At 40.8% G+C, this 72,089-nt stretch overlaps 2 protein-coding genes across 6 annotated transcripts; one reads left to right on the plus strand and one right to left on the minus strand.

Annotated features, from left to right (window-relative positions):
* The first annotated feature begins 7,431 nt into the window (after nt 1–7,431).
* Nucleotides 7,432–37,181, plus strand: RHAG (Rh associated glycoprotein). Of its 2 annotated transcripts, XM_003254185.3 has the most exons (10): nt 7,432–7,644; nt 22,953–23,136; nt 24,097–24,247; nt 26,544–26,691; nt 27,443–27,609; nt 29,759–29,896; nt 31,152–31,273; nt 35,110–35,180; nt 35,409–35,482; nt 36,528–37,181. In XM_003254185.3, the coding sequence occupies exons 1-10, from the start codon at nt 7,488–7,490 to the stop codon at nt 36,600–36,602; spliced, it is 1,287 nt and encodes a 428-aa protein (XP_003254233.1). In that variant the 5' UTR covers nt 7,432–7,487; the 3' UTR covers nt 36,603–37,181. The 2 variants fall into 2 exon arrangements, with proteins under 2 accessions (XP_003254233.1, XP_012366066.1); XM_012510612.2 differs by lacking the exon at nt 31,152–31,273 and having other exon boundaries at nt 7,467–7,644; nt 36,528–36,635.
* A 27,023-nt stretch (nt 37,182–64,204) lies between these two features.
* On the minus strand, nt 64,205–69,367 carry C22AH6orf141 (chromosome 22a C6orf141 homolog). Of its 4 annotated transcripts, none has more exons than XM_030803678.1 (3): nt 68,297–69,367; nt 67,381–67,486; nt 64,205–64,832 (listed from the first exon to the last, which is right to left on the minus strand). In XM_030803678.1, exon 1 carries the CDS (start codon nt 69,189–69,191, stop codon nt 68,445–68,447), a length of 747 nt encoding a protein of 248 aa, XP_030659538.1. In that variant the 5' UTR covers nt 69,192–69,367; the 3' UTR covers nt 64,205–64,832; nt 67,381–67,486; nt 68,297–68,444. The 4 variants fall into 4 exon arrangements, with proteins under 4 accessions (XP_030659538.1, XP_030659539.1, XP_030659537.1 ...); XM_030803677.1 differs by having other exon boundaries at nt 64,414–64,832; nt 67,381–68,070; XM_030803680.1 differs by lacking the exon at nt 64,205–64,832 and adding an exon at nt 66,751–66,981 and having other exon boundaries at nt 67,381–68,070.
* Between the last annotated feature and the right edge of the window lie 2,722 nt (nt 69,368–72,089).

The following is a 72,089-nucleotide window of genomic DNA, read 5'->3' on the forward strand; positions in this document are numbered from 1 at the left end:
CAAATGTTTCTATCAGCATTATTTATAATAGCCAAAAGTTGAAAATAATCTTAATGTCTGCCAAGAAAAGGATGAATAGACAAATGTGTTACAGCCATATGACGAAATACTATTTGGCCATGAAAAGTAAAGAAGTACTGATAGGTGCTACAAATGGATAGATCTTGAAAACATTATGCTAAGTAAAAGAAACCTATCACAAAAGACCTCATACTATTTGATTCCACTCATATGATAGTCCAGAATAGGGGACTCGATAGAGAAAGGGTAGATTTGTGGTTGCTTAGGGCTAGGAAAAGGGTGTAGGAATTGCTAAAGAATGTGGGGGTTTTTTGAGGTGATGAAAATGTCTAAAGTTGACTGTGGTAATAGCAAAGACATGGAATCAACCTAGATGCCCATAAATGGTGGACTGCCTAAAGAAAATGTGGTACATATACATCATGAAATACCACACAGCCATAAAAAGGAATAAAATCATGTCCTTTGCAGCAACATGGATGCAGCTGGAGGCCATTATCCTCAGTGAATTAATACAGGAACCGAAAACCAAATACCACATGTTCTCAATGTAAGTGGGAGCTAAATATTGAGTACACATGGATACAAAGAAGAGAACAATAGATGCCAAGATCTGTTTGAGGGTGAAGGGTGGGAGGAGGCCGAGGACTGAAAAACTACCCATCAAGTACTATGCTGATTACCTGGGTGACAAAATTATCTGTACACCAAACCCCCATGACATGCAATTTATCCTTGTAAAAAACCTGAACATGTACCCCTTGAACCTAAAATAAAGGTTGGGAAAAAAATAAGATGACAAATGGGCAAAATCTACAAACACATAATTCATAAAAGAAATAAAAGAAATTCGCTCATCTCCTATTAAACAATCTTGTGGCTACTTTGACATAAGTTTCTAGCACCTGCATAAAAGTTCCTGAGTGACTTACAGATGCCTAATAAATACACGAGAATTTTTTAAAATGTACTGTGGTGATGCTTAAACATATCTGTGGATGTACCAAAAGCCATTGAATTGTATGCTTCAAACGGGTGAATTGTATGGTGTGTGAATTATATCTCAATAAAGTTGTTTTGAAAAATTAAAATTAAAACATTATTTTCCACAATGAGTCAAGTCAGAAATAAAAATAAGCGAATAAAACAGTTGGCTTTCCTCATGATGCTCAAATCTAATGGATTAAGTAATTAATAATTGTGTAAAAACCGTGGTCTAGACATTCTAATTCTTAAACCATGATTTTTTTTTACATGTAATATAAATCATCCAGCTGAGTAGTCAGGCAATTATCCCCATTTTCAAAGCAGGAAAGCAACACATATGCTCCATAGAAGATCCATCTCTTTTTTTTTTTTTTTTTTGAGACGGAGTCTCGCTCTGTCGCCAGGCTGGAGTGCAGTGGCACAATCTCGGCTCACTGCAACCTCCACCTTCCGGGTTCAAACGATTCTCCTGCCTCAGCCTCCTGAGTAGCTGGGACTACAGGCGTGCACCACCACACCCAGCTAATTTGTGTATTTTTAGTAGAGACAGGGCTTCACCATGTTGGCCAGAACGGTCTTGATTTCGTCTCCATCTCCTGACCACGTGATCCGCCCACATCGGCCACCCAAAGTGATGGCATTACAGCGTTGAGCCACCACACTTGGCCCATTTCTCCAGTTCAACAATACCAGACCAAGATGAAAGAAAAGAGAGAAGGAAGTATTAGCCATGTACTTAATGAAACACTACCTTCAGCCACAATCCTGACACTTCCAAGGCTCTGTTCATCCTTGCTACAGGTAAGATGTCTCACTCTGAAAATTCTGGAAGTGTAAATAGCGAAGAGTAACCCACAAAAAGGGGATGCCTTTATAGAACGTAAACTCTAGCTTAACACTCACACGTGGTGATGAGCATACTTGAAAATACTTTGTGCCTGATCTTTGGTTGATGGCATTTGTTCATTTAATATGCACGTGGAGGTAAAGAGTCAAGCTCTTTCCAGCAGAAAAACAACATATATGTGTGCATTCAATTATATATAATCATATATAATTACATTTGAATATGTAACATATGTTATAAATATATATATACATATAACAGTCCCCAACAGAAAAGAGATGTAGTTTCAATATTCTCAATTTTAAAAGTACATACATATATTTTTTCTCAGTCTGCAATGTTTGAAATTCATATCAATTTTAGGATTCTGTAATTAAGCCTAAGTTTGGGAATAGCTATTGAATATCTAAATGGAGACACACAAAGGTTCTCTACAATCTGGATCTCTCCTAGTTGAGAAAAACAGTGCTCCAAGTAGAAAAGTTGATATTGTCATTTGATAGCCCTTTCTAAGTTAAAGTAAAATAAAAAACTGTAAACAGAAAATAGTTCTAAAATTTTTAATTCCCTTTTTATATTTCAGAAGTTTCTTTGATATTGTCAGTACCTTGAGATCAGTGTGAGCATAAGTTATCTCACATAGAAAAACAGTATGGGGTATATGAGATATCTTGCTACAAGCTATTATGTAGCCATATAAATAAATAAATAATAAATGGTTATAAAAAGAAAAACAACACGGTATAGGTGAAAGAAGTTAAATTTAGGAACTAGGGCAAACCTGTATTCATTCTGGCTCTGCCATCTACCCGCTGTGCAACTTTGAACAAGTTGCTGAAACTCTCTGAGACTAAAGCTTATCATGTGTCTGTAGAGTTCTCTTTTAACTTGCAGAAGTTAGTTTTGTTGTCTTTGCTAAAGATCACTTCAGAGGCACTCTAGCTCTTCTTCTGCAAAGTCAATCATATGAAAGGTGAAAAATCAACTTGTCTAAAGAATACAGGGGGCTCCTGGGAAGATTTTAACTGATATTCTTCAACATCTCCCTGGAATTCAGAATTAACACAATTCATAGATATAAACTAATATGTCTGTGAGAATTACCAGGAGCAAGAAATGATAGGAAGCCTCCTAAGATTAAAGAAAAAGAGAAATAAAGCTGTTGGCCATAGTTAAAACAGGCATTTTTGACCTGAGGTTCTATAAATATAATTCAAATGGTCCGTATATTTAAATAGGGAAACAAGAGTGCATTTAACTGAAATTTAATATTTGTTCTATAGTGAATGTAGAAAATAAACAACAGCATCATTAATCATATTGATAACTGTCACTAATAGACATCACAAATAATTTTCTCTCCTATTTTATTTGTTTCAGATATCTCAAAATATTATGTACTCATTACTCCAACTTGGAAATTATTAGACATGCCACTAGAGGTTATTTCATCCATTATAGAGAAGCACCTATATCAGATAGTTGGGTATAGGTGCTTCTTTTAGATTATAGTACTTTGACCATTGTATTTCAATATAACTGGTTTCCTTGGTAATCCTATGTATTTTATTTTGTACATTTAAAATCTATTTTGATATGGTATTCAGAGGCTTGTGCCGAAAGTGTCCGTAGCACAAAAATGTTAAGGGTCCCTAGCTTAAGGCAAGTTCCAAAGCCTTGGGCAGCTGCTTTGGAAATGTTGGTGCTGATTTCTCTGGTCCCATAACACTGCTCAGTTCCAGTGTTCTGTGAAATAATGCTGAGCGCCACCAGGTAGCTGGAAAGAAAGCCCTAGGGGAGGGCACAGGGCCATCCACCATAGATCTGAGAAGGTGCAAAGAGCCTTTATGGGAAGAAAGACCTTTTTTTTTTTTTCACCAGATCCCCTGTGGCAGCAAGAAATGTTTGTGTCTGCTCCTCACTTGGGAAGAGAAGTTGGACTGGCCATGCTATTAGACTAAATAAAACCCATGATCTCTTTTTGGAAGGAAAACATTAAAGAAGCACCAAAAGAGAGTTACTGGACCTCATACCAGTATGGCAGTTGGGCGCTTGAGTAGCTACATATATAAACCAATGGAGCAAATTATGTTTGCAAAGTATAAAAATATATCAAATTGCAGGCCAGGCACGGTGGCTCACACCTGTAATCCCAGCACTTTGGGAGGCTAAGGTGGGTGGACCACCTGAGGTCAGGAGTTTGAGACCAGCCTGCCCAACATGGTGAAACCCCCACCTCTACTGAAAATACAAATATTAGCTGGGTGTGGTGGCACATGCCTATAATCCCAGCTACTCAGAAGGCTGAGGCAGGATAATCACTTGAACCTGGGAGGTGGAGGTTGCAGTGAGCCGAGATCGCACCATTGCACTCCAGCCTGGGCAACAGAGCAAGACTCCATCTCAAAAAAATAATAATGTGTGTGTGTGTGTCTGTGTGTGTGTGTGTGTGTATATAATTGCAGTGGGACTAAACAAGGTGGGTAAATAGCCACCTAACATAGTGTCCGGAACAGAAAATGCTAAAGGTATTTTAGTACCTTCATCTTCCTAAATACCTCCCACCCTCCCGCCACCATTACAGATACACAAAGGTAGAGAGAAAGAGACAGTTTAAAACAGTGGTAGTCCTGTTTCAATTATTCTTTGCTATTAAAAATAAACAAACTCAAGTTAAAATTCCAAATAATAACAATTAGCTACATTTTACATATATTCAGAAAATAAGACAAAGAAACTGTGTTTCTTTCCTAAAATCACACAGCAAGTTGAGGATCAGTCTAAGATCTCGTATAGCCCACTGGCTCCTGCATTAACCCAGGAATGCTTCGTTTGTATCTGTGTATTTAGCTGGGAACTTGAAGGTTCATTTGCATGGTGAGTGTTTTATTTTGTTTGGTTTGGTTTGCATGAGAACGTGGCTTACCCATTCATGATTCTTTCCAATTTTACCTCATTTACTGAAGGCACTAGAAGAAAGCTATCCTGTAGTTTCATAGGCAGACAAGGCAACAGATAAATCATCTCCACTTTAGGACACCCAGACCCTCAGCCTATTGTCTTTGTGATTCAGAATTGTCAGGAGAGAGATTTCTAAAAAGCTGTTGAAGTCTTCAGGTTCATGCTACCATGTGTTGGTCTGCCAGGAATTTGGCCCTCCCAAGCTTCATGGCTTGAGCTTGATCCTCCCTTTTGTTCCAGGCGCAGAGAACCTGATGATAAGCCCTCACTGGTTGAAATAATGAGAAAGTAGACAGCAGTATGAAAGCTACTGTCAGGATTCTACATATTTATAATTTAAAATGAAATTTATTAGAGTAAAGCTGTTCCTCTCTCCCTTCCTCACACCGCTGACCTGCCTGCTGTGTGTTTCTCCCTTCAAGTCTGCCCTTAATTCAATTCACTCAAATGATGTTTATCAATTATATATTGTGCTAGACACGGTATTATTCACTCTAGATAACAAATGAGGTGCAAATGAGACACATCCCTTGTCCTGGAGCTAACAGGCCAGTAAGGGAAACGGTCATTCTTAAAAATTACATATAAATACAAACACTACATAAATACAGCCCACACAGCCAACTGTACTAAATGCAAAGAAAAGACCACAATTCAATGAGAGATAATAGTGGAAACCTGGTTCAAGATGGGAGATCAATGAAGGCTCTTCTGAGGAAGTATCATTTTATCTGAAAACTGAAGAATGATGGATGATGTATATAGGATAGGGAGCAGAGAATATGTGGGAAGATTTCCAATTAGAAAGAGAAGCTTATGTGAAGAACTGAACAAGAGAAATAATTTCCCAGAGGGTACATGATGCAGCTTATTTCAATACAAATGTCTACATTCAGAATAAGGCAAAAAATCTGGATTCTTCAAAGTTGAACAGACTGAAGTCAAGTCCTGGCATAGTCCCATCACCTATATGAGTAGAATCCTCTACTCCCCGTGTGTTGAGTGGTTGCTGAGCTGCTGGAAATGTTCCAGAGAAAGAGAGATGCCATTGGTCTTGGATTATTTAATATACTGTGTCACTTTTTATTAAAGAGTTTAAAACCGCATTGATTTATGATATTGTTTAGATGTTCTTGCAATTTATTATTTGATACTTGGTTTTCACAAGTTTATGCATAGTTTATTAAGATACACACTTTTCATTTAGGATTTGTTGGAGTTCTCATGAACACTCTAGGCTACTGCAAAACCAAAAATTAAAGTGTGAGATGTACACATGTATTTTCATAGCTAAGCATGTGAACCCACTCCTCTTGTACTATGCTGTAAGGAACAATGGAAATAGTCATTTTTCAAAGTATTTGTATATTTATAAAATTTCAAATATCACTTAGTCCTAACATATCATGTTCTACTGCGGAAAATCATACCAGAAAGACCAAAAAATCCTGCTGCTTTGTTTTATAAATATTTATCACAGTGTATGTATCCTGGCAGTCAGTTGCACTCTCTCTCCAAATTCTGCATAGAATCTTTTGGAAATTGGGCTTCATGAAAGAAATTGTATTTAACTGGTAGCTCTTAGTTCTCAAAAATAGGTTTATTCTGCCGTGAGAAAAATTCCAAAGGGGAGACAAGAATTCCTCCACCTACATGGTAGTTTTGAATTGCCTAGCATCTTATTTACACTTGACTATCTATCAGGATGATAGATTAGTTATGTTCCTGTTTAAGTTTACTCTCTTCCTATTTAAGACTAAAACATATATCACAACTCATTTGTGTATTTCCATATTTTCACCTGTGTAAATCAGAGTAAGGAGCCAAAAACTTCATAAATACACAAAACCGCTCCTTACAGTCCTGTATATTCCCCATTGCTCATGGGATAATATTTAGCATCTAGCATCCTCGGTACTGAATGTGAGGGTCTTTACAACACAGCCACCTCCATTACAACATTATCTCTGCCACTTCCTCCTTTTCTCTTCATCTGTTTTATATTCCAGCTTTGCTTGACTGATTGCCATTTCCAAAACATGCCATGTTCTTCCAAGATTTATACCATTCCCTCTATCTGTTTTACTTGCAAAACAGATAGTTCTCACATCCATATTGTTTTATATGCTAATGTTCTTGGCCTAAGGCAAAAAGTGTCACTGCCTTATTTATGTGTTATAATACTTTTATAACCACTATCATATCACGTACTTGTTTTTATATAATCATTCACTTATATTTATGTTTTCCCAGCTAGATTCTTAATTTTCTTAAGAAGCTAATAGACCAGTTATATATTTTGCTTTAGATTCATGCCTTCTACAAAGCCTACCAAAATATTTGGCATACAATAAGCCCTCAAGAAATGTCTACTGAATTAAGTTAAACATGATTCTAGAGGCCTGTGCAATAAATCATTGGCATCATCCAGCTTCTCACAGTTTCATTGCATATTCTTCAAATCAACATTTAGAACGACAATTAGATTACAGAGCATAATTTTCCCCAGTGGGTGGGGCATTTTAACCAGTCTTGCCCATTTTTTTTCTTGTGATGTCATTGGGGTGCCTTGAACAGGCAGTCAAATTCCACACACAGAGCAGTCCTTTGTTCTTATCAACATCTCACAGCCTGTGAAGCTCTCAGTGTGCCTCTGTCCTTTGCCACAAACATGAGGTTCAAATTCCCTCTCATGGCCATAGTCCTGGAAATTGCCATGATTGTTTTATTTGGATTATTTGTTGAGTATGAAACGGACCAGACTGTTCTCGAGCAGCTCAACATCACCAAGTCAACAGACATGGGCACATTCTTTGAGTTATATCCTCGTGAGTAGGCAATTTACTACTTACTATACATTTTTGGGTTCTTCAGTTTCTCAGAATGTAAAACAATTGAATACTATAAACCCTTGAGCTCTTTGTAGAATTATATGATGGTTATGAGTTCTAAGGATATTACATGTTTGTACTGTGACATCTGGTCTTCTTCTCTGTGATTAAGGTGTTTGGTTAGAACTTTTTCCTATTAAAAGATCAGAACAAGCTGAAAATTAAAATAATTGATGCCTTTTATATCGCTTATCTACTGCTAAATGACCTTTTTCCTTCAGTTGGTCACTAGTTCTGCAAAGAAAAGTATCACACTTCCTTTGCATTCCCAACTGAAAGGGCCAAAGGTAACTTTGGAGGACAGAGAGTTCTAAGAAAATGGAGTTATAAGAAGGGAACCCTAGATTTCATGTGAGGACCCTAAGGAGTGAGAAGGGGTATTTAGTATGATGTAGGAAGTTAATGGAGTTTTAATCAAAAAGGTGTACTCAGAGTTTTACAATATTCTGAAAGGAAGTCGGTTTGCTCCTTTGAGATGAAAAGAAATGTGTGAATACTTACCATATTTTAAAAACAAAATCCTTCCTTAGGAATGATGATTGAGCAAAGAGAGAAATTTAGTTTCAAGTTTGGAAGGGTAGGCTGTAAAATAGTTAATATAACAATGGTAACTACCATTTACTGAGTCCTTATTATAAACCAACACATCCATTACCTCATTAGCCAGGAAGGGAGACAGTAGTATGTCACTATTATGTAGACTATTTGCTTAAGTAAGGTTCAAATAATCTAAAAAATTTAAAAATTATTTAAAATGGTATAACGTTTATTACACTTCATAGCATATGTCTAAGGTTTTTAAAAAACAATTTGACACTCTTTTTTTAATTCCAACATTTTTTAAGGGAATTAATATAATGGGGGTATTCCCATGTAGAAATAATAGCCTAGAGTTGCTAAGTGACATAGCAAAAATATAAAATTGAAAGTTAAGGACAGAGTTAGGATAATAAGACAGAGAAAACTAGACTCCAAGTCTAGCTGTCTTTACATTGCATAGATGTCCGAGAGGGTTCTTGATTAAATAAGTTTTATAATTTGCAAGTTAGAGAATAAAACAGAAAAAATTCTGTTCAACTATGTATGCTTTTGTACATTTCATTCATTCATCCATTTATTCATTTAGTACATATTTTATTAAGCACTAAGCATGTGCTACAGCAAATTTATTCAAAAATAAAACAAATATGATTCTTTTATACTAAGACTCCACTATCTAATACACTTGTAAAGAAAGAGATGAAATATAATGTTAAAAATGCCAAAAGTATGATCTAAGATTAATATGATTTAAATAAAGTTATCTTAAGACTCTAAGAGCTTAATAATTGTATCATTCAAGCTGAACTTTCTAAGTTCCAGCATCAAAGCTCCTAGGTAAAACTTCAATTCACAATTTGAGATCAAGACTAGGTTGAAGGAAAGTCACTAAACATGGTCATTTTTCAGTAGCCTAGCAATAAATGTATAATTTTTGGACATCTAGTGTGCAGCATAATGATGATAGTTAACAATACTGTATGGATACTTGTAATTTGCTGAGCGAATATTGCTTCAATTTAATCTGACCCCCCACCCCGCCCCCCAGCCCCGACACACACAGGTATACACACACACACACACACACACACGTGTACACACACAATGGTAACAATGTAGAGGTAATGAATGTGTTAACTAGCTTGATTGTAGTGATCATTTCACAAAGTATATGCATATTAAAATGTCAAGTTGTGTACCTCAAATGTATATAATTTTATATGTCAATTATATCTCAATAAATCTGTTTAAAAATATAGTTTAGTAGTCACATCACTCTTCTACACCCCTTGTAAAAATACGAAAATTTATTGATTTTATTATTCATGAATAAAATATTTATTAAGCTACCAATTCTTGCAAGCAATCTTCAACTCTCTCAAGCTTGTAGGCACTAGGCAGTGAACAAAACAAACAAAATGGGATTCCATTGTGTATATATGCCGCATTTTTTTTTATCTATTCATCCACTGATGGATACTTAGGTTGATTCCATATCTTGGCTATTGTGAATCGTGCTGCAATAAACATAAGAGTGCAGATATCTCTTTCTCTTCAATATACTGATTTCATTTTCTTTGGAAATATCCCTAGTAGTGTGATTGCTGGTTTATGTGATAGTTATATTTTTAGTGTTTTGAGAAACTTCCATATTGTTTACATTATAATTTACATTCCCACCAACAGTGTGTAAGAATTTCCTTTTCTCTGCATGGAGGTAGAGAGTAGAATGATGATTACTAGAGACTGGGAAGGGTGTTGGAACAGGGAAAGTGATGAAGAAAGTTTGGTTAATGGCTACAAATATACAGTTAGATAAAAGGAAAAAGTTCTAGTGTTCGTAGTACAGTAAGGTGACTGTAGTTAATAACAGTATATTGTATATTTCGAGATAACTAGAAGAGAAGATTTGAAATGTTTCCTATACAAAGAAATGATAAATGTTCAAGGTGATGGATATCCTGAATAACATGATTTGCTTATTACAATTCATATGCATTTATCAAAATACCATCCACATGTATCCCATAAAAGTGTATAAATATTATGTATCAATTTTAAACAGAAAAGAAAATGAAAAAAAGACAAAATGGGCAAAGTCCATGTCCTCAGGAAGTTTACGTTCCACAGGGGAAGGCAGACAAGGAGATATGTGACCAGACACATCTGAATGACTAAATGTATACCATATATTTAGATGGTTAAAAAAAATGCCATGGCTGTAAACGAAGCAAGATTAGGGACATAAATGCATTTGGACAAGAGATGTTTTTTCAGCCTCTCTCCACCAGGGTTATGTGAGAGAACAAAATCCTAATAACTCAAGGCATCCATTGCATGCAATTAATTAACTTGTCTCCTATGCACCTAGAATGCCACGAAGTGAAATTTTACATGAAAGGTAGCCTTCAAAATGCTGTCCATAACCGAGTCTATACACAATTAAAAGTTCTGTCTTCAGTAAAGGCGGGTCTCAAGACTCAAAATTCTGGAAAATTCTCATCTTCCAGTTCAGTTATATTATTCCTGCTTAAAATCGTTTGTGGAATAGACTGAGAAAGTACATGACTGAGGTGTTATATACATATATACGTTATATGTATTTCCCTACATTTCAAATAATTGACTTACACAAAGTTTATGTAATCGTATAAGTTAATGGAGAACAGATTGTTAATATTCATTAACAGAAAACAATGTTGAAGTCAAATGAGTAAACATTTTGGGTGCCTACCTAGTTCCATGCCCAGTGCCAGTGCAGGGATTCAAGCAAAGAAAAGGCCCCATTCCTCCCCAAGAAGTTCACAGTACACTATGATAGTTCTCAATTGTAGTGTGGTAAAAGATTTGAGTATTTCAAAAATAAGTGAAGTTGTATATTAATCTACATTTTAAGTAAACTACAGAAAATACAAATTTATTCTCATCACTTGTATTCTGTCATGCTTTTTTAAACAGTAGAGAAGGGAATTAGGTTACAGAACCCTTGGATTTGCACACAACCCTAAGCACAATCATATAACTATGTTATGTACCTGAATATCATGTTTCATGCCATGAATAACCCCTGAGATACTCATTTGATAAACTAGCTATACTCCATGGATTTTGGCTTCCATAGCACCTATCAAAGTGCTGGTCACCCTGTTGAGTCAAATAATTTAACAAGCACTGAAGTTTGACTGTGTCTGTCAGCTAATCCTTGCTAACATGTAGACGGACTAGAGAAAATTAAGGTTAAAGAGAAGGCTCTCTGGGGACTGTTTACATTTTATTAGAGATTCCACAGATGCTAGGTATTTAATATCTAGGGGACATTAAAACAGTATTAATGATCTTTTTATACTCTGTGGCATTAAAAATCCTTTAGTTTATCTTGTACTTTGATTGGCTCATTTACTCATGTGTCACACTATAATACTGTTACATTGTTCATTTGAAAAATATTGATTCACTGACTTATACAGGTCTTCCAAAGGTTGACATATTTCCATATATAACATAAAGAAGAATATTCGTTAATATCATCAACAGTCTCTCTAGAAAAGCCTTGCCAAGTATCAGGAAGTTGATAAGCTTGTGATAGCAGACACAAATTTTCTGAAATTCTAATTTTTTAAAAACTGAGAATATATCATAGCTATAAATACTGTCAGTTCTTTAAATTGAGATGATAGCCTTATTTCATGCATTTTTCAGAAAATATCTGCCAGACACTCAAGTCTGAGAAGCAACAATATATGTGTCAGTCTTTCTTTCAAGCAACAATAGAATCTTATTAAAATGTTTCTTGTTCAATTAGCAACTCACTAAATCACAGAAGTGCTTTTTTTCTGAGATACCATCACATTTCAGTAGTGCTTTACATATATTTGTATTTCACCAGGCTGATTCGTACATATTAAAAAGGCATGTCATACACAAAAGGCAAATACGATCCTAGAATTGTCATGAAAATAGTTTTAACTTCTCAGACTCCCTGAAAGTCAGTCTGCAGGATACCCAAATATCTGTGGATCACACTTTGGGAACCACTGAAGATAGAGGTGAACTGGCAAAGGATCTACATATCATTTGAAATCATTTCATGACTTTCACCAAAAGATTCAGCAAATCTTCTTGTTACAAACAGGTAGCTGATTTGTGCTGTGTAAACAATTCCTACGAAATGGTTTGCTGCTGTTTTGTTATCTGGAATTGTCATGGTAACTGAATTAATATACCGTCTGTAATATATGACCTAACAATAAGATACTAGTCTCTAGCAGAACCAATGTGATGCCTTTGAATTGAACAGTTTTGCCTACTTAAAAGGCCTGGAAGCCATGGGCACAAATAGAACTAAGACCTTAGATTTGAAATATCATTCCCCACTCAGGGACTCATTGGAGAAGTTGCTGGCTCCAGGCTGGGGCAAAGAAAGCACAAGGTAACCCAAGTGCTTAAAGACTAACAGGGCCATGTGAAAAGCACACAGGATCCTGCTTGAATGGGGCATCAACAGGCCAAATTAGGAATACATAGAGTGTTAAAATAATAATGACATAATGGTAATAGAAATTCAAATAAGGAAAAAGGGATTCAATAAGCCCATAGAAATACTGCATAAAAGAGAAAATAGGAGAGGGAGGAAGCTCTTCTTTGTAGAAGAATACTAATTAATATAAAAGGAGAATAGACATAGAAAATTACAATTTTGAAATTACCAATGTAATAATTCATTTCAGCAATGTTCATCATGGAAGCTAAAATCATTGGGTGAAAAGTTATTGGATAACATGGCATTCACATGGTCTGAAAGAGTCACCCAGAGATTACTTGATACTTACAGGGTCAAAGTTACATTTACAGTGGAGAGATCTGGCAACACTGTCTTAACCAAGTGGTCAAACCTACCATTATCAGTAATAGGAAAAACAAATTATGTGCTTCCTGGTGTGATCTGGTGGGAAGTACACAATACCGTCTGTATAATATTCTTGCCAAAAATATTTAGTCTGATTCTAATCATGGTGAAACAATCAAACAAATCCAAATTGTAGGGCATTCTGCATAAAAAATGAAATAATACCAGCAATGAAAAGCGTGTAAGAGAACTGCTCTAAATCAAAGGCTTCTAAAGACACATGACAAAGAAAATGTATGAAGCTCGAGTGAATAATTAATCCATAAATTTTATAAAAAGACAGTCTGGGGATAGTTGGAGTAATCTGAATATAATTCTATATTAGGTCATATTATTATGTCGACGTTGGCATTTCTTGGATGTGATGCTGATGTTATGGTATTTAGAATGTCCTTTTACTCAGGAGATGTACACACACACACAAACACAGAAAGCAAGTGTGAAAATATTAATAACTGATAAATCTGAGTGAATAGTATATAAGAGTTTATTGTATTCTCTTTTCTAAATATTTGAAATATGTAAAAATAACATATTTTGAGGGAGGAAGGAAGATACTGCCCTAAGGATACTATTCTCTCAAAAAAGATGAGCTTAGAATACAACCCCACTGGTTCAAAAGACTGGAACTCACTAAGGCCAAAAAGTTATATGTATAGCAAACTACCTTGCCAGCCTTGAGCCACTAAAAAGCTGGCCCTCACCAGTAATCTATTTATTTATGAATAACTGAGGCAGTTCCTAAAAAGCTACAGGTGGCAGACTTTCTGTTGAGTTCTCTGAGACAAGCCACCTAATGACTCCTATCTTCAGACTTGCATTCACTTTCTCCTGCAAAAGTGTCTAACTGGCAGTATTCCATCAAGTCTATTTGAATAACTGACAAATGAGCACACAGAGCAACAAAACAGACAAACAAATGAAATAAAACAAGAGGGATATGCACAACATGGGTAACACTCAGAGAATGATTCTTAAAAGGTATCTAGAAGATTTGCAGGTAAAGGAGTATTGGGGCTGGGCTCATACCTGCACTTTGGGAGGCTAAAGCAAGAAGATCACTTAGGCCCAGGAGTTTGAGATCAACATGGAAAACATAGTGAGACCCTGTCACTACAAAACATAAAATAAAAAATTAGCTGAGTGTGGTAGTGTGCACCTGTAATCCTAGCTACTCAGGAGGCAGAGGCAGGTCAAGGCTGCAGTGCGTTATGTTCATGCCACTGCACTCCAGCCTGGGCAACAGAGCAAGACCCTGTCTCTCCCTCTCTCTCTCTCTCTCTCTCTCTCTCTGTCTCTCTCTCTCTCTCTCTCTCTCACACACACACACACACACACACACAAAGTGTTGGGTGTGAGATGGAGCGGACATCATTCCAAGCAGCTGGCATATATACATATCTATATAGGAAATAGAAGAAAAGGAGAGTGTTGTTTCATTTTGTTTCTTTTGAGTGGTAGAGAGTGTTAGAATAATCAGTTACATTTTAACATTTGAGTTATTAAGTGATATGGTTTGGCTGTGTCCCCAACCAAATCTCATCTTGAATTGTAGTTCCCACAATTCCCACATGTCGTGGGAGGGACCCAGTGGGAGGTAATTGAATCATGAGGGCAAGTGTTTCCTGTGCTGTTCTTGTGATAGTGAGTCTCACAAGATCTGATGGTTTTATAAAGGGGAGTTCTCCTACACCAGCTCTCTCACCTGCCACTGTGTAAGACATGAGTTTGCTCCTCATTTGCCTTCCACCACGATTGTGAGGCCTCCCCAGCCATGTGGAACTGTGAGTCAATTAAACCTCTTTCCTTTATGAATTACCCAGTCTCAGGTATGTTTTCATTAGCAGTGTGAGAACAGATTAATGCAGTAAATTGGTACAGGTAGAGTGGGAGGCTGCTGTAAAGATACCCGAAAATGTGAAAGCAACTTTGGAACTGGGTAACAAGCAGAGGTTGAAACAGTTTGGAGGGCTCAGAGGAAGACATGAAGGTGTGGGAAAGTTTGGAAGTTCCTTGAGACTTGTTAAATGGCTTAGACCAAAATGGTGATAGTGAGATGGGGAACTTGTTGGGAACTGGAGTAAAGGTCACTCTTGCTATACAAAGAGGCTGGCATAGTTTTGCCCCTCCCCTGAAGATCTGCAGAACTTTGAACTTGAGAGAGATGATTTAGGGTATCTGGCGGAAGAAATTTCTTAGCAGCAAAACATTCGAGAGGTGACAGAGCATAAAAGTTGAGAAAATTTTCAGCCTGATGATGCAGCAGAAAAGAAAAACCCATTTCCTGGGGAGAAATTTAAGACAGCTGAAGAAATTTGCATAAGTAACCAGGAGCCAAATGTTCCCTCATTACCAAGACGATGTGGAAAATGTCTCCAGGGCATGTCAGAGACCCTCATGGCCATCCCTCCCATCACAGGCCAGGAGGCCTAAGAGGGAAAAATGGCTTCATGGGCCAGGCCCAGGGCTTCCCTGCTCTATGCAACCTCAGGACATGGGGCTCTGTATCCCAACTGCTTCAGCTCCAGTCATGGCTAAAAGGGGTCAATGTACAGCTCCGGCTGTTTCTTCAGTGGGTGCAAGCCCCAAGCCCTGGCAGTTTATATGTGGTATTGGGACTGTGGGAACACGGAAGTCAAGAATTGAGGTTTGGGAACTTCTGCCTAGATTTCACAGGATGTATGGAAGTGCCTGGATATCCAGACAGAAACTTGCTGCAGGGGAAGAGCCATCATGGAGAACCTCTGCTAGGGCAGTACAGAAGGGAAATGTGGGGTGCAAGCCCAAACACAGAGTCCCTACTAAAGCACTGTGTAGTGGAGCTGAGAAGAGGGCCACCATTCTCCAGATCCCAGAATGGTAGATCCACTGACAGCTTGCACCGTGCCCCTGGAAAAGCCACAGACACTCAACTCTAGCTGTGAAAGTAGCCTGGAGAGGGGGCTGTACCCTGAAAAGCCACAGAGGCAGAGCTGCCCAAGGCCATAGGAGCCCACCTCTTGCATCAGTGTGACCTGGATGTGAGCCATGGAAGCAAAGGAGATCATTTTGGAAATTTAAGATTTAAGGACTGTCCATTGGATTTCAGGCTTGCATGGGGCCTGTAGCCGCTTTGTTTTTGCCAATTTCTCCCATTTGGAATGGGAGTATTTACCCAATGCCTATATCCCCATTGTGTCTAGGAAGTAACTAATTTGTATTTCATTTTACAGGCTCACAGGTGGAAGGGACTTGCCTTGTCTCAGATGAAACCGTGGACTTTTGAGTTAATTCTGAAATGAGTTAAGACTTTGGGGGACTATTGGGAAGGCATGATTGGTTTTGAAATGCAAGAACATGAGATTTTGGAGGGGCTGGAGCGAAATGAGATGGTTTGTCTGTGTTCCCACTCAAATCTCATCTTGAATTGTAGTTCCCATAATTCCCATGTGTTGTGGGAGGGAACCATTGGGAGGTAACTGAAACATGGGGGCCAGTCTTTCCTGCACTGTTCCCGTGATAGCGAATAAGTCTCATGAGAGCTGATGGTTTTATAAAGGGGAGTTGTCCTACACAAGCTCTCTTGCCTACCGCCATGTAAGACATGACTTTGCTCCTCCTTTTCCTTTCACCACGATTGTGAGGCCTCCCCAACTTTGTGGAACTGTGAGTCAATTAAACCTTTTTCCTCTACAGATTACCCAGTCCTGGGTACGTCTTTATTAGAACTGTGAGAACAGACTAACACATTAGGGCTTGCAAGGTATCCTACTGCAAGATATAAAAGTAGAATAGAACAAAGTTAACAACACAAATTAAACTCTACTAATGAATGAGATGATGCTGAGGATGCTGCTGCTGCTGATGGTGGTGGTAATGGTGATGATGATGGTGAAATTGTATCCTGTCAGGTTCTGGTTACCAACCTCAAATCCAAATTTATTTTTAGCAGAAAAGTAGAACAAATTTTAAATTATAATAAAACCACTGATTATAATGATGCTTAATTTGTCATAGGCACTGTATGAACTTACTGTGTCTTTATTTTCTAATCCTCAAAACTACCCTTGGAATACATGTTAAGAAGAAATACCTATGGTAAAGTTGAGGTTTAGAAAGATTAAACAATTTGCCCAAGGTCAAATGTTTGGTAAATGAAAGAGCTTAGTCAGATTTCAACCCAGATTGTCTGCCTCCAAAACCTGTGTTTTAACCACTACATTCTATAGGCAGCATTGTTTATCAGGTAGGAATTTAGGCCACATTTGTCTACATGGATCGATTGTCTCCAACAGATTTGCCAAAATATTTCTTGGTCTTCACTAACATCAGTCAACTTTTAAAGGGTGAGAATATATTCTTTGTGGGAAAATGAGTTCACTCAGTGAAAACATCAAGGTGAGTGATCTTATATCCCTGTATTCTAAACACAAATTGTAGAATTCAAAGCAATTGCTGATGTTTTCCAAGATAAGGCACTGTGAGCTTAAAATATATAAAGATATATACAGACACACATATATATACACATATAGAGAAATGAAATTGTTTTTTACACAACTGATAATATGGGGGGGGTTTATGCATGTCATCAACTAATAGCAAAGAAATAGGTTTGGCTATTTGAAAATGACTAAATATTGTGGTCTCCCTGAAGATTGATCCTACATGTGATAGTCCTTAATATACACCAATATCAAAACATAAAAGTGTGTTAGATGTTAGATGTACACCAGAGTTTACATGTTTATTCTGGATATATTTCACATGCACTCCATACCAGATACTGGAAACATGAAGAGGTAAATAAAACACATGCCCTCAAGGAGTCTTATGAAGTATTAGTCCCATTTTACAGATGAGGAAACTGAGGCTCAGAGCGATTCACTGGTTATCCAAAGACAAACAGCTAGTAAACAATTAGAATGGAATATAAATTACTAGCTAGCGTAGAGCTAACACAGTGTCTTTGATCAGTGTGATGCCTCTCTAAATGTGAAAGATGCCAGGCACAGTGGCTCATGCCTGTAATCCCAGCACTTTGGGAGGCTGAGGCTGGTGGATCACCTGAGGTCAGGAGTTCGAGACCAACCTGGCCAACATGGTGAAACCCCGTCTCTACTGAAAATACAAAATTAACCAGGTGTGGTGGCACACGCCTGTAGTCCCAGCTACTTGGGAGACTGAGACAGGAGAATCGCTTGAACCCAGGAGGCAGAGGCTGCAGTGAGCCAAGACTGCGCCACTGCACTCCAGCCTGGGAAAGACAGAGTGAGACTCCATCTCAAAATAAATAAATTAATTAAAATAATAAGTAATAAATAAATGTGAAAGACACAACTTATCACAGCCAGGGAGATGGGAATGCTAAGAACAGTGTAGGATTCTAATGCCTTCAGATTTCTTCGCTTTTATAGTTTTCACTATCCTCTTATTTTCTGTTAACAACTTTCAGGAAAATGCTTGAAATAAAAACGTTGAGTTGCTATGATTTCATGGGGCAGCAAGGAATGGGAGCAGGGAGCAACGAAAATGTAGGCACCTGGTTCCATGCCCCCGCTATCTTGGCCCAAAACAGAGTGCAAAATTTGCTGTGCTACTGGGCAGAAATTTTTAAGTAAATCAAGCCAACATTTTCTGTTTTGGTCTAAAACATTTAAAGAAAATGAAAGTTTTACACTACTTACTATGAATCCTTAAAAGCATAGTTGATTTAGATGAGGGTTTCTCCACAGCAGCACCCTTCACACTTTGAGCCCAATACTTCCTTGTGGGAAGCTGTCCTTTTCACCACAGGATGTTTGGCGGCATCCCTAGTCTGTACCCTCAGGACATCATCGGCACCACTCTACCTCCTCAAGTTGCAACAACCACAAATGTCTCCAGACATTGTCAAATGTACTCTGGGGGTTAATACTACCTCTTGTTGAGAATCACTAATTTAGACAAGACTTGACAATCTTTAAAACCTGTTGGAAGATTTCTCCAAAGTGCAAACCCCTAAAGAAATTCCTTTTCTTCTATAAAATGGACACTGTATTCCTTTAGTGGCAGAGCCTTGTACCACACAACTATAGTTGTGGCCCTCTCCCTGGTCCCCACCCACAAACTCCTAAATCAGGATAAGTGATAATGCAATAATCCTAGTCGTTTATAAACCTTTTTATTCGTATATTTCACACCGAATCATTATCTGTCAAGAGCCTCCACAACTTTTAAGCTCTTATTAATTTAAATAATAAATGAGGTTCTTAAGCCCCCTTGTGGCGAAAAGCAGTAACAAGAATTACATCAGAAGAGGGAAAAATATTGAAACACAGTTAATATATGAAATTTCTTTACCCCAATATAAAATGTCTGGTTTTCCATCAAAGGGGAAGGGGGGCAAAATCTGCAGAATAATTGTTCCACAAACAGAAATTATGAAATTAGATAAAACAATTTCTTAAATTAGTTGGTGTATTAGTTCGTTTTCACACTGCTGATAAAAACATACCTGAGACTGGCAATTTACGAACGAAAGAAGTTTATTTGACTTACAGTTCCACATGGCTGGGGAGGCCTCACAATCATGGTGGAAGGCAAGAAGGAGCAAGTCACCTCTTACATGGGCGTCAGAAGGCAAAGAGAGAGCTTGTGCAGAGAAACTCCTGTTTTTAAAACTATCAGATTGCCAGGCGCGGTGGCTCACACCTGTAATCCAGCACTTTGGGAAGCCAAGGAGGGTGGATCACAAGGTCAGGAGTTCGAGACCAGCCTGACCAACATGGTGAAACCCTGTCCCCACTAAAAGTACCAAGTCGGGCATGGTGGCCCATGCCTGTAACCCCAGCTACTTGGGAGGCTGAGACAGGAGAATCACTTGAGCCCGGGAGGCGGAGCTTGCAGTGAGCCAAGATCGCACCACTGCACTCCAGCCTGAGGGACAAGAATGAGACTCTGTCTCAAAAAAAAAAAAAAACCATCAGATCTCGTGACACCCACTCACAGTCACAAGAACAGCACGGGAAGGACCTGCCTCCATTATTCAGTCATCTCCTACCAGGTCCCTCCCACAACACATGGGAATTATAGGAGCTGCAAGATCAGATTTGGGTGGAGACACAGAGCCAAACCATATCAGTTGGTAACTGCACAGTTTAAAACCAATAAATTACAGCCAGAACCAGAGTGCTCTAAGAAAAAAAAAAAAAAAAAAAAAAAAAAAGAATGTTAGAAAAAACTTTATGTAGTTAAAAAAAATGAACAAAATGAAAAAAACTGAGTCCTTATTTTTATTCTAGTTTGTGACTATAAACAAGTAACCTAACTTCTCTGTGTCTTAGAGTCCTGACCTAAATGCAAAATAAAATAAATTATAGAGCTAAGACACTTTAGACATCATGTAATCCAAGTATTCCTTAAAAGAAAACTGAGTCCCATAAAGGTTTAGTAAAACCATAGTAAGAATCATGCATAACCTCTAAGTTCCTCTCCAATTTATTCTACGATCTAGATCAAATTTTTACATACAAAAATTAAATGGTGGGTGACAAATCAATGTGTGAAGAAAAATGAATATATGTGGTTATCTATACTTCAAAAAGCAAAAAGGGAAACAGGTTGATATTAATTGACAAATGCCCATCAGCGAGTCAGCTAAAATCTCAGTTCCAGGGTACCCTGGGTAGGTATGGGGTGGGAATCAACAGCTTAAGGATCAACACCTGAGGGAAAAGAATTTGGGCAGAGAAGGAGAAGGCCTCAGCTGACCCTGCAGGAGGCCTTGAAGCTAGGATTGTCCAGTTTTAGTTGGTCTTTTTCTGAGACAAGGGGTTGCGCATGTGAATCAGTTATTGTGTCCAGACTACCCGAGGGAAGAGCTATGACCTTGGGCAAAACGAGAGCATTTTCCAGAGAGAATTGAGAGCTTAGGGCTTCATCTGGTGGCACTCCTGACAGCCAGGGAAACTGGGAGGAATAAGTCTTTTGATCTGAAGGGGGCATGTGGGCAGCGCATCTCAGCATCCACTGCAGTAGACAAGGCTGAGTAGTGTACCATAGTCTCTTACCCTCAACACACTGGCCCCTGAGCCTGATGGCAGAACAGAAGTAGAGAGGAGCCAAGAAGTAGTAACATCTCAGTATGCCTCGGAAGCCAGAGCTCTGCTTTAGTTATTTTATACCCCTACAGTGCTCAATGAATGGAGAAATCAGGAAAGTCAGGTTGGAGTTCAAATCCTGACTTCACCCTTTGGGCAAATTAATTGACTTTTAACGTCTGTTTCTTCTGGGACGTATTTTCTAGGCACATCCTCTCTCATACCTATTTCCACTTAAACCTCTGGCCACAATGGTGTTGTTTAATTAAAAAGACACTACGGGACCGGGCATGGTGGGTCACGCCTGTAATCCCAGCACTTTGGGAGGCCAAGGTGGGCAGATCACCTGAAGTCAGGAGTTTGAGACCAGTCTGGCCAACATGGTGAAACCTCATCTCTACGAAAATACAAAAATTAGCTGGGCATGGTGGCATGCACCTGTAATCCCAGCTACTTGGGAGGTTGAGGCAGGAGAATTGCTTGAACCTGGGAGGCGGAGGTTGCAGTGAGCCAAGTTCATGCCCCTGCACTCCATCCTGGGAGACAGAGCGAGACTCTGTCTCCCCCCCCAAAAAAAGAGAGAGAAAGAAACTATGGTACCTCATTCAGGTTTGTCCACTGTAGTGGATGCTGTTATGTACTGCCCAGATCCTCCCTTCAGATCAAAGGACTATTTCCAATGCAAAAATGTCAATCTCATATATGGTTTATCCATATATATGTCTTACCAACTTAGCTGTCAGTTTCTTGAAGGAAGAGTTCATGTTTTCACTATCTTGCATTTGATCACTTGTTTTATTTGTATAATACTTTACTGTATGCAAATCCTCCTACACAGGTGATCCCACTTGGATTATTCTGTGAAATAGGGCCTTTACAATGTTGCAGATGAAAACACTGAAGCTCATAGAGAATAAGTGATTTGCCCAGGGTCACAGAGTCATGTGATTGAATTCAGGTACCTGAGCCCATATCCCCAGACACCAAGTTGAGTATTTGTTACTCAAGAGGATACAGCCTTTATGTTTATTAATGCTTCATGGTTCATAAAGTGCGAACAAAGAAATTACCCCATTTGACTCAAATAATGATCTGGTAAGATTTTCATGGCTGGTGCTATTATACATATTTGATAAATGGAGACTCATCCATCAAAGAAATGTACTACTTCTCTGATATGCAAGCTATTATGCCAAGAGAGCCAAGTATGGATGGCTCCAAGCCCCTTCAGTCAAGAAGTTCACAATCTAGTGCAAGAGATGGACACCTTATTGACTATTACAGTGTGAAAAATGCTAAATAAATGCTAATATAGCATGACAAATGATAAAGCTGAAGTATATACACAAAGCTATTTAAATGAAAAGAGAAAATAATTCTGTTTCCTGAGAGTATTGGGAAAGTCTTCAAGAAAGGGTGATGCTTGCTCTGTGCTTTGTATGGCTGTCCTCAGGTGGAAAACAATGTAAAATTCCTCAGGGACAGGATGGAAGACACACTGTTGTAATAGTGCATAGTCTTCCCAATAAAAAGCTCCAACATTGAATAACTTGCCAAAGTCTCTTGGTTAGTAAGTAGTCAAGCTGGCATTGGAACAAGACTTTTGCTTCCCAGTTAAATGCTCTCTTTTCCTAGTGTGTTATACAAAGGTGGTAGCACTTAATAAGTGGGCTATACTATGATGCAGTACTTTTTTCATGCTCTCCTAATGCAAATTTTTTTTCCTTTACTTTTTCCAGTGTTCCAAGATGTACACGTTATGATATTTGTTGGGTTTGGCTTCCTCATGACCTTCCTGAAGAAATATGGCTTCAGCAGTGTGGGTATCAACCTACTCATTGCTGCTTTGGGCCTCCAGTGGGGCACTATTGTACAGGGAATCCTGCACAGCCAGGGACAGATATTTAACATTGGAATCAAAAAGTGAGCATCCTTACTATGGGCTGAATGTTTGCGTCCTCCAGAATTCATATATTACACTCTTGACCTCCAACATGATGATATTAAGAGGTGGGGGACTGGGGAGGTGACCAGGTCATGAAGGCAGAGTGTTTATGAATGGTATCAGTGTCCTTGTGAAAGAGGTCCACAGGAGACTCCTGACCCCTTCCACTGTGTGAGAACACAGCTGGAAGGCACCGTCTACCAACCAGAAAGGGAGCCCTCATCAGACACCAAGTCTGTCAGCATCTTGATCTTGGGCTTCCCAGCCTCCAGAACCATAAGAAATAAATTTCTGTTATTTATAAACAACCCAGTTTATGGTATTTCGTTATAGCAGTCCAAACAGACTAAGACAGTTCTTTATTTTTCAGCCATTGCATTTTCAAATCAATCGTTTCTCTGGTAGTCCCCTGTCATTCACCGTACTGGCTGGCAAATTGCCTCCCTTATGCAATAGAAAATTGTTGAAATTCAAAAATCTGAATCAATGCCTTCCTCTACTGAGCTAGATAATACATTCATGTCTGTAACCTCTCTGGTTTGACTTTGAGGGTATGAGAAACCCTCTTCCATAAAAGTATTATTCCTTCCATCTCAGCTACAGGGAGCAAAAATTTCCCATTAGTTATTTTTCAGATTGTTTCTAAAATGTAAACATGTATTCTTGTTGTGCAATAGTAAACACACACCCCAGGAAATAATTCACTTATTAGATCAACGAATATAAAGTAAAACCCTAAATGAGATAAAAGATAAGTTAAAATATATACATTAGAGCAACCAAAGAGTGTCTGGTCAAAAAGAGGAGGAGTAAGGAAATGGGAGATGATGAGTAAGGCTGGGAAGCACTGGATGGGCCTGGTGGGAGATGGGATTGCACTTTGGTCAGTTTTATGTTGGGTGTGCATTACTCTTCAATTTATTCTTGTTTCCCTTCAGCATGATAAATGCAGACTTCAGTACAGTCACAGTTCTGATATCTTTTGGAGCTGTCCTGGGAAAAACGAGCCCCACCCAAATGCTGATCATGACAATTATAGAAATTGCTTTCTTTGCCGGCAATGAATATCTGGTTGGTGAAATATTTAAGGTAAGAGTTAGAAAATTTGTACTTTCCTAGCTTTGGGCATCAGTTCTGGCTACAAAAAAACAACGGGTGTCTACAGTGTATGGGGGCAAATCTTGGTGAGAATGATACCATAGCAAATAGTAACAATAACCATCATTTACTGAGTGCCTACTGTAAACTAGTTTTGTAAACATTATCTTATTTCATCTTCACAACAACACTGCATGGTAGGTATTATTTTTATTATCATATATACACCATAAAAACTGATTATCACAGATGCTGAATGGCTTGCCAGCGTCTGAATTCACCTCCAAATTTTTCTAATTCCTCAACTCTTCTTTTTCCTATCAATGATCAATTCCTTTTTTATATTTTTACTACTAGGTGAATAGCCCTATATAAAGCCTTGTTGTGGTTTTTGTTAAGGCGTCAGTCAAACTTTTTTCTCCACAAATATTTCATTGATTCCCCCCAGGAATAATAAATAAATAAAGAACATTTGGGGGCACTCTCTAGTACTTTGTTATTTTGTGTATATTTCTATTAACATTAATTCAACTGCAAATATTTTTGATAACTTTCTAGATGTTGGGGACTCAATGACAGACAAAATATGAAAGTTCCTGTTTTTATAGAGCTTACACTCTAGTGGGAGAGACAGAAACCAAATAAAGAATTACACATTCATCCACCCACCCAAAGACACAAACACACAAATGTTATTATAAATTGCAATACATGCTACGAAAAATATGTAGGGTAGGTCTATGAGAAAGTGTAACTGGAAGATTAGTTTAGATTGTAGAGTCAAGGAGGGGTTCCCTGAGTAAGTGACAGTTACACTGGACCTGAAAGATACCTAGAAGTTTTCAAGTAACTAATGGGGAGAAACGTTCTTTAAGCCAAGGTAACAACAACCAGTCTTGAATTGGTGATGAGGAACTAAAAGAAAACTTTTAGAGTAAGGTGAAAGGACTTGACCGATACCAGATGAAACCACCAAAGTAAGTGGGTCAGATTAATAAAGACTCTGTAAACTCTGTGTGCTTGCTGAATGAAGACTTATTTGATGGTTCCAAAGGGAAAAACCAAGAAGGTCATTTCGCCTACAAATATGTGAGCATTTCAAGATAAGCACAGACTCACATGGTATTTGGAAAGTCCAAGCATGATTAATCACCACCTCCCATCTTCCTGAAGCCACCTGGTGAAGCAAGGCAATGTTTCCCAGCTGGGAAGGGACTAAGTGTTGCTGGAAGGCTAAAGATTGCTAGATAGATCATATATGCTGGGAAGATATTTGACTCATTACAACCAAGTGTGGATCTTCAAGGGGACTGGGTCTGTCTATGTCTAGTAAACAAAGGAACAACAACTAGGAGACCCTTTTTACTTAAATTTGAAAATCTTTCATAAATAGATGTGTGTCATCTTACTGTCTATAAGTACAATTTGACCCTCTGAGTAGTCCCTCTAGAGGAAGGAAATGTAGAAAACTGGGTCAAATCCACATCATATCCTAAAGAGGAATCTAAATCTCTTCAAATGAATCTGGGACCTCAGCTGGTTTTCAGGTCATCATAGAGCAGAATTAAAAAAATATGGGTAAAAACTCTGGTTTTTTGAATTTCAAGTCTTGAGTTACAATTAAGTGAGCTTTAACTGCAATTTCAAGTGAACATATCATCTTCGTTTTGTATCACAAGCAGTATCTTTTTTTTTTTTTTTTTTTTTTGAGATTAGTTCTTGCTTTGTCACCTAGGCTGGAGTGCAATGTGACGATCATAGCTCACTGTAACCTCAAACTCCTAGGCTCAAGTCATTCTCCTGCCTCAGCCTCCCCAGTAGCTGGGACTACAAGGCGTGCACCCCCATGCCAGGCTGAGCAATACATATTTCACTCAAAATCTCCATCACCTAGAGAAGTAAACTTGCCTGTCTTGTGTGCCCACCAGGGAACTAGCACTTTAGAAATATGATCTTATCTAAGTCTCACCACAAACTCTGTTGAGAGTGGGTAATATTTCCCCATTTTACAGAACCCTTAGATCAGAGATGTTTAACAATTTGTCTAAAGTCATATCGCAAGGAAGTAACTGACCTAGGATTGAAAGTCAGTTCTGTATGGCTCCAAATTCTGTGCTATTTCTATTTTACTCCCTGTTTTACCCCCCTTTCTCTGACACAATCTTTCTGTCCCTCTTTAATTTTTTTAAGTTGTTTAACCAACAATACAATTCTTTCATTGACTTTCCTCCCATGAATGAGTCTCAGGTTTACCTCTATTTATATGAATGCTATTTTGTCCCTTCAGGCCTCTGACATTGGAGCATCAATGACGATCCATGCCTTTGGGGCCTACTTTGGCTTGGCTGTAGCAGGCATCTTGTATCGATCTGGACTGAGAAGGGGGCATAAAAATGAAGAGTCCACATACTGCTCAGACTTGTTTGCAATGATTGGTGAGTGTGGATAAACTTGCTTGAATCTTATCCATTTGAAAAGGCACCAGGGAAGGTTAACTTCAACACAGGTGTGAGATGCTCAAAGAGAACATCCAAGCCAGGCATGGTAGTGAACGACTGTAGCCTCAGCTACTCAGGAGGCTGAGGTGGGATTACTTGAGCCCAGGAGTTTGAGTCCAGCCTGGGTAACATAGTGAGACTCCATCTCTAAAAAATAATAATAATAATAATAAATTTAATTAAACTTTGAAAAAATGAGCATCTTTTGCATACTACTTTATGCTGGCTCAATTCTCCTCTTTTCTCTTAACTGTAGATAATCAAGACTAAACAGAGACATTGTCAGTGGCCAAAGGAAACTACATGCTCCAGGCTGGGCGCGGTGGCTCACGCCTGTAATCCCAGCACTTTGGGAGGCCGAGGCGGGTGGATCACGAGGTCGGGAGTTCGAGACCAGCCTGACCAACATGCTGAAACCCCGTCTCTACTAAAAATACAAAAAAAAAATTAGATGGGCATGGTAGCCCGCACCTGTAATCCCAGCTACTCAGGAGGCTGAAGCAGAAGAATTGCTTGAACCTGGGAGGTGAAAGTTGCAGTGAGCAGAGATCAAGCCACTGCACTCCAGCCTGGGCGACAGAGGGAAACTCCATCTCAAAAATAAATAAATAAATAAATAAAGCAAACTGCATCCTCTGGACTGTCTTCCATATTCAGAACTAACATCCCCTCTTTTGGTTCACTACAGGGACTCTCTTTCTGTGGGTGTTTTGGCCCAGCTTTAACTCGGCCATTGCTGAACCTGGAGACAAACAGTGCAGGGCCATTGTAAACACGTACTTCTCTCTCGCTGCCTGTGTGCTCACAGCCTTTGCCTTCTCCAGCCTAGTGGAGCACCGAGGCAAGCTCAACATGGTAAGTGCCACCTTAACCCTTATGGAAATTTTGCTTCACAACACTGACATTTGCTCAGATAAGTAGTAGGTAATTTCTGCATCACTGCTGAACTCTCAAGACAAATTAGAAGCAGACCTTGTAGAATGTTTTAAAAACAGCAACATTTATTCATTAATTCACTTATTCATCAAATCTGTACCCTGGGCTGGGCGCAGTGGCTCATGCCTGTAATCCCGGCACTTTGGGAGGCCTAGGCAGGGGGATTACCTGAGGTCAGGAGTTCAAGACAAGCCTGGCCAACATGGAGAAACCCTGTGACTACTAAAAATACACACACACAAAAATTAGCCAGGCGTGGTGGCAGACACCTGTCATCCCAGCTAATCGGGAGGCTGAGGCAGGAGAATCACTTGAACCTGGGAGGTGGAGGTTGCAGTGAGCTGAGATCGTGCCATTGCACTCCAGACTAGGCAACAAGAGCAAAACTGCATCTCACAAAGAAAAAAAAAAGAAAAGAAAATTTTTATCCTGGAAGATTAAAAAATATTCTCAAGGAATTTGTGGTCTAGTAGAGAATGAAGGTAGTCTTGTAAAAATCTTTGATTTGAGGTATATTTCTTTAATAATAGAGTTAACTGCTCCCAAGTTCTGAGAAAAGATTTCTTAGAAACAAGGTTTATCAAACAGCAGAAAAAGAGAGTGGGATGATGCACACTGATTCTATTCTCCCAGCTGCAAACATTCCTCTCAAAGAAATAACAACTAAATGCAATGTGGGATCTTCAGTAGGATACTAGAAAAAATTTCAGTGGGAATAATGGTGAAATTCAAATGTCTTTAACAGTATTTTATCAATGCTAATTTCCTTTCCATGGTTATGTAAGATTAACATCTCATTTGAGAAACTGGACAAGAGACATATGGAAACATTCTGTAGCATTTTTACAACTTTTATGTGTCTGCAATTAGTTCAAAATAACATATTTTTTAAATTCCCCCAAATTGGTCTCTTGAGTTTCTTGCCTATGAGCTAGAGAAACACCAGTAAAGGAGTAACCCTCAGATCAGCCAGTCTACCTTCCTAGCTGGGTGGGGCAGGTGGGGTGGAGTGGGGAGGAAAATGCTATTGTAATTTATTTTTTAAGCATAGCTGAGGACATGTATCTTATTTCTCCACAAATTGTCTCATGAGAGGTCATTAAACAATGAAAAGAAAAAATCGCACAGTTCAGTGTTTCTCTTTTAAAAGTACGATGACCTCTGCTTCTCAGACAGAACAGCCAGACTGCAATTTTTCTGAGAAATTCTGCTAAACAAAAATTGATTCCTGGCCGGGCACAGTGGCTCATGCCTGTAATCCCAGTGCTTTGGGAGGCCAAGGTGGGTGGATCACCTGAGGTCAGGAATTCCAGAACAGCCTGGCCAACGTGGCGAAACCCCATCTCTACTAAAAATACAAAAATTAGCTGGACATGGTGGTGTGCACCTGTAATCCCAGCTACTAGGGAGGCTGAGGCAGGAGAATCACTTGAACCCAGGAGGTGAAAGTTGCAGTGAGCCAAGATCGCGCCACTGCACTCCAGCCTGGGAGACAGAGCAAGACTCCATCTCAAAAAAAAAAAAAAAAAAAAATCAATTCCTCTTTCCTTCATCCTCAAATGTCCTCAATCCAGTGACGTTTGCAAAAACTATTGTCTTTCATATGTAATGTGTACATTTCAATGTCTCTACATTTCCTCTTTGAATATTGGAATATCATAGACTACAAAACACACGGTGGCCACAGTCATGTTTTGGTTCATGATAACCACAAATGTGTTCCAAAAACTGCATAAATAGACAAAACATTGTGAGAATATTTGCTCTAAACACTCCTACCCTCCCACTACAACATCTTTTGATTTTCTCAAATGCCTTCCACCACTGGCCTTAATGAGTTAAGCTGATTACTAATTCACTACCAATGGACTGGCAAGAAAGATACCAAATGTCAACTTCTTGAAAGAAAGGCCTTCTATAAATCCAAACAACCCTCTTTTTGAAAAAGACCCAATAGCCCTTTCAACTGAAGAATGTGATATGGGTCTCTTGAACTCTAGAATCCTCTGATCCTTCTGAATTCTCCATCATCCAGCTCACCTCATTTATGTTTCTGACGCTCACACAGGTTCACATTCAGAATGCCACCCTTGCTGGAGGAGTGGCTGTGGGCACTTGTGCGGATATGGCAATTCACCCATTCGGTTCTATGATCATTGGGAGCATTGCAGGAATGGTCTCTGTGTTTGGATACAAGTTCCTGACTGTAAGTACAGCAGATGCTCTGAGTCAAACTCTGAATCTGCACCATTTTTTCTCACGTCCCACCAGCAGAAAAAAGCTATTTTTATTTGATAAACATTTTTATTTGGAGGCCATTTGCCTTCTTTTTGGAAATACCACTCCCATTTCAGTGGTTCAGTGGTTCTACTCTGCCCTGACTTCTGTGTAACAGGAAAGAATCCTATATCAATTATTTATAATTTAGTTTGAATTAAATGTTAAGTACATGGGCATTACTTTCCTTTGGGGCTGTTCCATTGAAGTTGTTGTTGTTATTTGTCTTATGTAATTAAGGACTCTGCTCTTTTAAGAGATTTAGGATGTCAGCCAAGCATGGTGGCTCACAGCTATAATCCCAGCACTTTGGGAGGCTGAGGCAGGCGGATCACCTGAGGTCAGGAATTCGAGACGAGCCTGACCAACATGGTGAAACCCCCATCTCTACTAAAAAAAATAATAATAATACAAAAATTAGCTGGGCATGGTGGCGGGTGCCTATAATCCCAGCTACTGGGGAGGCTGAGGCAGGAGAATCACTTGAACCCGGGAGGCAGAGGTTGCAGTGAGCCAAGATGGTGCCATTACCCTCCAGCCTGGGCAACGGAGTGAGACTCCATCTCAAAAGAAAAAAAAAAAGAGAGAGAGAGATTTAGGATGTCATCAGTAGGTGAGAAGGAGTAGGATGTGAAATGACTCCCTTCAAACCCATCCACTGAAGACTGAAATGGGCAATTTTGCCACAACTATACATTCAAATCCTTTAACTTTAAGTGGACTTCAGATATGGACGGAGAACTGTGCTCTACATAAAATTTCTTCTGGGTGGAGAAGGAAATGGGGAGATGTAGTTCAGAGAATGCAAAGTAGCATAAATACAGGAGGAACACGCCTAGAGTGCTAATGCACAGCATGAGGATTATAGGTAGTAAAATTGTACTGTATATCTGTACATAGAATTTATTCTAAATGAGGAGATTTTTAGCTACTCTTACTACAAAAAAAAACAAAAAAAAAGTAACTATGTAAGACATTGGAGATGTTAATATTCTTCACTATAGTGACCTTTTTCTCTCTATATGTATCTCATAACATTGTGTTGTATACCTTAAATATACATAAAAAATTATTTATAAAATAATTCTTCTTCATGGGAGAATAGAGCTCAGCTACAGCTGTTTCAGTTCTAGAGTTCGATACGTTTAACAAAATAATAAACCTTCCTCCTTTTATAATTTTAGCCACTTTTTACTACTAAACTGAGGATCCATGATACATGTGGGGTCCATAACCTCCACGGCTTACCTGGTGTAGTAGGAGGCCTTGCAGGCATTGTGGCAGTAGCAATGGGCGCCTCCAACATGTGAGTAAAAGAATGGGTTTTTCAGCCCCTGTGGTCCCATGATGTTTTCTCTCACTGAGAAATGGGAGAGTTTTCATTTTAGTAGTTCTGGCCATGGTTTGTATTGTCTTTACTGGAGCCAAAGAGATGCACCTGAGAGAAGATCATTAGAATAAAATTATATTGGAAGAGGCATCTTAACTGAAATTGTTAATTTAAAAAATTAAAAATGTTATTTTAAATGTCTTTACCAGAAACAACTGTCTCCTAACAGACAGGGAAATTTGATAATCACAGTCAGATTATAGAAGGCTTAGTCTTTTTCTTGATCTCTCCAAAATGGAGGAGGAGGCACATATGATGAGCTGAACAGTCAGTTCCATCCAATCCACACAAAGAAGGATGAGTTGGAATAATACAGAAAGCAGTTGGTTCTGCAGAATCAACAACGCTAGTATATGGCCCAAACTCTGCTACTAACTAGTTATGTGACCTCTGAGGTATCACTCAGCATTTCCGGTTTTCAGTCTTCTCCTCTGTAAAATAAGAAGACTGGAGTATTTATTCTCCAAAATCCCTTCTAGCTCTATCAGACGTAGATTCTTCCCTAAGTTGGGTATAAATGTTTACTTAAATGACCAGAGGAAAAACAACTATCAAGCGAACCCCGGAGAGTGGAAGGGATGCCACAATATTGGAACAATTTGGTATGAATGTCATCCGTGTGAAAAAGCTGAGAAGATCATAGAGTCCAGATCACGCAGAGTAAATAAAGAGAAAGCAGAATGCTCAATTTTTTTAAATTGTGTGTACTTTAAGTTCTGGGATACATGTGCAGAACGTGCAGGTTTATTACATAGGTATACATGTGCCATGGTGGTTTGCTGCACCCATCAGCCAGTCATCTAGGTTTTAAGCCCCGTGTGCATTAGGTATTTGTCCTAATGCTCTCCCTCCCCTTGTACCCCACCCCTCAACAGGCCGGGCTGTGTGATGTTCTCCTCCCTGTGTCCATGTGTTCTCATTGTTCAACTCCCACTTATAAGTGAGAACATGCAGTATTTGGTTTTCTGTTCCTGTGTTAGTGTGCTGAGAATGATGGTTTCCAGCTTCATCTATGTCCCTGCAAAGGACATTAACTCATTTTTTTTTATGGCTGCATAGCAGAATGCTCAATTTTTAAATCCAATTAAAAGCATGAAGAAGAGGGAAATGTGTGTCTAGAAATGTCTGAATGACCACTAACTAGAGGTGCATAATTTAAAAAGAAAAATCTTATCTTCGGTTTTAGGAGATTAAAATTTAACCCTGTCGAGATCAATAATAATACTTGAAAAACGCATTTAATCATATTTCCTACTAAGTAGTTTGCTTCCTTCTTCATGTGTACAGTTGACACATTTCTTCTGTATTTTTTAACCCTTTTTGCAAATTTAGAAGACAACTCCAGAATATGCACATCTTTTTCATTTCCTGAGACTGTAGAGATCAAACACTAAAATATTTTAATGCAAATTAAGCATGATAAAAGCATGTGTGAATGAGCTCAATTCCTCAGTGTTGGAGTGTGCATACACTGTGCAAACACACTAAGAGGTGCCTATGATTAAGAATTCTTGAGCATCATGCCTAGACCAGTTTCACAGATGCAATAAAACAAATCTATCTGGCTCTCAAAGGGGAGGCCTCACTGGGTGGTCAGACATTGGGTAAGTCTCATGGTTGAGGGTCTGGTCCTTGGAAATGCAGGTTTAGAAACATCTCAATTTATTCACTGGTGGGGGTAGGAGGTAGAGGAATATCAGAAGAGAGGAAGGCGGGCAAGCCTTGAAGGTCCATTCACTTCGGTAAAATTTACTTATCTCACATCAAATAAAATACCACCTGAGAACCAAACTACTTACATGTGTCTATTCAGAATATTAAAATGCAAATCGGGTTTTTGGTAAGCGTAGAACAAGGGAAAGTTAATATTCTTAAGGGACATTTTTGCAAATTATAGCAGCATAACTCTAGTAATGCTGTTAATTTTGTATAAGTCAGTGTTTTCCAAGTTTATTTGATCACAGAACACTTGTTATCAAAAATATCTTTTATGACCTTGTAAAAGATCTTGGCAAATTCCTGTAAAATTAACAGGAAATTTACGAAAGAAGAAAATCAAATAAATATATATAAAATACTCAACTTCACTCATAATCAAAGAAATGCAAATTAAAATAAATCAAAGTGATAAAGTATGAATCAATTAATAATAATAATACTGAATAATGGCTAAAGTAAAAAATTGGAATATAAATTGTACAATTTTCTATTTGGAAAAGTTCTTAAGAAGTATATAGACCGGGCGCGGTGGCTCAAGGCTGTAATCCTAGCACTTTGGGAGGCCAAGGCAGGTGGATCATCTGAGGTCAGGAGTTTGAGACCAGCCTGGCCAATATGGTGAAACCCCATCGCTACTAAAAATACAAAAAGTACCCGGCATGGTGGTGGGTGCCTATAATCCCAGCTACTTGCAAGGCTGAGTCAGGAGAATTGCTTGAACGCTGAGATCACCTCACTTCACTCCAGCCTGGCAACAGAGAAAGACTCCGTCTCAATAAAAAGAGGTATCTGTAGCCTTTTACTAATATTCTCATTTCTAGATAGGTTTTATATTAGGAAAATAATCAGACAAGTTCATAAGCATGTTCAGAGGAGATGTTCTCACAGCATTTTTAAAAATATGAAACACTGGAAGAAACCAGTACTTTGCACAGTGTAACCCCCTGTAGCAATTCAAACTATGGTCCAGATCTACACTGACTCACATAAACAGACCCCTAAAACATATTTAATGTGAAAATAAGTAATATAGTAAGATTGCATTTTTATAAAAATACATGTTTTTATTTTACATTTTTATTCTGATACAATCTGAGGGATATTAAACTTTTCTGCTTCTTTTTGTTATTTGCAGTTTCTAATGTTTTCACAATGATATGTTACTTGTGCAGTTTTTTTTATATATTATTTAAACCCTTCAAATAAGGAGAAAAAAAAGGAATCTGAGTCTAGTGCATCCTCTCCCTTGGATGATGAGACTGGAATACCAAAAAAACTCTCATTTTCCAATTTTTTTATTCATTGGAGTCACTCATTCAGTCTTTCAACAACTCTTTATTGTCTGCTATGAGTAAGCTGCTGTGCTAAGAAGATCCCCACATTCCTAGGTCATTTGTCATTCATATAACACCTTTGTGCACTTCAGTGGCCTTTTATCACATTCTTTCATTCTCAAAATTACAAACTATCTTTTACTAATTTCAGTTTAAGGCAATGACTTCTAAGATGACATACAGAGATATACTTGAATATCTTCAATGAGCTATCTCTACAATATATGCTGAAATTAGCTTTTCTGAACTTATTGATAGATTTTTCTAATTTCATCATAACTATTTCATTAGAATGGAGTGAGGAGAGATAGTAGCTCATGTTGTTTTATGTATTACTCTATCCTCTGTTCCTAGAAAAGAAACTGACAGAGAGTGGATACTCAGTATTTATTAAATGAATCAGATCAGGGATCAATTTTTTGAGAGTGCTAAACCCTTCCTAAGGAAAGTCTTATTTCCAAAGTTTACATTAAAAGATGATTCTCTTCTTTAAGGTGTATCTTAGAATTTTCTAACACTGCTCAAGAGTTTCAAAGAAAATAAGAATATGAAAGAAAAATTGTAACAAATGCTTAATTTGCTGGTGTGTAATGTTACACTCTGGCCTGAAGATGGCAGTCATCTACACCCTCAGTGGGTGAGACTTTGTTTGGCTGAGATCCAGGAAAGACACTGATTCTTTTTTGTTTGCTTCCTTAGGTCTATGGCCATGCAGGCAGCTGCACTGGGTTCCTCTATCGGAACAGCAGTTGTTGGAGGTCTGATTACAGGTCAGCATAAAAAGTGAACACTTCCCTGCATCTTATGCTCTCAGATTATTTACAATAGATAATTAATGAGCAAGTCAATTGCTAAATTTGAAAATGTTCTAAAGTTCTGGCAGTAAAGTAATTACGTCATTTAAAGGGGATGACTTTATAATAGTATATAAACTACTATGCAAGTAGATTTTCCTCTTCAGCATCACAACATGACTCATTTTCATTCTACCATCACAGGTTTAATTCTAAAGTTGCCTTTCTGGGGACAGCCAACTGACCAGAACTGCTATGATGATTCTGTTTATTGGGAGGTACTGTACAGTATTCTAAACAAGAATGTGAACGATGACTCCGTTAGTGAAAGCTTTACTCAGTTGAAGCCTAGATATCTGTGTGGCATAGGTGTGATGAAATTGAGTTAGCCTGGCATGGTAGGTAGCTCACACATGTAATCTCAGCACTTCGGGCTGCTGAGGCTGGAGGATTGTTTGATGCCAGGAGTTTGGGTCCAGCCTGGGCAACTCTCTACAAAAATTATAAATAATAAATTTAAAATTTTTCTTTCAATGGGATGTCAAGTGTAAAAGAAAAAATAAATAAATGAAAAGAAACTGAATGAACTACCTATTTATAGAGAGAAATTGAGATGATGTGCCCAGCCAGATAAAATCAGAAGTTATGGTATTTTCTAAAGCAGAAGGAAAGAAAAAGAAACATGAATGAAGAAATAAAGAAAGAAAGAAGAAAGAAAGAAAGAAAGAAAGAGAGAAAGAAAAGAATTTAGTTAGCAAATGTTTCACTCCTCTGAGAGCTACAAAAAGCTATTCATAAAAATAATATGAATTCTCAGAAATAGTGTGAGATTTTATACCATATATAGTCCACAGGTTTATTTGGTTAAAAACAAAAAACAAAAGAAATTTAACATAATTTTAAACTATGCCATATGTAAAAGTAGTCAAAAGCAAGTGAAATACATAAGCTTGAAGAATTTGAGTGAGTATACATCAAGAGATCCTATGAATAACAAAACATCAGCCTCTTTCTATCCTCCAGTTTCTCTTTACTCTATTGATACTTTTTCCCAAATTATTTCCTGCAAAGCTTGAGAGGGATAGATGTTTGGGTGTTTTCAGCAAAATTTCAGAGAGAATGAGTTTGGAAAAGCGGGAATGTAGTCAGGGTGGGTGAGATAAATGTTTCATTCTTTTATTTTTCTTCAACTCAAACAATTTTTATTCCCAGTTCTTTCCAAGCTTGAATAATAATTATCAAAAATATTTTTGTTTCAATACTAACTTCTGACAAGCACAGTGAAATAAACTATTAAGTACCCTCAAACTTGTTTGTTTAAAGGTCCCTAGGGTGAGAGAACTTGACAATCCATACTATGGACATGGTGACCACAGCCAGCTGGAACCTGAAGTCTAAACACCATTCCTGCTCTCCAGCTTCCTTTACCATTATCCAGAATCAAGTCCAAATAAACAAAAAGGCAGTAATCAAAGAGAGTATGGACCAGAGTGAATAGATCCTAAGTCCCAAATGGCCAGTGTAAAAATGTCCTTATGTCTGATGCTGTCTCTTGCCCTTCAATGATTAATTGAGGGAATGTGACTCATAAAACAGATAATCAAATAGATATTCTCCAGGATTCCCAAAATGCTTTTGGCAGTGAGTAAATACAGAGTAAACATGTCAGTTTCTTAATGTAGACACTATGTCTTCTATCCCAAAAATCATAAAACTGAAACCCATGAAGCAAGAATAGATGTGAGAAATCTATGTAAAAAAAATTAAAGAAATGCATGTGTGTAAAGTAGTAATATGATGATTTTAGGTAGTGCTTTTTATTTTAAAAATAGTCTAGTTAATAATGTTGTATCCTTGCGTGAATATTATTCTTAATTCCTTTCGCATGTTTACTATTTGCAACGAGCTCAAATGCTATCTGATCAAAGTCTATTTTGTATAAAATGTCCAACAATTAAATGTTGTTATAAAATAAAACATTAGTCTTTGACTCTCCTTTCTTTGGTAGTTGGAATTCATGTCAGTAACAAGCACACATGCGCACACACATACACGTCATAGTCCACACTCAATTTAAATATTTATCATGTATTTGCTATTTTTAAAAAATCAAGTTAATGTCTCATTATAGAATGTTGTAAAAAGTTAAATTTTAGAAAAGATAACTGACATCGTCAAAAAATCATTTTTAAGAAAATCAAATAACTTATTTTTTCTTTATTTTTTTTTTTGAGACGGAGTCTCGCTCTCTCACCCAGGCTGGAGTGCAGTGGCGCAATCTCAGCTCACTGCAAGCTCCGCTCCCGGGTTCACGCCATTCTCCTGCCTCAGCCTCTCCGAGTAGCTGGGACTACAGGCACCCGCCACCACGCCCGGCTAATTTTTTGTATTTTTAGTAGAGACAGGGTTTCACCGTGGTCTCGATCTCCTGACCTCGTGATCCGCCCCCCTCGGCCTCCCAAAGTGCTGGGATTACAAGCGTGAGCCATCACGCCCGGCCTCAAATAACTTATTTTTTCTATCTGGAAGCTTTTAAAGATTTTTCTTCTAGCCTTGGAGTCCTGAAATCTTCCCAAGATGTATCTAGGTATCAACAAGGAAATCAGCCCTACCATAATTAACAGAACACCAGCTTCTGAATGAACTTAAAATTATAACTAAGAGTGGATTATTTTGGCTGGGCGCGGTGGCTCACGCTTGTAATCCCAGCACTTTGGGAGGCCGAGGCGGGCGGATCACGAGGTCAGGAGATCGAGACCACAGTGAAACCCCGTCTCTACTAAAAATACAAAAAAAAAAAATTAGCCAGGCGTGGTGGCGGGCGCCTGTAGTCCCAGCTACTCGGAGAGGCTGAGGCAGGAGAATGGCGGAAACCCGGGAGGCGGAGCTTGCAGTGAGCCGAGATTGCGCCACTGCACTCCAGCCTGGGTGACAGAGCGAGACTCCGTCTCAAAAAAAAAAAAAAAAAAATTATAACTAAAAGTGGATTACTTAATATTTTATTCCTTGAAAAAAATATATAATTTATATTTTATTCATGTATCTTGACATAGTTGACTTCTTTTAAACACACATCAGAACTTTCAAACAGGTGTTTTGGATTGTGCTCACTTATAAAGTCCACTTTTCTCTCGTTCTGATCCTTACAAAGAATCATTTTCATTACAGGGTATGAGGGTAATGAGACCTCCTCCCCGCTCTGCTGATCATAAAGCAAATCTTAGAGGGTCTTATACTCAGCAATATAAGTAAGTCTATCGTTTTGATGTGCTAAGGAACTGGTTCATGATCATCATCACTCCCTGGCTTGTAAGCACTCTCTCCTGCCTTCCTGCAAGGCAGTTCTTCTAAGTAATAAAGTTTTATTTTTCAAATTCTGAGTTAGCGGTCTTCTTTTCACAGTAGAATAGTATCTTTTTTATCTATCTTGCCTGGAATTTAGTGAAGCCTTTTAATTGTAATACTTGAGTCTTCTGTTCAGTTACATTTTGTTCTACTATTTAGTAACTTTTCTTCAACTGTTAATTTTTTCTTTTTCTGGCACTCTTGTTATTCATATGGAAAGTCTGCTCAGTCTCTTATCCAAGATCTTCCCAATCTTTATTTCATTGGTTCCATTCATCCATATCTTTATTTTTGTTTGTTTCTTTCTTTGTAAATCATGGTCCATTTTTGTAGGTCCAGCAAATCTGTGTGTATGTGTGCGTACACGCATGCATGTATATGTGCTATGCTTGAATTTCCTTACTTACTTTTATAATCTTGTTTATTGGAGAGGCGTGCTATTTTTATTCAAGTTCAAGTTAAAAATCCGTCTGCAAAACTTAAATAACATGATACTTTATCTGTTCACACACACACACACAAAAATTTAGGATGTTAACTAATACTCTATTTATAATAATTGGTTGATTTGATTAGAAATCTCAAGCTGTACTTACATGATCATTTCCAGGAAGTTTTTGTTATTCTTTGTTGTTATCTAAATCTGAAAGATTGATTCATAATTACTAACTGCAATTTCAGACAGTTTGGTGAAAGCGGAAATCTTCAGGCTTCCCCAACCCTTTTTTCTATAGTCTGTAACCGGTTTCTTGCAGAAGACAAGAGAACTGCTGAGGAGGGTCGTGGGTGGACTTTTCTAGTAGCTGCATTTTGTTAGAAGCCACTTTGTGTGTTTTCTTGATTCTCTTCACTTTGAGTGCTGGAACCATTAGGTAGATTGTCCTTTTTCTTTTTGTCTATTCACTGAGGGTTAAATTCCAGCTGCTGAGATACCTTGTGTGACAAAAATCTTAAAAATGAAGGAAGGGACAGTAATCTCTGGCCGAATGGATTAAAGTTTTGCCAGATGCCAAAATAGAACTCCCCTGGATTGGCACCTAAAGGAAATCTCTTTATTCATTTGTTTTGTCAGCTGCCAAAGCTTCATGTTATCTTAGAATCAGGGCCAAAAGAAGCTCAATGTATCTGCTAAGCCCTCCTGCCACCTATGGGGGACCAGAAAGACCCACTGTCATTTTAGGAACACTCAATTGAGAAGCTACATCACCATCCACTGGGAATTCACAAATCTCTGCAAACCAGCAGTACCCACATCCTTACCCCATGACTCTCTACTGTAATGCCTAACCTGGTTTTTACTAACTCTGTTTTTAGACTCTCCCTTTTCCTTTAATCACCTAGCCTTGTTTCCACCTGAATTGACTCTCCCTTAGCTAAGAGAGCCAGACAGACTCCATCTTGGCTCTTTCACTGGCAGCCCCTTCCTCAAGGACTTAACTTGTGCAAGCTGACTCCCAGCACATCCAAGAATACAATTAACTGATAAGATACTGTGGCAAGCTATATCTGCAGTCCCCAAGAATTCATCTGATTGATAACGCCCAAAGCCCCGCGTCTATCATCTTATAATAGTCTTAAAGCCTCCGCACCTAGAACTGTTTACTTTCCTGTAACCCTTTATCCTTTTAACTTTTTGACTACTTAACTTCTGTAAAATTGTTTTAACTAGACTCCCCCCCCTTCCCCTTCCTAAACCAAGGTATAAAAGTTAATCAAGCCCCTTCCTCGGGGCCGAGAGAATTTTGAGTGTTAGCCGTCTCTGCCGGGCGCGGTGGCTCACGCTTGTAATCCCAGCACTTTGGGAGGCTGAGGCAGGCGGATCACGAGGTCAGGAGATCGAGACCACGGTGAAACCCCGTCTCTACTAAAAATACAAAAAATTAGCCTGGCGTGGTGGCGGGCGCCTGTAGTCCCAGCTACTCGGAGAGGCTGAGGCAGGAGAATGGCGTGAACCCGGGAGGCGGAGCTTGCAGTGAGCCGAGACTGCGCCACTGCACGCCAGCCTGGGTGACAGAGCCAGACTCCGTGTCTACAAAAAAAAAAAAAAAAAAAAAAAAAAAAAAGAGTGTTAGCCGTCTCTCGTTCGCGGGCTAATAAAAGACTCTTAATTTGTCTCAAAGTGTGGCGTTTTCCTAACTCGCTCAAGTACAACAATTTGGAGGCCCCAGCAAGAATTAACGCCACCAGGCAAGAACCAGTCTCGCTCCAGGCTCCCCTGAAAGGACGGCCGGCCTGTAAGGAGGGCGCCACCTGAAAAAAAAAAGAATTTTCAAGTCCCCAAAAGGTGACCATCTTCCGGAGGAGAGCGGATCGACTACCGTGGAAGTGCGCTAAAATCATCTCTCTCTCTCTCTGTCTCTCTCTCTCCCCCTCTTCCTCTCTCTCTCTCTTTTTCTGTCATCTTTCTCTTGTTCAAGTTTCCTGGAGAATCTCCAGAAAAGAGGAAAAAAAAAATCTGTTATAAACTCTGTGTGAATAGTTTGTAGATGTAGGAAGACAAAGGCTTGCGTTTGTCCTCCATTTTGTAGCTCCACAGCAAAAGGTACAGAGTTCGAGTAGGCCCTCACCTGCAGTTCCGTAGCGACCTCATAAGGCTTAAGGCAGCATCAGGCGTAGCTCCATCTGAGCCGGAAGTTTATACCGGCCTGCCAATGCTAAGAAAAGCCCAAGTCCCCTCAGGAGGAGCAGCCAGGCAGGCATCTGACTGATCCCATCACAGGACTCCCTCCCCTTGTCTGTCTAAAATAAAAAGAAAAAAAACTGTCAAAACTGTTTACCTGCCCTAAGGTCAAATTGTTTGTTTTATGTTTATCGTTCTGTTTAGTGTTTATTGTCTTGTTTAGTAATTGTCAAAGTTTTGCATGTCAGGACGTCAGTATTGCCCAAGACGTGTAAGTAAAAACTTCTTCAAAGTCCTTAGTGCTGATTTTTTTGTCACAAGAAGTTAAATTTCCCATCAATCGTTTAGGCTGGCCACCACAGTCCTGTCTTTTCTGCCAAAGGCAAGTCAAGTGTTGTTACAGGAACGAATGTGAAGAGCATTCGTCTGATTAGAATTTCTGGCACCATGGAAGTTGTAAGCGTTTAGATTGCCGTACCCCACGTTCAAGTGATTAGACCTCCTGTAGATTAAACCGGTAGCAAGTTCAAAACAGCCACCCTGCAGATTTCCTTGCTCACCTCTTTTGTCATTCTGTAACTTTTCCTGTGCCCTTAAATAGAACACTGTGTCAGAAAACCCACGCCGCCCTACACCCGTCATGCTTTACTTCGTTTAGACTCCTACTCTGTTCCCCTGTGGCTCTTCTCTCATCTTAAAAACAACCCGAGTAGTCCCTTTCCCCCTCGTCCCTGCCCCCTACCCCGCACATCTCGTTTTCCGGTGCCACAGCAAGTTCAGCGTCTCCAGGACTTAACTCTGCTCTCACTCCTTGAATCCTTAAAAGAAAAAGCTAAATTTAAGCTATTTGCCTTTAAGTCATAGAGACATCAAAAGTATTTAAAGTACAAGACTTGAGGAAGAAGAAGAAGGAGAACGCCTAGATCCAAGCAACCCAGGAGACCTCAGGCTGGCCTCTAGTCCCCCTCCCTCAATCTTAAAGCTACAGCAATGTGGCAAGTAGTATTAGCTGTTGTAGTTTTTCTGTTCTTTCTAGTTACGTTAATTCTGTTTTTCCTATACTGCAGCCCCCCAGGGAGTGAGTTTCTCTGTCCGTGTTAGATCTGATATCTCTGCTCAAATTCTGTTAAACTGCCTTCTAAAAAAAAAAAAAAAAAAAGGGAAACACCTCCTCCTGGCCTTGCAAAGGTTGGAGCCCCCTCCAGTGTATGCTAAAAAAATTTTTCTCTTAGTTTCTCGGAGGATACTTTCCTCCAACATAGAGGAGGGAAGTTCTCTGTAGGTTTTGTCGTTGGTGTCTTCCCAGAATCTAAAGGTTTCACATCCTTCAGACCTGGTTAATGCTCAGCTCGGGAGAGGTCCTATAGTTTAATTGTGGACAAGGTTAAGAGGGACACATTGAAGCTCCCATCTCCCCACTTAAATAAGGTATGAAGATGTCACTCCATGTATTTTACAACTCAATAATGTTACATGTTCCATTTAAAGTCTACTCTTTTAAGAGCAGACACAATTCATTTATTTCTTTGTAACCCTCAAATCTTCAATAGAGCACATGTTTTAGGGAAGCTTGTTTAGTGGATGAATGGATAAATAATTGAATGACTTGAACAAACCAAGGCAATCAGCCTCAAAGAAGCAAAGGGATTTAAAAATTTTTTAAATTTATCTGGTTACTCATTTATTCAATAATAATTCATTGAGCACTGGCTAAGTTTGACTCTGTAAATACAAAGTCATATAAGTAAAGCTCTTTACCACAAAAAAATTGTTTCCAGCTTATCCTAGAATATAGCTGGTGGATCAGTGACATACTAAAGTGTCTGTACTAACAGGATCTATTATGGTAGCATACACAGGGTGGTATACATAGGAGGAGACAAGAACCTAAATCAAATTCAGCCACTCAAGGAAAACTTGCCAGAAAAATTTTTTAAAATGACATAAAGAAAGCATACAGCTGGCCGGGCGCGGTGGCTCATGCCTGTAATCCTAACACTTTGGGAGGCCGAGGTGGGTGTATCACGAGGTCAGGAGATCGAGACCATCTTGGCTAACATGGTGAAACCCCGTTTCTACTAAAAATACAAAAAATTAGCTGGGCACGAAGGCGGGCGCCTGTAGTCCCAGCTACTCGGGAGGCTGAGGCAGGAGAATGGCGTGAACCCGGGAGGCGGAGGTTGCAGTGAGCCGAGATTGCGCCACTGCACTCCAGCCTGGGCAACACAGCGAGACTCTGTCTCAAAAAAAAAAAAAAAAGAAAAAAAAAGAAAGCATACAGCTAAGCAGAGACTGGATTAAGAACCAATTCTACTGAAAATAAAACCGATACTCTTTTCCCTAGAGACCACCCTGCTCATGAAATGAAAGACTGGAAGTCTGCTCAATCAATTTTCTTCTTCTCTTTCTGAAGATAGAAGTTATTTGTGTGTGAGTGTGAGTGCTAAGGTAGAGTAGGTCAGTTGGGGAGATTAGCAAATGGGAGGAGTTAGCAAACCCATGAACTATCAGATCTCTCCACTCTTCACTTTACTTCCTGAGCCACCTGCCTGTATCCCTGTCCAACTCCAGACCTAAATTCCCTTCTATTTTAGGAGTATAAAATCTAGTCTTTTCTAACTAATAATTTTGGCTTTTATCTTGGTCTTATTTTGATGGGTGTCCATTGAAAATCTCTCCGAATAGTATCTATTCCAGCTTCATCTAACATAAATGAGAGCAGTTAGAGTGCACCCTAGCTTTGTTAACCAGACAGACACTTCCAAGAATTAATTTGATAGAAAGTATAATTCCATCAGGCTGGGCGCAGTGGCTCACACCTGTAATCCCAGCACTTTGGGAGGCCGAGGCAGGCAGATCACCTGAGGTCAGCAGTTCGAGACCAGCCTGGCCAACATGGTAATACCCCTTCTCTACTAAAAATACAAAAATTATCCATGCATGGCGGCATGCACCTGTAACCCCAGCTACTCAGGAGGCTGAGGCAGGAGAATCACTTGAATCCAGGAGGCAGACATTGCAGTGAGCTGAAATCATGCCATTGCACTCCACCCTGGGCAACAGAGCAAGACTCCATTTCAAAAAAAAAATATATATATATATATATGTATATAAAAAATTATATCAGATCTTCTTTTGAACAAAGTCCTTCTCCTTTCTTTTGGCCTTGAATTTAATCCCTTCTTAGTCTTTTACTATTTAAGTATCTTTAGACAAAATACTTTCTCTCTGAGCCTCTTTATTCAGTTATAAAAAGAGGTAATACCTACTCTGCAGAGTTATCTTGAGGATGGGGTGGGACAAACAATTCAGTCCATAACAACCATCAGATCCTGATACCCCATTCAAGTTTTACCAAATGTTTTCATGATTTCCATTATAGCAAAAGGATCTAGTTCAGGATCCCACTTTATACCTAGTTGCTTGCCTCTTTAGTCCTTCAATCTGGAACAGTTCCTTGGTGTTTCTCTGACTTTCATGACCTTGAAACTTTTGAAGATTGTAGGCAGTTATTTCATAGAAGGTCCCCACTCTGGGTTTTTCTGATGTTTCCCTATGATTAGATTTAGGTTATACAACTTTAAGTGCAATATCACAAAAGTGAGCCTATATACTGAATTGCATCCTACCAGGTGGAATTCTTTTTGAACTTGTTCCATTATTAATGATTATTCACTTCAATCATTGAGGGAGAGTGTGTTTCTCCACTTTAAAGTTTCTTGTTTTTGGCCGGGCGCGGTGGCTCAAGCCTGTAATCCCAGCACTTTGGGAGGCCGAGGCGGGTGGATCACGAGGTCAGGAGATCGAGACCATCCTGGCTAACACGGTGAAACCCCGTCTCTACTAAAAAATACAAAAAAATTAGCCGGGCGTGTTGGTGGGCGCCTGTGGTCCCAGCTACTCGGGAGGCTGAGGCAGGAGAATGGCGTGAACCCAGGAGATGGAGGTTGCAGTGAGCCGAGATCGCGCCACCGCACTCCAGCCTGGGGGACAGAGAAAGACTCCGTCTCAAAAAAAAAAATAAAAATAAAAAAAAATAAAGTTTATTGTTTTTATCTTTATAATTCATTTTGTGTGAAAACAATATGAAATATTCCACATCCCTATGTCAATGTCCCATTCCTCCTTAATCTTTCAATGCATTCATTTATTAATTTATATCACTATAGATTCATGATTTTTTTATTTTATTATATTATTTACAATACATTATAAAAACATTTGTTGTGATAGTGAAATTGTCCCAGATTTGCCGGTGCAAGTCTATTCATGCTGGTTCCTATGTCATTCTGAGATGTGCTCATCTTATCATTTTCCTGTTCTAGCTCTTTTCTCAATTCCTAATTTCTTTGTTTTTGTTTTTGTTTTTTTGTTTGTTTGTTTGTTTTTGAGACAAAATTTTGCTCTTGTTGCCCAGGCTGGAATGCAATGGTGCAATCTCAGCTCACTGCAACCTCTACCTCCCAGGTTCAAGCAATTCTCCTGTCTCAGCCTGCTGAGTAGCTGCGATTACAGGTGCCCGCCACCAAGCCCGGCTAATTTTTGTATTTAGTAGAGACAGGGTTTCACCATGTTGGTCAGGCTGGTCTTGAACTCCTGATGTCAGATGATCCACCCGCCTCAGCCTCCCAAAGTGCTGGGATTACAGCCATGAGCCACCGCACCTGGCCTCTGATTTCTTTTAGCTGTATTTAGGGTCTGAAATCTGCAAGCTAGGTGTGCTCATTGCTATTGGGATGTCGCCTTTCTCCAGCCCTCTCAGTTGTAGAGACAGAGAATATAAATGTCTCTGAAGGCATATATTTGCATCTACAATTATTTCTATATCTATCTATATATTTCAATATTCAATGAGTTCTGCTATAATGCTTGTTTTGAAAATGTGAATCAGTTTCAGTACAATTGATGTATGAAGAAACAAATTGAGCATAGCATATATTTTGTGTTTGCTTATGCATTATTTTGTTTACAAGAAACACAAGATGAAAACAGAAAACTGCATCCAGCTGAACCAAGCCTGGACACAAAATATGCACATACACACATGCACAAATCTCTACCTCAGTTCATCTCATGTACTATGAGCTATACCCAGCTCATCTAACGTCACAGCTTTCTGTCTGATTTAAAGTAAACCTCTTCCACCATTGCAAAAGTTGCAATTCTTCTGTTCCCCACTTCCACAATCAAACTTCAGGTCCTTTTCCAGGTAAAATGACATATTTAGTATAATATTTATGTACTTCTTACCCACTTAACATGTGTAAACTGTACTATCATTTTTAAGTTTCAATCTTTTGTGTGTGTGTCAGTAATGAAGTATTTGAGTTTTGCGCTCCAATATTATTTTTTCATAAGCCCTGTGGGTTTTATTGTGTAATTCTGCATGGCACAACAATTTTAAACAATCAGCATGTCATGTTATACAAGAACTGATTCTATCCAAAACCATAGGTTTGTTGCCATGCATGGTGGCTCACACCTGTTATCCTAATACTTTGGGAGGCCAAGATGGGAGGATTGCTTGAGCTCAGCCTGGGCAACATGCAAGACCCCATCTCTACAAAAATAAATGAATTAGCCAAGCATGGTGGGGTGTGCCTGTGGTCCCAGCTGCTCAGGAGGCTGAAGTGGGAGGATCTCTGGATTCTGAGAGTTTGAGGCTGCAGTGAGCCATGTTCATGCCACTGTACAACAGGCCAGATGACAGAGCAAGACCTTGTCTCCAAAAAAACCCAAAACTATAATTTTGCACAAAATGTCTAATTCTAACCCAACACTCAAGGATTCATTCTGGTTTTCTCATTTTCTGTATTTGGAACTCCTTTCTCCAACAGCAACAAATCAAATTCCTAGGCCGGGCGCAGTGGCTTACGCTTGTAATCCCAGCACTTTGGGAGGCCGAGGCAGGCGGATCACGAGGTCAGGAGATTGAGACCATGGTGAAACCCCGTCCCTACTAAAAAATACAAAAACTTAGCCGGGCGTGGTGGCAGGCGCCTGTAGTCCCAGCTACTCAGAGAGGCTGAGGCAGGAGAATGGCGTAAACCCAGGAGGCAGAGCTTGCAGTGAGCCGAGACTGTGCCACTGCACTCCAGCCTGGGCTACAGAGCGAGACTCCGTCTCAAAAAAAAAAAAAAAAAAAATCAAATTCCTATCATCCTTACTATAATTACTTAATTGATCAAGCTCCTGTATGTAGCCAATCTCTCATTGCTACTGTTGCCCCATTCTCCATGCAGATGGCTTCCACACCACCCACAATCAGGCTCCATAACCAGGGTTTCCCCTGTGTCTTTGCCACTTCACCCTGCACAAGGCTATGACAATGCACACCAGACCGCTCTTCCCTGTGGTAACACTTCTCCCGCCTCTTGGCTCTTATTCTCCCCAGGAAGCAGCCCTCTTACATGCACACACTCCCCAGGGAGCAGCCCTCTTACAGGCACACACTCCTCACACTGCTCAGGCTCCAACATGTCATGATCTCAACCATCACATCCCCTCATCACCAGGTGTGGACACCTACCTTGTTCTACCCAACTCAAAGGCTATGTAACTGAATTGTTCATTAAAAGAAAAAATGAGAGAGGAAGAGCGAGAAAAAGAGTTGCCTTTTTGGGTAGAGGAATAAAGAGTAGTGAACTATCACCCAGGGAGAACTCTATTTCCTGGACTTGCATTATGGAATTAGTGCTATTTTGCTTTGGAAAAGTCTTTTACTCTTATTGAAGGAGTGAGCTGGGGACAAATTCCTAGCCATGCTTCTTCCAAAATGCTAGTGGAATATACACAAAATGGGGCATAAAATGACTAAAAAGTGTTGCTCCATAAACTGGTGGTTTAATAATTGTGGATGTTTAATGTGTTGTGCATTAAGGAAATTCATTTTATCTTTGATTTCAAGCAGAAAGTGATTTTTTAGTTCAAAGTGAGTTCTATGTGTTCATGATAAAAAACATAGAGAACATACTTCTTTTACAGATAAAATGCTGCCAAGGAGGGAGGAAATGTATGCAGGGACCAGAGCACACAAGCAGTGAGCTGTTATGATGCTCCACTACATCCTGGTTGTCTGTTTGTTGACTTCCCCAGCAAACAGACAGCCAGGATTTAGTTTATAATAGAGAAAAACAAAACACACATTCATTGATGCACACCTCTCCGCTATTCTTTGAATAAGTGGATTAAATTATTTATTTAATTAATGAAGGCTAAATTTAAAATCTCAGGGCAAAGTATCCTAAAGCAAAACAGTGTAAGAAGAAACAATTGGGAGACATAGGAGGATCTCTAGGATCTCACCTATAAAGAATCTAGTTCAATCCAAAACTACTCTCCTAGAAACACTGTTGTTTGTTTGTTTTCTTGCTTGTTTGTTTGCTTAAAATCACTAGTTTTTTACTGAGCTGGGAATGAGAACTTAGGCTGGGCACAGCGGCTCATGCCCGTAATCCCAACACTTTGGGAGGCCTACGTGGGTGGATCACAAGGTCAGGAGTTTGAGACCAGCCTGCCCAACATGGTGAAACTCTGTCTCTACTAAAAATACAAAAAATTAGCCAGGCCTGTAATCCCAGCTACTCAGGAGGCTAAGACAGGAGAATCGCTTGAACCCAGGAGGCAGAGGTTGCAGTGACCTGTGATTGAGCCATTGCACTCCAGCCTGGGTGACATAGCAAGACTCTGCCCACAGCCCTACTACTACCAAAAAAAAAAAAAAAAGAAATGAGAATTTATATCAGATCGCAAAATGCATTCCTTTTAGTGTATTGACCATTCATGCACATAGTGAATTGTAAAATTTTGTATTATGATTTGTAGGTTCAGTCACTCTGCTCAAGCCCATCAGACATCTTCAAAAGTCCAGGGTAATATATTCCTTTCAAATATCATTATCTATTTATACACAATGATATTAAAAATTCATGTGTCTGAAGTGAGCAAAAGCAGGCAAAATGGTCTTCTCATCGTTTTTTTAACCAGCACACAGAAGTTTTTGTTTTTTTTACTGACACTCATTTTACTCATGGAATTAAGCCAAGCTGTCTATCCCACAGTAAAACACATCAAGATGTCTTATAATACAAGGTTTTTGAATAAATGCATATGTGTGGATCTTTGTTCTCTAAATCTTTTTTCTCATTTTAAACAAGTTTTTCAATTAGCATGCCAAATACTAAATAGCGGAGATTTGACACTGTTTAATTTTACCTGAGCCTTGTGCTCTTAGAAAATGGTGAAGGTTAAAGGGATTCCCTCTGCCACCATACACACACCCTTTTGTGTTCCAGAAAATGTCTTACTGCAAGAAAGCACCCTTCCCTATATGACTTAGACAAGACTCACAGATACCCCTTGTTTACCTATGACAAGGCCAAGCATAGACCCTCCAAATTCCTATGCTTTACTGCATAAATGCTTAGCTGAACTACTTGTTTTTACTAATCAATTGGAACAAAAATGCACGTTAACCAAATTGTTTAAGCTACTCTCCTCCCCCCAGGCTGCTGAACTTTGGCTCACCCTCAGCCTAACCAGCATAGAACCTCTCCTGAGAATATACTGCCCCATAGTGAAATATTCTCTGATCTTCTTTCCAATCATGCCACTCTTTTATGCCACTTCTCCAAAGCCAGTTCTTTCTGGCCTTGTTTATACTTCTCCAGATCCTTAAGACAATAATAGACCTATGGTCTTAGCATTTTCCGTATTTCAAGAGTCCCTCCTACTCTGTTGCAATAGTCCCTTTTCCTCCCTGCCAATAATCCTTTGGAATTAAAGCCTCTCCTTAATATGTTGGATTTATTTTTTATCTGACAGATTCTACTGAATATTGAGGCTATGCAGATTATGGGGCACGTTTATATATAAATTAATTTAAGTTAATATTCACACTAAAGAAGAATGTGGCAAGAAAAATAAGGTAAAGTTCAAAAATGAATGTGAAGATCCAGACATACTCCCACTCACTTGTTTGAAAGACTCTGGGGTCATTTTTGGATGAGTGTGTGTATGTATGTGTGGTGAATATTCATGAACCTAAAGATATCATATATGTGTGTGGATGCCAAGGCCCTTCACTCTCTAAAAGCCTGCTAAAAAAAAAAAAAATCACTGACATGAAACAGATTAATTAATAGGAGAAAAGGCATACAAATTTGTTGAACATGTATACACTGGAGCCCTCAGAATGAAGACCCAACATTCTAAAAGAATGTGGCCTTTGACACTAAAAAGATCTGAATTTGAATTCAAGTTCACTCCTTTTATTATGTTGCTTGTGGCAAGCTACAGGGGAAATTTCCATTTTTATGCTTAGGTTTAACAAAGTATTGACAGCCATGAAGAAATATGATTGGACAAAAAAGGCATGATCTAATGCTTACAGACTAAGTGGGAAAACCCGGTGTGTTAGTCTGTTCTTGCATCACTGTACAGAAATAACTGAGACTGGGTAATTTATCAATAAAGGATGTTTAATTGATTTGTGGTTCTGCAGGCTGCACAATCATGGCACCGGCATCTGCTCAGCTTCTTGTGAGGCCTGGGGAAGCTTTTACTCATGGCAGAAGGTGAAAGGGGAGCAGGCACATCATATGGTGAGAACAATGGCAAGAGGGAGAAGGGGGAGGCACCACACACTTTTAAACAACCAGATCTCACAAGTATCATAGGATAGCACCAAGCTATTCATGAGGGATCTGCCCCCGTGACCCAAACACCTCTCACCAAGCCTCATCTCCAACCTTGGGGATTGTATTTCAACATGAGACCTGGGGAACAAACATCTAAACGATATCACCCAGCAAGGCCTGTCCGTCTAGATTTTTCTTGGTTTCTCTTTTTTTTTTTTTTTTTGAGACGGAGTCTCGCTCTGTCGCCCAGGCTGGAGAGCAGTGGCGCAATCTCGGCTCACTGCAAGCTCCGCCTCCCAGGTTCCCGCCATTCTCCTGCCTCAGCCTCTCCAAGTAGCTGGGACTACAGGCGCCTGCCACCACGCCCGGCTAATTTTTTCTGTATTTTTAGTAGAGACAGGGTTTCACCGTGGTCTCGATCTCCTGACCTCGTGATCCACCTGCCTCAGCCTCCCAAAGTGCTGGGATTACAAGCCACCGCGCCCGGCTTTTCTTGGTTTCTCTGTGTGGCGTTCCTTTCTTCTGAGCATGAGGCAGGGCCCTTTCTGAAATGGAGGTCTTATTGTTAGGTAACATGGGGTACCTTAAAATAGCGCCGTACCTTAAGATGGGGCCGGTTCTGGGTTCTTCTCCCCTCCTTGACTGGGCACTGTCTGAACCCGCCAAAGGAGGGCCAATCAGAAAGACGCATCTCCCGCCTTCCCTTGGGCCCGCCCCTAGCCCAATCCACGTAGGCCCAAGGGATATAAAACCCAGCACACCAGCAGCCCTCTATTCTCTTCTCTTCCTTCTCTGCTCGATACCTCCAATAAAGATCTCTTGACCGCGACCGGTGTAGTTTGGTCTGTGCCCGCCCCTTTTATTGGTGCCGTGACTCAGATCGGGACTCCCCACCCACCTCAGTGGGACCCCGATCCCTTTTGGACTCAGTCCAGACCCCGGCCGGTCTTCGCTCATTTTCCTGTCCGCTGACCTTTACGCCCAACACCGGCCTCATCTCGATAAGTCTCCCCTTCCGGTGTCAGACACCAGTCGACCGGCTCCTGCCTCAGCCGCCCACAGGGCTGCCGTAAATCCTATTTTAGACTCGGCCTCCAGGGAGCAGGGTTCCCTCCTTTTCCTCCTCACTCACCAGGCCTGGGCCCCTTCCCCTTTCTCACTCCGAAAATCCTGGTACCAGGTGGCCCACGGCCCTCAGCCTCCCAGAGGCCCTCAGTCCTTTCGTTTCGGTGACGACTGACTCGAAGAGTCTGACTCACAACATGGTCATTGGCTGGTAGGGGACGCCCTGCCCAGACCTTTGCCATATATTTCCGTAAACCCCCTCTTCTCATAATGGGAGCCTCTGCATCCCTGCTGGCTGACTCTGCCTTACAATGCCTTTTAAATAACTTATCAGCCCTTGGTTTGGCTGCTGATCTCAAACCTACATGCCTCATTAAATTGTGCACTCAAAACTGGCCCACCTACCCCCTAGACAACCAAAACAGATGGCCCACTTATGGGTCCTTTGATCCCAACCTTCTCCGGGATCTCTACAGCTATTTTTTTTTTTTTTTTTTGAGACGGAGTCTCGCTCTGTCACCCAGGCTGGAGTGCAGTGGCGCAATCTCGGCTCACTGCAAGCTCCGCCTCCTGGGTTCACGCCATTCTCCTGCCTCAGCCTCTCCGAGTAGCTGGGACTACAGGCGCGTGCCACCACGCCCGGCTAATTTTTTGTATTTTTAGTAGAGACAGGTTTTCACCGTGGTCTCGATCTCCTGACCTCATGATCCGACCGCCTCGGCCTCCCAAAGTGCTGGGATTACAAGTGTGAGCCACCGCGCCCGGCTGGGATCTCTACAACTATTGTGAGCGAACAGGAAAATGGGCAGAGATCCCCTACGTTCGTGGCTTCTTTCTTCTATGGGACAAACCCAACCTCTGCCTCCCTTGCAAGCCGTAACACCTTATCGCTGCTCTCAAGCTACCAACCTCTCCTTCGGCTCCCGACTTTGATCCGGCCGATGAACCCCCCCATACCACCACCTTCCACCTCATCTTCCGGTCACCGCTCAACCTGTTGAAACCGGCTACCAACCCGGACCACACGAAGAACCAAACTGCTTACGCCCCGCTCTCATGCATCTCCTAAGTTCTCTTCTCTGGCTTTCCGCCTCTCACATCTTTACACTTTCCTCTGCCGGCGGGCCCTCTTCCCAGCCCTATTCTCACTATGCTAGAAAATGGCTCAGACCCTCTCTTCCACATGTTCCACTTCGCCGTCTGGCTTCCACATCAACAAACACATCCCCTTCCTATATTATACCACTAAAAACAACGCCTCCTCCCGAGCCATACATATCCACAACCCCGCCGACCCGGTCTGGGGCCAGTCAGTTACAGGAGGCATATATCCCAGCAATGCCTGGGCATATCCAACTCAAACCATAACTATTTCCTGTTCCCTCAAAACTGAGTATCCATCTCTAACCAAACCTTTAACCAGCTTCTCCTCAGAAACTACCAGCTCCTAGCAACTTGTGAAGACACGGCAGACTCCACACACAGTCTCACACCCTGCTGACCTCTTAAACGGCCAACGACTGGCAACAGATACCCAGGATTGGGGGGGAGGGGATAGGCCTGCCCTGGCACCCTAAATTAACTACCATCTTCTTTTCTCTTTGGGCAGACCAAACTCTACCCCTAGTACCCCAGATGGCTACAGCAAGCTGATTCTACCAATTCTTAAACAGCCTTCGCTCAGACAGCTGGCTCATCGCCAACCCATCTCTGCCCCTCAACTGCCTCACGGCACTGGGGGACAAGGCACATACATGGACTTCACGTCTAACGAAGTCTTCATGTATAGCACCCTATTGCTTGGCCTCATACTTATACTGTACCCCATGCACAACCCTGACAGTTCTCCCTGTGCCCCCTCCCCACAGCGCCCCCACTCAGCAGGAAGCAGCCAGATGAACCACGATGCCCATTTTCCCTCATTTAAGAAAACAAAAAGGGAGGAATGCTAGGTGACATGGGGTAACTTAAAATGGCGCCGTACCTTAAGATGGGGCCGGTTCTGGGTTCTTCTCCCCTCCTTGACTGGGCACTGTCTGAACCCGCCAAAGCAGGGCCAATCAGAAAGACGCATCTCCCGCCTTCCCTTGGGCCCGCCCCTAGCCCAATCCACGTAGGCCCAAGGGATATAAAACCCAGCACACCAGCAGCCCTCTTTTCTCTTCTCTTCCTTCTCTGCTCGATACCTCCAATAAAGATCTCTTGACCGTGACCGGTGTAGTTTGGTCTCCGCCTGGCCCCTTTCACTTATGACCTACAGTCAAACAAGGTAGGTCAAATAATTTCATTATGGCCAGTTTTTACACCGAATAATTTTAGGTTTTATGGCTGGCATTCGGGAAAAGGCATTCTTGTTTCTTTGGGGAAGAGAGATTCTAGTTTCTATGGCTAGTCTCAGAGGAGAATGGGACTGAGAGACAGGAGGTCTGGAGAACATCAGAGAAAAACTATTGTTACTGAGGCTGCTGCTGTAGTCTTCATTTTAGGGTATTTGTTTTCTGAGCCCCGACATATGGTATGGCTATCTGTGAGTCTAGAATTTTATGTCTTTTCTCATTTTTTTCCTTTTTTTCTTATTTATTTATTTATCTATTTGAGACAAGGTCTCCTTCTGCCACCCCGGCCCAGGCTCAAGCCATGCTCCCACCTCAGCCTCCCAAGTAGCCGGGACTACAGACACCACCAAGACTGGCTAATATGTAAAGGTTTTTTTTTTTTTTTTTTTTTTTTTTTTTACCAGGTCTCATTATGTTGTACGGGCTGGTCTCAAACTCCTGGGCTTGAGTGATCCTCCTGCCTCAGTGTCACAAAGTACTGGATTTACAGGCATGAGCCAATGCCTCAACGTCATTTTTTTTTTTAACGTTCTTCCTTTCTCTCTTCTTTTTCCTCTTTCATTGCACTAGAAAGCATCTCTTTCTTTCATTACTGCTTCTTCTTCTTTTTTTTTTTTTTTGTTATTGCTCAGCTGTCAGGAAAATACTGTCTCCCCTTACTCCCATCTTACCCTTCCCACACCCTTGTAATCTCAGCCCTGAGCATAGAACATCAAGCCACTCCTCCTGAGGAAGAACCCTGAGGCCTGAGTCAACTAGCAGGCCCTCTAAGAATGTTTTTGGCATGTTTGTGCCTTACCTATTCTAAAGTCATTTAAGGCAATAATGTTTACTTTGATCAGATGAACTGGTTAAAAATCTTAAACTCAACTCAGAGAATGACCTATTTCTTAACATTTTTGTCATTTTTTATTCAAATTTAAACCTGAGTGATTAGTTTATAATTATTGACTGTAATTACAGACAGTGGTGTGAAAATTGATATGTTTTCAGGCTGTTAGATATAAGTTCTGAATTTCTTTTCAAAGAATCAGTATGCCAGTTTGTTCAATTCTTTGCCTTCTACTTTTAAACTTAACTTCGATGGGGTTTCACTGTGTTAGCCAGGATGGTCTCGATCTCCTGACCTCATGATCCGCCCGCCTGGGCCTCCCAAAGTGCTGGGATTACAGGCGTGAGCCACCGCACCCGGCCCCAACCAGTATTTTCTATAAAGCATTTGGTTTTTTTGTATTTTGTATTTTTGTGAGTACATAGTAGGTGTATATATTTATAGGGTACATGAGATGTTTTGGTACAGACATACAATGTGAATTAGATAAGTCCGTTGGAAAATACTCTGGTTCCCTGACTTCTCAGTTGAACTAAATGAAACTGTAAATAATTTAAAAAAAATGGAAGCTGCTAATCTTAGTTCATTGTTTGAACACATTTAAGGGGTAGTTCCATTTTCTGAATTACACTTAGTTCACAAACGGTGTTCAATAACATATCAGTTAATTCTGAATCCAAAGTCAAAATTAATTAGTATTGCAGTCCACAACCTTTTTGGCACCAGGGACTGGTTTCATGGAAGACAATTTTTCCATGAACCAGGGGTGGGGAGGGAGATGTTTTTGGGGTGATTGAACCACTTTACATTTATTGTGCACTTTGTTTCTCTTATTACATTGTATTACATAAGAAAATAATTATACAACTCACCATAAGGTGGAATCAGTGGGAGCCCTGAGCTTGTTTCCTGTAATAGTCCCATCTGGGGGCGATGGGAGACAGTGACACTGAATGTGTGTTCCATATGTCCAGGCTACTCTGTAATCTCATTTTGGTTGCAGCCACTGCAGAAAACCCTGCTTCACAAAGATAAGATACTGAAAATGGAAGCAGGATTTTCAGTGCTTTCTTTTGTGGGAATCTTAGGCTATTCCACCTTGACTTTGATCCAGAACATACAGAGATTTGAAGTTGTTTCAGACAAACTTAAGGCCACCAGATGCAGCTGTACAATTGAAGTACAACTCACTTGCCACTATAAAGCCTGCTACCAGATGCAGGTTGTCACTTGCCACTCACTGACAGGGTTTTGATACGAGTCTGCAAGCAACTGATTTATTATGGTCTCTGTGCAGTCAACCCTCTCTGCTAATGCTAATCTGTATTTGCAGCAGCTCCCAGTGCTAGCATCACTGCCTCAGCTCCACCTCAGATCATCAGGCGTTAGATTCTCATAAGGAGCCCGCAGCCTAGATCCCTCGCATGCACAGTTCACAATAGGATTCATGCTCCTAGATGAGTATCCAATGCTGCTGCTGATCTGACACAAGGCAGAGCTCAGGCAATAAGGTGAGTGATGGGGAGCAGTTGTAAACACAGATGAAGCTTGCTCACTTGCCTGCCGCTCACCTCCTGCTGTGTGGCCTCATTCCTAACAGGCCACATACCAATACCAGTCTGTGGCCTGGTGGGTGGAGACCCCTGAAATAGTGGACTACTTTCTCTTGCAGGGAACAGAAACAGCTTTAATTAAAGATCAAGGAATCTAGCCTGGGCAACATGGTGAGACCCCCATCTCTACTAAAAATACAAAAAAAAAAAAAAAAGTAGCTGGGTGTGGTGGCACACACCTGTGGTCCCAGTTACTCGGGAGGCTGAGGTGGGCAGATTACCTGAGGTCAGGACTTTGACACCAGCCTGGCCAACAAGGTGAAACCCTGTCTCTACTAAAACTACAAAAATTAGCCAGGCATGGTGGTGCAAGCCTGTAGTACCAGCTACTTGGGAGATTGAGGTGGGAGGATCACTTGAGCCCAGGAGGCAGAGGTTGCAGTGAGCCGAGATCATGCCACTGCACTCCAGCCTGGGTGACAGAGTGAGACACTGTCAAAAAAAAAAAAAAATCTAATTTTAGTTGCAACCCTATCTTCCTTCCATATTTAGGACTCTATGACTATATACTGGCAGTGACGTACTTAGTGTATCTGCCATCAGAAGCCGTCAATTTTTATATTAATATGAGAAAATAACTTTTAGTAATAATCATAAAGTAAAACAAATAATAACTTTGTTCTTTTGGTTAGTCTGATATAATAATATTTCATGTAAATGTCAAGTTAATAAGTAAATTTTAATAAAACTGAAATGTCTGCAAAAGAAATGTATTAGTCCATTCTCACACTGCTATAAAGAAATACCTGAGAATGGGTAATTTATAAAGAAAAGAGTTTTAACTGGCTCATGTTTCTGCAGGCTGTACAGGAAGTATAGTGGCTTCTGCTTCTGGGGAGGCCTCAGGAAGCTTTCAATCACGGTGGAAGACAAAGTGGGAGCAGGAGCAAGAGAGAAGGGAGTTGCTACGCACATTAAACAACTAGATCTTGTGAGCACTCGCTCACTACAAGAGCAGCCCAAGGGGATGGTGCTAAGCCATTCATGGGAAACCACCTCCATGATCCAATCACCTCCCACCAAGCCCCACCTTTAACACTGGGGATTATAATTCAACATGAGATTTGGGCAGAGACACAGATCCAAATGATATCAAGAAACAATCAAGACAACTAAATTGTACCAGTCATGTTATGTTTTATTTTCTTGATTCATTCCTTAGTTTAAAAAGAAAAATTAACAACAAAAAAGAATAGCCAGGCATGGTAGCTTGTGCCTATAGTTCCAGCTACTTGGGAGGCTGAGGTGGGAGGATCACTTAAGCCAAGGAGTTTGAGGCTGCAGTGAGTTACAATGATGCCACTACATTCCAGGCTGGGTGACAGAGCGGGACTCCATCTCTATTTTTTAAAAAAAGAATAAATTTTAATTAAAGACATTACTGAAATCCAGTAAAACAGCTCAGCTGTGAAATAAATTTACACGTATCAAAAATAATACATTTTGCTGTTTTCTTATTTTAAATGTTACACATAAATAAGTCATATATAACGGCAGGATAGAAGTAACTCAAGTTCTCTTCCTCAGACACCACAATTGCTGGGATATTGTTTGTGTTAAATCCGTTCTTGAAATGCAGGTATTTATATATAGGGATTGGAGACACAAGGTACACTCAAAGTGAGCTCTAAAGATTCTGAACCTGGCCAGGCGTGGTGGCTCACGCCTGTAATCCCAGCACTTTGGGAGGCCAAGGCAGGGGGATCACCTGAGGTCAGGAGTTCAAGACCAGCCTGACCAACATAGTAAAACTCCGTCTCTACTAAAAATACAAGAATTAGCCAGGTTTGGCAGCACGCACCCGTAATCTCAGCTACCTGATAGGCTGAGGCACAAGAATCGCTTGAACCCAGGAGGCAGAGGTTGCAGTGAGCTGATATCGTGCCACTTAACTCCAGCCTGGGCGACAGAGCGAGACTCTGTCTCAAAAACAAAAAAAAAATTTACTCTCACAACGAATGCATTTAGTTGAGTTTATGTGTGAGACAGAGAGAGAGACAGAGAGAGAGAGAGAGAGAGAGAGAGAGAGAGAGAGACGGTGACAGAGACAGAGACATTAGGAGGACAACACAGAGGCTTTTCAATGATCTTCCACACAGAAAAAATATAGTAAAGAAAAATAAAAATGTGCTAATTTGAAAATTACATCTGCTTTACTAAAATTTAAGCAATAATCATGAGAATTTTTTAGAATTTAGAACAACAAATTTTTTTTCAGATAGAAGCATTTTATCACTAACTACATGACAGTAATAAAAGCAGAGGCCAGGCTCAGTGGCTCAAGCCTGTAATCCCAGCACTTTGGGAGGCTGAGGCGGGCAGATCGCCTGAGGTCAAGAGTTCAAGACCAGCCTGGCCAACATGGCAAAACCCCGTCTCTACTAAAAGTACAAAAATTAGCTGGGTGTGGTGGCGGGTGCCTATAATCCCAGCTACTCAGGAGGCTGAGGCAGGAGAATAGCTTGAACCCGGGAGGCAGGAGGTTGCAGTGAGCTGAGATCGCGCTATTGCACTCCAGCCTGGGCAACAAGAGTGAGACTCCATCTAAAAAAAGAAAGCAGAAAGTCTTTTTAGCCTGGCTTTAAAATCTCTAATGACGATGCACTGCTTATTGTTCTCTCCCGAGCAAACCCCACCCATTGCCTGGTCCTTAGCATGCCACTGAATATATAGGTCAGAGAATCCCCTTTCTTCCACTGCAACAGAATCCTAAACAGGGAGAAAAATGACCAATCTCTTTCTTTTCTTTTCTTTTCTTTTTTTTGAGACGGAGTCTCACTCTGTCACCCAGGCTGCAGTGTGGTGGCATGATCTTGGCTCACTGCAACCTCTGCCTCCTGAGTTCAAGCGATTCTCCTACCTCAGCCACCCGAGTAGCTGGGATTACAGGTGCGCACCACCATATCTGGCTAATTTTTTGTATTTTAGTAGAGACGGGGTTTCACCATGTTAGTCAGGCTGGTTTCGAACCCCAGACCTCAGGTGATCCACCCACCTCAGTCTCCCAAAGTGCTGAGATTAAAGGCATGAGCCACTGCACCCAGCTTGACCAATTTCTAATATAAGGTTATTTCATTTGTAACTTTGTACATTATTCCATCCAGTTAGGATAGAAAGACTGTAGCATAAACCCTATAACCTCAAGGGCCTGGGATAACATTGAGGCTGGATTGGAAAGTCCATAGGTAGGCTTAGGGCTTTTCCTGACACAGGGACACCAGTTAGAGAATCCTTACAGAAGTTGACTGCAGTCCAAAGTCCTCCCTGAAAGTTCTCTAGCTTTGTTAAAAATTATGTGGTACCTCTTATACCTCCTTTTTCCTCTTCCAAGTAAGTTGAATTCAAGATATCCAATTGTGCCCAATTTTCCATGGATTTCATGGCCTTTCCAAATAAGCTCAAAGTCACAAGATGTTTTGAAGGTAGAAAATGGCCTAAGGATGGTCCAATGGTCACACAAAGCAAATTTAACACTCAGGGGTTTGGACCAGGAACAAGTCACGCAGTCTTAAGGTAATGCTTATGTATGCTATAACCCCAGTAACCACTAAGTAATACCGCATGCCTAGGTGGACTTATGCAGACTTGACTTTGCTTTCAGTAAGTGGCACTAATCCATTACATAGCATTTTGGATGTCAACAGGATTAAACTATGCCAAAGCATATTTCACCTCCATAAAAAAGCTACTTGCAAGGCTGCATTCTGGATGTTTCTAATAAACAAGTGTAATGTGATTATCTCCATAAAAGAAATCTGTGACTAAATCTTCCAGAATTTTATCACTGGGTTTTTCAGTTTCTAACTCTGTCTTAAGGATTGGTCTAACACAAATGAAAGACTGAATATATATATATTGTCATATATATATATATTGTCCATATATATATAGACAATGACCAGATCATATATGGTAAAACATGAAAAAAGACAGAAAAGAGTCTTAGTAAAAACCACTGGTTTGGATTTGATTTTGTGTGTGTGTGTGCTGTATGTCTTCTGCTTTTTGTCATTAAAGACTAAAGCCTAACTGGATTGAAAAGTAAACTGAAGGCTGGGTGCGGTGGCTCATGCCTGTAATCCCACCACTTTGGGAGGCCGAGGCAAGTGGATCACGAGGTTGGGAGATCGAGACCATCCTTGCTAACATGATGAAACCCCATCTCTACTAAAAATACAAAAAATCAGCCGGGCGTGGTGGTGGGCGCCTGTAGTCCCAGCTACTAGGGAGGCCGAGGCAGGAGAATGGCGTGGACCCAGGAGGTGGAGCTTGTAGTGAGCCAATTTCGTGCCACTGCACTCCAGCCTGGGCGACAGAGCAAGACTCCATCTCAAAAAAAAAAAAAAAAGAAAAGAAAAGAAAAGTAAACTGAACACACTGCCACTACCACTACTGCTAATTATAATAATAATAAATTTTGAGTATTTATTATATGCCAGACACTGTTCTAAGAATTTTTTATTAACCTTAATCCTTGAAAAAAACTTATGAGGTTGATACCATTTATTACAGAATTCCAACCTACAAGTTTTGTGACAAGGAAGTCACAATCCGGGAAGTCAAAACACAGCCTCTGGAGCAATCAGCTCAAAAGGTCAGGACTTGGTCAGTGATTGCCAGCTTTCTCTCTCTCTCTCTCTCTTTTTTTTCCAACTCAGGGACCACCTAAGAAATCCCCAAACGAATCATGTAAGAAGCTGTCCTTCTAGATCACCTGCCTCCAGCCCCCCCATGCCAATAGGCTCCAAGCAGAACATAACTAAAGCCTTTCTTTTTCCACTATTGTTAAAGAGTAATTGCATGGGACAGAGTTAAACAGCAAGGAAAACTTTATTCAAGACTATTGCATTAGAGGCTGGGTATGGTGGCTCACGCCCGTTATCCTAGCACTTTGGGAGCCAAGGCAAGTGGATCATTTGAGGCCGGGAGTTCAAGACCAGCCTGGCCAACATGGCGAAACCCCGTCTCTACTAAAAATAAAAAAAGTTAAAAAAAAAAAAAAAAGAAAACAAAAACAAACAAAAAAAAACATAGCTGGGATAGTGGCATGCACTTGTAGTCTCAGCTACTCAGGCAGCTGAGGCAGGAAAATCGCTTGAACCCAGGAGGTGGAAGTTGCAGTGAGTCAAGATTGCACCACTGCCCTCCAGCCTGGACAACACAGTGAGACTCTGTCTCAAAAAACAAATGAAAAAACAAAAACTATTGCATTAGGGGAGAGAGATTGAACTTAATCCCTTTGAAACAAAAGGTGGGAACGTTTTAAGCATCAGGGTGAGCTAGTGAAAAACTATGAGACAATGTTAAGAGGGACATTGCTCAATGTGATTATGCCATCTATGTTTGCTGACTGGCACTCTGAGAAGCTGGGCTTCCACCCTCCCACAGAGACTGATAGTTAGAGACCTCTGGGTTGGTTGGTTGGTTTGTTTTCAGTGATTACATTTCAAAGGAATGGCTCCTAGGTCCTTAAGAAAGACATACCTGGATCTTTCTTAGATTTATATATCAAAGGGGCAGAGAAAGAATTTACAATTGAAAGTCTTCTAAAGTAAATGCTCTAAGAAAAGGAAAGTCAAGGACCTAAGTCGAGAAGAAGCTTATCTAAAATTTAGTCAAGCTGAGGAATGGGTAAGATCATCTTTGCCACTACAAAGCTTTCCTATTGCCCTACCTGCCTTCACTTCCCTGCCAAGCACAAATGATGTTGGCTGACTCTTATTATACCAAGCTCTGCAAAACACAGCCTCTGTTTGTTCTATTTTGGGGAGGGCTTAGTCTCCTCAAAATACTCTTGTTCTGTTTATTATTATTATTTTGAGATGGAGTTTTGCTCTTGTTGCCCAGGCTGGAATGCAATGGCGCGATCTCAGCTCACCGCAACCTCCACCTCACGGGTACAAGTGATTCTCCTGCCTCAGCCTCCTGAGTAGCTGGGATTATGGGCATGCGCCATCACCCCGGCTAATTCTGTATTTTTAGTAGAGATGAGGTTTCTCAATGTTGGTCAGGCCGGTCTTGAACTCCTGACCTCAGGTGATCCACCCACCTCGGCCTCCCAAAGTGCTGGGATTACAGGCGTGAGCCACCGCACTCGGCCTCTTGTTCTGTTTTAAGGTTAGAAATGTAAGTTTGAATTTGGTAAATTCCTTGCTTTGGAGATAACCAAGTCTTAATGTTTTGTTTGAGACTATTGGCTGTATAATGCCTGAAAACCAATCATAACTCCTTACTCTCTCCAAAGTAATCTGGACTTTATCTTCATCTAGAGAAGTAAATTCACAGATTTGCCCTCCCTAATTACAGAGCAAAGTACTGACTGCAGTTATAGAGATGTCATGGTGTTCAAGAGTCACAGCCCTTTGTTTACCTATCTGAATCAGTTGATTCAAATTCTGGCTCCACCTTTTCAATTCATCACAAGTGGCTGACAAGTTCTGACTCAGCCTGCAGAATTGCAATTGTGCAATGTGTTAATGACTTCCTGCTTTTTCACCCTTACAGGAGTTTTTCATAATGTATTATTTCATATTCCTAGACAACAAAATAGCTACATTTCTGAAATAGTTTGAAATCCAATGATGAGTCGATGGATCATTAGGACAAACTTTCAAATAATAAGGCTCTTTAAAAAAGACACTATAAAGCTTCATAGAGATCTGTTCGCCAATTTACCAATTCACATCCTCTTTCACCTTCCTGTAATCTTTAAATGTGTTCAAAACTCTACGAATTATTATCTTCATGGCATTGTTAATAGTTAATTGGGAATACAGAATAAAAAAAACTTCTTAGTTTTGGTAAGTGACAAAATAGGATACAGAACTAAATATATGAGAATATATCAATGTTTCTCAAACTTTAATGTGAATCATCCAATGATCTTGACAAAATGCGAATTCTGATTCAGCAGATCTGGAATGGGGCCTGAGATTCTACTTTTCTAAAAACCTTCTTGGAGATGCCCATGCTGCCGTTTCACAGAACACATCTTGAGTAGCATCAGTATATGTTTGTTTATATAAAGACAATATTCAGAAAATATACAGAGGTTACATTAATACTACTTTATACAGTTTATGCTTAGAAAGATGTATGTATATATGTAGGTATATACACATGAAAATACAATAAAATAAAACCATACTTGCCTGGGCATGGTGGCTGATGCCTAAAGCCCAGCATGTTGGGAGGCCAAGGCAGGAGGATTGCTTGAGTCCAGGATTTTAAGACTAGCCTGGGCAGGCCGGTTGCGCGGTGGCTCACGCCTGTAATCCCAGCACTTTGGGAGGCCGAGGTGGACAGATCATGAGATCAGGAGATGAAGACCATCCTGGCTAACACGGTGAAACCCCGTCTCTACTAAAAATACAAAAAATTAGCCGGGCGTGATGGCAAACGCCTGTAGTCCCAGCTGCTCGGGAGGCTGAGGCAGAAGAATAGCATGAACCCGGGAGGCAGAGCTTGCAGTCAGTGGAGATCGCGCCACTGCACTCCAGCCTGGGCAACAGAGCGAGGCTCTGTCTCAAAAAAAAAAAAAAAAAGACTAGCCTGGGCAACATAGCAAGGTGCTATCTCTATAAAACAAAAACAAAACAAAACAAAAAACTCATGCTTGAAACATGCCAAATATTAAAAGAGATTTGGGGTCATCTGTAAATTTTTGTTTCCTTTATTATAATCTTCTTTTTCTTCATAATATTTCCCCAATTTTTATGCAGTGTGTATAACTTTCTCTTTTAATAAAGTTTTTTCTTTTTCAAAGCAAAGAGCCACATCAAGTTTTATCACCAAGCACTGGTAACATCCAACAAAAATAAGCAGCAAGTCAAATGTAATGATTCCCAACAGGAGATCATGGTTGTAAACGAAGAGTTTTAAGAGAGGATAACACTTGCCTGATCCTGGGGGTTATGTGATTCTGACATTTATCTTATGGTCACTGGAGTGGCTTCTGGAAGTCTTTGATGTGGTTCATCCACCTAACATAATTTTAGATAATCATGTTTTTCAGTGGAGTAGAGGTAAGATCAAAGAGCCAAGACCCAGCCATTCTCAGAGATTTCTTAGTATTGAGGATGCCCAAGTTTCAGGTTGGATGCACTCCTAGGACACTTGTAAATGGTATAAGATTTCTCAGGCTCTTCAAATAACACAGTTCTGCTTGGATCAGGAACACCTGTGAAGCAAATTCAACCGTATTTCGACTTACATGTTGTAGGCAATTAATAGGGAAGTTGAGTAAGCACTTTAAAAATAAATTTTCATTGCTTGAAACACAGTGAGGAAAGGAAAAAAAAAATTCACTTAAAATTAACTCAAACAGGCCGGGCGTGGTGGCTCACGCCTGTAATTTCAGCCCTTTGGGAAGCCGAGGCGGGTAGATCACAAGGTCAGGAGATCAAGACCATCCTGGCTAACACGATGAAACCCCGTCTCTACTAAAAATACAAAAAAACTAGCCGGGCATGGTGGTGGGCGCCTGTAGTCCCAGCTACCCGGGAGGCTGAGGCAGGAGAATGGTGTGAACATGGGAGGCAGAGCTTGGAGTGAGCCAAGATCGCACCATTGCACTCCAGCCTGGGCGACAGAGCAAGACTGTCTCAAAAACAAAACAAAGCCGGGCGCGGTGGCTGACGCTTGTAATCCCAGCACTTTGGGAGGCCGAGGCGGGCGGATCACGAGGTCAGGAGATCGAGACCACGGTGAAACCCCGTCTTTACTAAAAGTACAAAAAAATTAGCCGGGCGTGGTGGCGGGTGCCTGTAGTCCCAGCTACTCGGAGAGGCTGAGGCAGGAGAATGGCGTGAACCCGGGAGGCGGAGCTTGCAGTGAGCCAAGATTGCGCCACTGCACTCCAGCCTGGGCGGCAGAGCGAGACTCCAGACTCCGTCTCAAAAAAAAAAAAAAACAAAATTAACTCAAACATATTTGGTTTACAGGAGTTAAGCTAACGACTAAATACATTTTTGACTGAAAGACAAAATGAAAACAAATTGTGTCTATTCTGCTTTTCTAGACAACAGGGCATCAGATTTAAAATCCCAGAGGGAAAACTAACTAACCTGACAGGTCAAAGTACTCAAAGCTCCCATCTGCCCAGAACTAGGCGATATGTAAAATCTTTTCAGCGACTGTTAAGCATAGTGTACCTTAGTCCTTTTGAGCTTTACCATGAGTCCCTATACAAGATGTGAAGGTCATTTCTAAAGAATTTAAGAAATATACTTACTGATCCATTAAAGGTTGGGAAAAGCTAGAAATAAGTCCTTTCTTTCAGGAGTACAGAGAGTCTTATTAAAAATCACCAGTTTGACTTTCATTAACTTTCTTGTATTATACAATTTCTGCTCTTTGTTACTAAACAAAGACTAAAGCCTAGTTAGGATGAAAAGTGAACTAAATAATAACCATGCTAATAATAAAAAATGTAACTAACTTTGAGGATTTATTGTATGACAGACAGGGTTCTAAGTATTTTCGTTTAACTTAACCCTAAAACAACAACAACAACAAAAAAACTCTCTAGGAAGTTGATACTATTTATTGTCCCCACTTAACAAATCAGGATACAGAGGCACACAGAGATAAGGCAACTTGCCCAAGGACACAAGTTAATAAAGAGGTAGAGCCAGTTTTGAATCCAAGCAGCTGAACTCCAGAGATTGCCTCCAGAGAAGGCAGCTGAGTGATGCTACTTACCATTTTTGGTTATTGTGAAAGAGACTTTTTTTGTTCTCTATATTCAATGATCAGTCACCTGGGGCATGTGATGATTCAACCAAATTAATAAGCTCAGGTCTGAAACTTATATGCCAAGCAAGTTAATCTCCCACTGGAGTCAGGGAGGGTTGTTAAGGAAAAGATGTTCATTTTAAGGGATGAATCTTTTCTACCTGTCAAGCAATTTTGAACACAGATGAGCTCAGATGCTGAATTCCTCTCCCAAGTGAGGGTCTCACAGGCCAAAGAACTGCTAGTGATGACTCTCCAGCCAAAAGGCCTTGCAGAATTCAGGAACATTAAGGTGAGTCTAGTACTTCTCATAAACATGAGTTAGAAAACCTAAGATATTGGCCGGGCATGATGGCTCATACCTGTAATCCCAGCACTTTGGGAGGCTGAGGCAGGGGGATCACCTGAGGTTGGAAGTTCAAGACCAGCCTGGCCAACATGGAGAAACCCCATCTCTACTAAAAATACAGAATTACCCAGGGTGATGGCACATGCCTGTAATCCCAGCTACTCAGGAGGCTGAGATAGGAGAATCGCTTGAACCCTGGAGGTAGAGGTTGTGGTAGGCCAAGATCGAGCCATTGCACTGCAGCCTGGGCAACAAGAGAGAAACTCCATCTCAAAAAAAAAAGAAAAAAAAAAGAAAACCTAGGATATCCTCAGGCATCTTTTGACCCCTAAGTAAGGGTCAAATAAAACCTCTAAAGGCCACCCCAAACCTTTAGGAGGGAGATTATCACATTCTTCATTCACTTAGTAAGCATATGCAATTACTAGCTGTGTGACTTAGACATGCTACAAGACCTCTAGGCCTAGGTTGGCTCATGAGTAAAACAGGGGCGTCTTATCTATCTGGCCTGCCAGGCGGCAAGAGGTGGATCAGATGATCTTTTGAGAACATTTCAAGCTCCAAACTAAAAATGAAGGCAAAAGGGAAGACTGGGGAAGGAGGCACTTTTCAACCATTTGCTCATCAAAAGCCAGAGTCCTACCTGCTTTGTTAATTCTTGCAGTAAATACTCCTTCAGGTGGTAAAGTCAAGCAGTTCACCTGGAGAGGGCTGCTTTGCTCCTCACAGAGCTCCAGCCAGGCCAACTACTAAGGAGTTAATTCAGATGGTATTTAATAACAAAGAGGAATAAACAAAATAAGAAAAATTAGTTGTTTCAGTAGTACCAGAAGAGATTTTTTTTAACTACACCAGGAGAACGGTATTTTCAATCTATTCTTGACTACAAGTCTCATTAATGAAGAACTATGGAAAAGAATAAGACATGCATTCATTTTATGGCAAACTACATATTGCTATCTACCTTTAGATCAGAACATTTACATGCAGTATTTCTAATATTAAAATTAAAATGTATGATAAATGCATGTTTACAGGACTAAATTAGCTATTGTTTGCGGTAAAGCTTTTGTAAATGGAATTTCATGTTGAAATCTTAGTCTTCTGTCCCCAACTCCTTCTTTCCCTAGCTCCTCTCTTTTTCTTTCTAACACTGAAATGCGGGGGAGAAAAATGAAAAGTGCACATCAGAAGAGAGTCACTCGCTGCTTTGGTTTTATTTTCCCATTTCTTTTTACTTTCTGTTTTTGACTTTTAAAATAAGGCTCTTCTCCACCCACTCCCACCCTCTTTGCAGAGAGCAGACTTCAAACTTCACTTCTGTTTCTAGGTCCTAAAGAGAAACAAGAGGGTGGGTGAGGAGGGGGCGGGGTGGGGGAGGACAGAAAAGAGATCAATTGAGAGTTATTCCAAAATGCAAATTAACAACAGGTTTTCTCATTTCAAAACTCCCACATTCTGCCAATCTGAAAAATATCTTTTCTCCCCCTCTTCTGAATGACTTAGGTCCCCAGACCGCCTAGGAATTCAAGCCACAAAGGAGGTATTATGCTGCTTACAGTTCTTAATCCGCCTCCCTGAAGCGCTGCGCCAGCCTCTCAAAAGTTTCCTTCTGTAGGTTAACTGCAGGTTGGAGCTCCCAGAATAGCATTTTCTTTTAAGGATGATCGCTCACCCGCCATCCCGGAACATTTCTCGGGCTGCTCTTTAGAGTTCAATTTCCTCGAGCCAGGTCCCTGGAGACGGTGAAACCCTCCTCTCCGCGGCGTGGACGCGGGGTGCCCCTGTTCGTGCCTGGAGAGCCCGGGGTTCAGCAGGGGCCCGGCGTCCCCCAGGCTGTCCCTCTCTACTGCTGCGAAAAGTGAGCGCGGTCACGGAGTGCTCCTCAGTCCTCGTGGTCATGCGACCCTTGGCCCAGGAGGTCTGCGACACTTCTTGTGTTAAGTGATAATCCTCCACCCGCACAAGCACGTATTTGGGTGGCTCTGCTGGGTCCCGCGGCGGGGCTACACGCCTGCCAGAAATTCGCTTTTCTCGTTGAAAGACAGAAGGGTAATTGGGCTCCTCGCCGTGGTCTTCTCCACCCGCATGAGCAAGGTCCTCTGCACCGGCCACCTCTTCCCGTGCAGGGTCCCCTCGAGTCCCTAACCACCTCTCCGGGTGCAGGAGAAAGAGCACTTTCTCTCTGACCCAGGACTCACGGTCCAATTCCTCTCCGGCCCCGGCCCCGGCCCGAGGTCCGAGGGCCCGAACTGCCGATCTGTCCTCGTGGCCGCCGCCCTGGCTTCGGCTCGCCCCCGCCGTCGCGAGATTCCGGGCGCCCGGAACCAGCGGAGCCCCGCGCTCTACCTCGCGCGGAAAAGGCCCGAGGTCCCCCTGGCTGCGGGAGGATTCCATGGGATTCGCAGCTCCCTGAGGCCCCCGGGTCTCCATCCTGGCAAAAGGGTCATTCATTCGTTCCTTCTTTGACCGGTTCAAGCAGCAAGCGCCTGCTCAGCCCCGGAAAGCGCGGGACCAGCAAGCCCTGGGTGTGGCCTCTGCTGCCGCCCCGGACTCCCAGCCCGCGAGAGCTGAAGACTGGATCAGCCCCAGGGTAACCACATGCGGAACCCGCCTCCTCGCCCTCCGCCTCTCCCACCTGGCGGCTGTCTAGCCATTCAGAAGCTTGACACAAGCCCCAGTCACTCTTCTTCTTCCTCCTACCCCTGTCCGGAGCCCTGCTCCCTTTGACATTCGCTGATTCAGTCCCCTCTTACTTTACACCTCTATCCTAGTTTCCCACCCACCTTTCGTTTTTCTCCGGAGCTGAGGCGCAAAGGACACCCTCGCACTGCGCCTCTCCTGAAATGCCCCGAAGTATGTTTGCTTTCCAAGGACGCTCCTTGAGGTGAAGGAACAAAGAAGTTTGTTTGCATTTTAATTATCTGATCTAATTCTGAAAAGGGTTTTTGTCCACTCCGAATCCACTCCCACCAAAATAATGGAATGTAGATCAAAAGGTCAGACTGAAAAGTTGAAGCCTTGGAGAAACTGGTTTTGGTTTCTTTGTCCTTCTTTCTTTAGAATGGCAGAATCTGTAGCTCTGGAGGACAATGGTCACACCTGTGTCCTCCACCTCCTCTTCCTCCTCCTGCTTTTTTCCCTCTTTCTCTCTCCCTCTCCCCGCTCCCCCTCCCTCTTCCCTCCCTCCATTAGGTATGGTCTCGCTCTGTAGCTCAGGATAGAGTGCAATGGCGCAGCCTCGACTTTCCAGGCTCCCACCTCAGCCCCTCAAGTAGCCGGGACTACAGGCGCGCACCCCCATGCCCGGCTTTTTATTTTTTATTTTTATTTTTTTAAGAGATGGTAGGGGTGGGGCTCTTCTGTATTGCCCAGGCTGGTCTGGAACTCCTGGGCTTACGAGATACCCGGGATCCCCCACCCTACCCACACACCGGCCTGGGCCTCCCAAAATTCTGGGATTACAGGCTTGAGCCACGGCCTTGGCCAGTCTTCATTTTGTGTGTAATCAACGCTTGTCTCAGGAAGGTGTAGTCTTTGATTTAAAACAAGCTATAAAACAGAAGCAAAACAAACATCCAAATGAATTTTTTCAGGACTTAAAATTGTTTGTGTGTGTGTCGTCTATAAAATTCCCTCTGCACCCACCCGTCCTCTTTAACCACAGGGGTTAAAAAAAGTAAGTGTTTCTGGAGAGGCTTTTAGAATTTACCCATAGGCAGGCCCGCTGACCACTACTCTTTGCCTAAGGTTAACCGGGGAGGCTAGGTCATAGAAAAAGAGCTCGGTTTGTGGTTTCCAGTTCATCCTTGGCTGTTTGTTTTATAAAAAACCCACTGATGGCTGGGTGTGGTGGTTCACACCTGTAGTCCCAGCATTTTGGGAGTCTGAGGCCGGTGGATCACTTGACGCCAGGAGTTTGAGACCCGCCTGGTCAACATGGTGAAACCCCGTCTCTACAAAAAGTACAAAAATTAGTCAGGCATGGTGGTATGCACATGTAATCCCAGCTACTTGGGATGCTGAAGCAGGAGAATCGCTTGAACCGGAGAAGGGGAGGTTGCAGTGAGCCAGGATCATACCACTGCACTCTAGTCTGGGTGTTAGAGCAAGAATCTGTCAAAAAAAAAAAAAAAAAGAAAGGAAAGAAAGAGAAATCTAAATCCTGCCTGATTTAGAAAAATGAGTGCAATGGTGAAAAATTCTGCATATGTAAAAAACAAAGTAGTATAGTGAGATATTTGGAAAGGGAGGACTTTTGATGTCTGCCAAGTCATATAAAGAAATAAAGTGATAGTGGAGGAGTGAGAAAATCTGGGTCAGACGTGGCTGATTAGAAGCCTGACCTTAGTGGGCACAGTGGCACCTACTGGTAATCCCAGCTGTTTGGGAGGTTGAGGTGGGAGGATCTCTTGAGCCTAGGAGTTGGAATCTGGCTTGCACCATATGGTGAGACCCCTGTCTCTTCAACAACAAAAACAACCAAAAAATACACATGCCTGACCTTGGGCTAGTTACTTCTCAATCACAATGAACTCAAATTTTTGAGTGTTTTAGCCAAGAATTTTTCTAAGCACTGTCTATATTTAAACACACTTATTCTTCACAACAAACTGTGAAAGTAGTAATATTTCGTTGGTCTCCTTGAAACCTTTGAAGTGCAAAGAGGTTAAGTGTTTGCCCAAGGTCAAACACCAATAAACAGTGGAGCCAAAATTCTAACTTATTTAAATCCTTGCTCCAAAATGACCTCTAAATTACCTTCATATTTTAAGCCTGTGACTTCATGTTCTTTTCTGTTCATTTACATAACCACTAATTACTAACTATATGCTACTCTTCTAGGTGATAGAGACATCTGGAGGAACAAGCCAAATTGCTTATCCTCTTAAAGGCTTTATTATTTATTTATTTATTTATTTGAGACAGAGTTTCACTCTTGTCGCCCAGGCTGGAGTGCAATGGCACCATCTCAGCTCACTGCAACCTCCACCTCCCAGGTTCAAGCAATTCTCCTGCCTCAGCCCCCTGAGTAGCTGGGATTACAGGTATGTGCCACCATGCCTGGCTAATTTTGTATTTTTTGTAGAGATGGGCTTTTACCATGTTGGCCAGGCTAGTCTCAAACTCCTGACCTCAGGTGATCCACCCACCTTGGCCCCCCAAAATGCTGGGATTACAGGCGTGAGCCACCACACCCGGCCTAAAGTTTTTATTCTTATATATGCAGTAACATACATCAATCCTCTGTCCAGAACTAGGACATAATCAATTAACCTTAACCTACATGAAAATTACCTGCAGCTCAATGTCTTATCTTCCTTACAAAGATTCTGTTCTTATAGGTTTGGG

This window comes from Nomascus leucogenys, chromosome 22a (genome assembly GCF_006542625.1).
Source record: "Nomascus leucogenys isolate Asia chromosome 22a, Asia_NLE_v1, whole genome shotgun sequence".
NCBI lineage: Eukaryota > Metazoa > Chordata > Mammalia > Primates > Hylobatidae > Nomascus > Nomascus leucogenys.

Coding starts and splice junctions, on each gene's coding strand:
- RHAG (XM_003254185.3), top strand. CDS start 7,488: ATGAGGTTCAAATTCCCTCTCATGGCCATAGTCCTGGAAATTGCCATG. Junction 7,645..22,952: donor ATTCTTTGAGTTATATCCTC/GTGAGTAGGCAA, acceptor TACTTTTTCCAG/TGTTCCAAGATGTACACGTT. Junction 35,181..35,408: donor TGTTGGAGGTCTGATTACAG/GTCAGCATAAAA, acceptor CTACCATCACAG/GTTTAATTCTAAAGTTGCCT.
- C22AH6orf141 (XM_030803679.1), bottom strand. CDS start 69,191: ATGAATGACCCTTTTGCCAGGATGGAGACCCGGGGGCCTCAGGGAGCT.